The following is a 63,497-nucleotide window of genomic DNA, read 5'->3' on the forward strand; positions in this document are numbered from 1 at the left end:
GGATTACCCAATGGTCCGAGACATTGAAAGTGGGGTTGATCAGTGGGAATGACAATTTTCTCAGCTAATTCCTAAAGGTTTGAATATTGGAAAAACAGAGAAAAAGAAAGAGAGGAAACACTAAGTAAATAGTCATGCAAAAAATCAAAGGTACGGTAAAAAGAAGAAAAGTGGTGCAGAATTGACCTCAGGGACGACGAAGTTGATAGCCATTTCTTCCTGAAGGGAGAAGGAGATCAAGGGCTCGAAGAATCGTTGGGGAAGATTTTCGCCGGAGTTCTTGAGTTCTCCAACGATGCCGCCGCCAGGGAGATAGGTTTGAAAGGTGTGGAATGACAAGGTGGAGGAAGAGTGCTAAGCAAGGAAGTATTTATAGGGTAAAGTGAGCAGGGGCAATTCTGACTTATCTCTTTACCGTATTCGTGAAATCCGAGGGTGTTCAGGTGGATATGGTAACTGTTCGCACGGTAATCAAGGGATTGTACAGGTGATTTGACAGCAAGCGGTCATGATTTTGAAGATATCATGCTATGCGAGATCTCCTGGTCGGCTCATCAGCAATCCTCTCTAACGGAAATGTTGCCGATGAACTTATATTTAGGAGATTCGTTTCAAGAAGTTGAGAGATTTTCGAAGAGCGTGTTGGAGAATCGGGCTAAGGTTGTTTGGATTTGGTAATTGATTACTGTCAGGAGGGAGTAATTGCGGAAAGACATCATTACTAAGGAGAACTTCAGAGCATGAATGATTTTATACTCTAAAATTGGGGGCATGTGTTGACACTATTTTTGGACACGTAACTTTGGACAAGTATCTGGGAGTTAATGAGGCATAGATCGGCAGGCGAAAAAGTGGTGACTAGTTGACAGAAGAATTGCCGATGAAGGTTGATACCGATGATGAAACGACAGAATATGGCCAAGTCCAAGAGAGGTGATGGATCTATGCCGATGACTGATGCTGATGGTTGCCGATGGCTATGAAAGGTGATTCGCCGATGGTCACAAAGGGAGGCGCAGGAATTGTCGATCGGATGGTGATGGTGTGCCGATCGGTTGTGGTGGATAAATTAATGTTTTCCATAGTTATTAGAGTTTGTTTTGTATGCGGATTCAGTTCAAATTGGAATTCGAGTCCTAGTCGTGTCTGATTGTAACTCTTTTGAACAGGGTATAAATGTAGACCCCGTAGCGATGTAAGAAGGAGAGATACCCAATCAATCAAATACAAGTCTTTACATCTATTCCAGCATCTACTTTTTCGACGACTTGGTCAACTTGCATATTTTCCTTTTACTACGAGTTCTTAGGAATTCTTCGAGTCAACCTCAGCGAGTTCTCGAGTTCCGTGTGAATACCTCTTGGCCGTGACATCCGAGCGCATCGCTATTGTCGGGACCAAAGTATTCGAGTTATCACCTTTGTCGATTGTAAGGTCAAATTGGCTGGCATGCCTTAATATCAAATCGGGTATTAGCCCTTTGTGTTTGCAGATCTATTTTTGCATCAACACAATGAGAACACGGACATATGGTTGTCGTCTAATCTAGACTCTGACGACAAGGTTTTGCAGTTGCAATAAACTTCTTCACATGAACCAGGTACTATGGTTCCATTTGCTTCATCTGGTACATCCATTCATACCTATCCATACCTGCAAACCTTATTGCCCAACAAAAAAGAAGTATTACAAACAAGATAATAGATCTAGAGCTACAAAACCGTTGTTTTCTCTCTTCTCCATGGATCTAGGTCTAGATCCACAGAGCCTCAAATGATGAAGAAGATAAAGGAATAAGGTTTAGAGAGTATGTTCCAACCTTCTGTGGTGTCCTCCTTGAACAAATTAAGAGCAAAACTTAACCCCCTAGATTTTTGCTCAATTTTTAGGGTTTTGGATCTCAAACCCCTAAAAATTGAAAGAGGAGTCATGAGGAGGAAGAAAGGGTCGCTTGCTGTGCATTTATAGGTACAAGAACAATTGAGGTGGGCAATGCAATCACGACTGCCTCCATTAATCACACATTACCAGAGGCGGTTACTATAATGCGACCACCTCAAATAATTCTTTAATGGAGGCAGCGCGTTAACAGGACCGCCTCTATTAATATGAATTAATGGAGGTGGTCTGCCTCCATTAATAGTTGACCAAGGCGGGCCTGCAAGCGGTCGACTAGGCCTGGCCATGGCAAGAACAATGGCGGCGATTCTAAAAAGGGCAACATGACCCAAAATGAATCCTATAGTAGTGCAATATATGTCGTTCAACAATTTGGCTCTATTCCTTTGTTCTAATTTGATTCCTCACCTCAAATCTAGTGAGAAGAATCAATAGGGAGATGGAACTTCCATTGGTGTGTGAAATCATTTTTTCACTTGATATTTAAACTCAGCAAGACCGTGTATTTTGTTTATTTGACAATGTAACTAGAGAAATATATTAGTAGTGTTTGGACTTGTGTAATCCATTTCTGATTAATTTGTGTACTCCTTCATTAGATTTGTAAATTTAGCTTGTTAACATGGAAACCATTGATGTGCTTGATTGATTACTTTATTTGGCATGATCGCCTCAATATAAAGACCATCTGCATACATGCATTAGCTCTGCACAAGGATAATGATAATGATCACAACACAATCAATACGACTAACATGGGTGCTAAGATATGTTAGATGGATTCTATTAGGTCATAGGGAAGCAAGGAAATAGATGTTTTGAAGTTCGCTGAACAAATAGAGTCAAAAGAAAGAAACAACAATATTTAGTTGAAATAGATGACCATGTGGCAATGAGAATCCATGAATTGGACTATTGGGTGCTCGTCCACTGACACAGTGCAAACTTGGCACTATACAAAACAACCCACCAGGCTACCACCAGATAGTGGCATTATGCCAAGGACACCAAACAATAGGGTGCCAACTAGACAATGAATAGTTCCAAAGGGCCCAAGGAATCACTCAGTTGGATGATCCCCTAGACGTTCAAAGTAAAGTATTGAACTATTTGTTTTGATGGCTAGTAAGTTGATCACTGTTGACACTAGCTAACACCACTTAGATACTAGGTTGTCATCCCCAGCATGGTGCCAGAGTGTACAAAGGTATTTATAAATGTAAAGGCTCTCTAGAAAATAATCTATTCTAACCGCAAGCGCACAGATAAAACACCTCATTATAGCATTTCACCAGGATAAGTATTCCATGTATCGTTATTTATAATTTTTCTTAAGAAGACAAGGGGTAAAATTATAATAAGGTCAAAATCTATCAAGGCATAGACTAGAGATAAACTTGCAAGAACATGATTACTAATGAGAAACTCGTCACACAGTCACTTACTTTAGCAGGGGGTAAACCATAAAGATAATGATAATGAAGTATAAGTTCATGGGATAGATAACACAGCGATTAGAAAATAGACTACTCCTCATATATATAGGTGATGTCGGATTAGCTAGAGAATGGATTCTAAGTTATCTACTAACTACTAAGTCATAATCTACTCTAGTTATCTACAAGATCATATATAGCATAAAAGACTCTTCATTCATGTATAAGGAACATTGATAAAGTAAATCAGAGCATCGCATGACTTACTCCACAATACCGGTTCTGCCTGTCCTATCAACGGAGGGTGGACTATATAAGAATCAACGAAGCTGTCACTATCGCGACCTACCACATGACCCGGCCAATAGGATACATTTGCAGATAAATGACATCTAAGCACCACGCTCACATGTGATCTATCACCTAACTCCCTCGCGTCAAGAGCTAAGCGCTTTGCAAACTTATACATAAACTCATTATCAATTAGAACTATATCAAATATAGAACTAGAGCAAACTAAGAACATAATAATTAGAGACATAATGCAATTAGAACAAAGAATTAGAGAAAGATATGAATAATACCAATCTTTATTACCGAAGATCCGAATCCAGAGTGTAGTGCTCTACTTCTCTAATTGCTATCTAATCAAACCTCTAAACTTGAAGGATTAGGGAGTAGCAAATTCTAATTCTCTATGGGAGAGAAGCTCTAAACCCTAACTTTGATGGCTACCTCTGCATAATGATTTCTTCTCTTCTCGTCTCTCCTCCAGGGGCCAGGGGGTCTGGTTTTATAGTCCTTTCAAGTGAATGTGGGCCGTCAGATCAAACCGACATAGATTGTATGGTTTAGATTGATCCTTTAGGTCGGTGGAGTTTTGCCCCGAAGCAGAGTCCTGATTGGACTCCTAGCCTGGGCGGGCGCCCAAGGGGGGTGGGCGGGCGCCCTGCCCCCGAGCCCGATCGTGCTCTCGTTCGTTCCCGTGGCTTCTGGACTCTTCTAGATTGAAGAAAATTGCGCGGCACGTAATTATCTCGTTGTAAACATGACATGTGGGCCTTCTCTCCATTTGATAACCCCCTGCAGAAATGATAAACACCAAAGCTCGTGGAATTCTGTCAGATAAAACCCTAATTCTAGATGTTTGTTTCATATTGATCCTTTTTCATGTTTATTTGATTATTAATTTTAGTACTTAAGGACCGTCAACAAACTCCCCCAAGCTTACCTTTTGCTCGTCCCTGAGCAAACAGCTAAACTTAGACGAATCAGAAGTTGCTTTGATGTTTTCTTTCCTGACAGGCACACATGCTTTTACATAAAAATTCTTCCAGATTAGAGTGAAGTGTTATGGAGTTTAGTTCCTACACTTAGATATTAAGTAATCGAAAGACAAAATAGTTAAGTCAAGCACTATTCCTCCTGTCTATACTTCACCTTTGTTCCAGAGGTTTTCATAAGTTTTCAAAATAAAACTTAGAGTTCCCAGCAATGATTCTCTCAAGTCTCTCTATATGTGGTATTTGTGGATCCTTACCAAAATATCACTTCCCTATAGCTAATGAAATATTTAAGTGGAGCTCATAGGAGTGAAGAACAGCTCATACATATGTTGTCTAATCGAGCCATGGATCCAAAGGAACTCAGCATATAATTAAATCAAGATGTGCATGTGTGATGGAATAAATGATAGTGATGGTGAAGATATATATAAGTGATAAAACTTACTTCTCATTGCTCCTCATATTGCTATCTCTCCTCCTCTTTGATCTTTGCTTTGAGAGAACATGGGCTATCTTTTTTTCTTTCTTTTTTTTCAGGTGTGTAGTAGACACCCCTAATTCTACTGTCGGACACTTGTCCTTTTTTTCCGCTCAAGTGGGCATCTTTGTACCCCTAATTCTACTTCGGACATTTGTCCATTTTTACCTCTCGTCTCACTCTTTTTGTTTCTTTTTCGAGGTTCCGGGCACTTGCCCCTTTTTATTTCCTCGCATATTTTTGCATAACCCATGCCTCTTCTGCATTGAATCTTTTTAGAGAGAGAGAATAACAATATTTGGGACAGTGAGTGATAATATTTTTAGCAATTTTAATGATTGGTGATGAATGTTGTGGTAGATGTGTGCAAGTGAATATCTTAATTTAACCACATGAAAAGCTCCTAAGGGTCTACACAGCTCGATCAAACTCAATGTAGTAAGATGTTATAGCAAATATGGCTGTGGTAGGTAGTTTTGTATGCTAGGAACTCATCATGTGATTTGTAAGTTTTCAAAATAAATCTCTAGAACTTAGTGTAGTAGGAACAAGATAAACAGCAGCTCAATTTTTGTATTATGCCTTTCTCTTACCTAGACTTTAATTTTATGCTTCCCAAAGATAGTAATTTCAGTTTTAGTAATTCCTGGAAGAACTCTAATATAGAAGCTAGGTACTTGAAATAGAGCAACTGTTCATCATTTCCATCATGCATCTTTTTGGTATTTATATTTCTAGAGATTAACACTTAACAGATAAAATTAAAGCACACTCATCTACACACTCTTTTCATTTTGTTTTCAGGTTTATAAAGTGCAATAAATTAAAGCAAGAAAATATTTATTTGGTTTTTTTTCTTTTTAAGATAAAATACTAAAATAGAAAAGAATAAATAAGAGGAGCAAATAAAAACTTACTTGATAAATTGGGGAGGAACTCCCCCAAGCTGGATGTTGACGTCGGTCTTACCCGATATTCCAGAACCGCATCATAGTTGTGATGTTGTTATTCATTGTTGTTGTATCTTGTCTTAGCTCTTGTACTGCAGCTGCATGGTCCTGGTTCCATTTTTGTTGCTCTTCCAGGAGTCTTCCATGTTCTGCTTGCGTGTTCTGGATGTTGAGGAGGGTGTTGTCGGTACGAGTGAAGAAAGCAGCGGCCTCTTGCTAGTAGTCCTTCGTGAAAGCGTAGGAGGTGTCGGAGTATCGTCCTGCATCAAATTGGGGTGGAGGTCTGGATCCTGAAGCTCCATATGGATCAGTGGAGTACCTGCCCGTATGTAAAGGCGGGTTTGTCCACTGGTGATCTTGGCTCTCCGGCCATGTCTCTTCTGTTGGCTCTTGTGGTTGCGCATGACGAACCCATGGGTCTCGAAGGACTCGTGGGTTGTAATCGCAATAATACAGGTGCACTGCTTCTTCTGGTCCAGGGTGAGCTCCATACCAGGTGCGTTCTCGGTGGGTGGTCATCCTTTCAGATGCCACTCGCTGTGGAGTTGTCTGGTTCACTGGTGTTGCTGCAATCTCAATCAAAAAGTTTCGCACAACGTAGAGGCCAAGGTTCGAGTTAGGTAACCGAATCTTGCCTTTATCATCATATAACATATACATTACATTCCCCTCTTTCTTTAACATCCGAGCTTGTCTAAATGTGTCATAGCCATGATAAATTCTTAACTCATCTATGAAGTCCAACGATGAATTTTCTAGTAAATGTAGATTAAAGGCTAGACGAGTGATAAGTGAAGTACATCCTACTGGTCCCTGATGACTAGGTATACTAAGCCAATAAGAAACTAATAGTGTAACAGGTGAAGTGGGTACTTTACTAATAGCAGCATATAAAAGTTGTAAATCTCCTACTCTTACTTTCCTAATATCATCACGATAGAAAAGATTGTACCCAAGCCATTTGTGGAACATCCTAAGAGTGGGGTGTTCCATGTCACTGGTACGGGCTTGACTATAAAAATTATCTCTAGATATTTCTCTCCAAAACTGGTGTCTCTCAAAGTTAGGTAGGTCAGAGTCAATGTTCAGGATGCATCTTGAAGAGAAACCAAGATGGTCGCTCAGCTCTCTCCAAGAAAACATAATCTCCTGTTTGAACATCCGAAAAACAATTCTCCCCTCATAGTATTGTAAAGTGCAAAGAAATTCGAGGGTGAGAAGACGAGAACCCAGCACAGTTATATTCCAAAAATTTGTCCAACCTATCATCTAGAAAATTAAGTCAAATTCAGTGTCCATACCTGTTTCTTGTAGTAAGATTGGATCAAGAGTAGGGGTGTGAATGAAATCTTTGTCCTTCAGTTGCTGATATACTTCCTTCTCTCTTCGGGTCTTCAGTCCAAGGTCTCCTATCTTGAGAAGGACCTTAACTTGCTGACCTGATGAAGATGATGGAGCTTGTGTGGGTGTCGGATCGACGCTCATCTCTGATGGTTGTGAGGAGTGTTGAGCTGAACTCCTTGTACCAATGTTCTTGAGAGCCTTCCCCGCATTCTTCACCTTCTTAAACATCCTGCAAACAAAAGTTGGCAAAAACACAACTAGTGGAAAATGTGAGAAAATGTTAGTGGTCAGCTGTCCGGAGTGTCAGTAGTCCAGGGGTTAATCGTTCAAGACAAATTTCTATTTTGGTAGAGCCTCCACCCTAAACAACTTTTACTTCCGCTTAGACAACGGGATCACTACTTGCTAAGTGATAATCACTCTCTCAAAAGAACTCCCAACCTTCTATTCCACTCTTCTCTTTCTCTCTACTCTCTTCTCTCCACTACAAGAGCTCCTTCTCGGGAAACTGAAACTTGTGTGGTTTTCTGGAGTGCTTGTGTGAAGAAGATGGAGGTAGAAGGTGGCTATTTATAGGAAGAAGAGGGGACAGGGAGGGCGCCCTTGGTAGGTGGGCGGGCGCCCACTTGTGATGCCCATCCTGGGTGTGCCTCCTCCACTTGCTTCCTTGCTTTGATCTCACGCAAAATAATATTGCGTTGGTGGTGGACGGTGGAAAGATGTCTGGTGAGTGGAAACATATTGGTGGATGAAATTATGTGATGGGATGTATGTGAGGTGAAGTGTATGACATGTGGGACTCAAGGAGTGTGGGTCATGCTTCTAGAAGATTAATATAATTAAATATAATGCAGGAAAATCTATGAGAATTAAAACTTATTTAAAATGATAATGGAAAATATTTTTGTGCCTCCACAATAATAAATATGGGTTGTTACACACCATGAACATTATTTATATGGGGGCTTTTTGATTATTATAATTATGCTATGAATATATATGACTAATGCAAGAATTAATTATGCAAGGATTAAAATATGAGAAAATTAATAATGCGGATAAATACCGATTTACCTCCCGGTGAGGGTTTTGGATTTTTAGGTCCCCCAAGCTGGACCTCCAAATCTTTTAATCTTCTGAATTACCTTCCTCCGGAGATGGTGTCTCCAGTGGTTCTTCATGAACTTCCTTCACTGTAGAGTCTCTCTCTGGTCTGGGTTTGAATGTGAAGTGTTCTTCTTGACCGTTTATGTTGAACTTGATTTGTCCTTTTCCGACATCAATGTGGGCATTGGCAGTGCTCAGAAATGGCCTTCCAAGGATGATGGACACTTTTGAGTCAGGACTCATGTCTAGTACTACGAAATCTACTGGCACCAGGAAATCTCTGATCTTGACTGGAATGTTCTCGGCGATGCCCAACGGGTGTCGAACCGATTGATCCGCTAGTTGTAGGCACATTGATGTTGGTTCTAGGGTCGCATGCTCAAGCTTTTTGTAGACTGATGCTGGCATCACATTGACACTTGCTCCGAGATCACAAAGTGCATTGTTGAAGTGTTGGTTTCCGATCGAGCAGTCAATAGTGGGACATCCGGGATCTTCCTTCTTCTTTGGTGGTTTGTTGAGGATGGCCGCACTACATTCTTCTGTTAGCTTGATAACCTCTGTGGTGGGCAGTGGTCTCTTCTTGTTAAGAATATCTCTGATGTACTTTGCATATGTAGGTACCTGTATGGCATCGAGCAGAGGTATGTTGACATATAATTTCTGAATGACCTCTACAAACTTACCAAACTGCTCATCTGACTGCAGTCCTCTGTTTCTTCTGGGAAATGGCAAATAGTTAGTGTCATAAAAATCTTTCCTCATTTGTCCAGTTCTTGGTGGTTGTAGCAGATCTTCTGCTTCAACTGGGCTTTCTTCTTCTATCACTGCTGGTTGCACTGGTGCTGGTGTTCTTTGTTTCTCTTTTGGGTATGGGGGATCTCTGGTGGCTTTGCCTCCTCTAGTAGTTATATTCTTTACCTGCTCAATGTTAGTAGCAACAGGCAGTGCAGCAGCTAACTTTATTAATTTAAGCTCTACCCTTTTATTAAGAGTGTTTTGCTCATCAAAGGCAGTTAGTAGAAAATCCATTTTATTGTATATATCTTTTAGAGATGATTCATTTGTATCTAGCCTTTGTTTAACTTCATCATTAATTTTGCTTTGTTGAGCAATTATCTCTTTTAATAAAAGTTGCTTGAAAGTATTACCTGAATTCATACCTTTGCTATTGGGTTGACTCGAGATAGGTTGATATTTGTATGCTGTCTCAATGGCCCTTTGATCTTCTTTAAACTTGGCCCTCTGGTCAATCCAATGGAGCAAATTTTCCATCTTAGTTGATAATGCATTTACTTCTTCTGGTATTTCTTCAGTTTGATGACATTGTTGAGCTTTATCTTGGAACCAGCTTTGGTTTTTTGCTATCTTATCCAAAAGTATCTATGCTTTTCCAGTTGTAAGCTCCAAGAATGATCCTTTAGCAGATGCATCTAGGCACTCACGAGCCTTCTGGGTTAATCCATGGTAGAAGGTCTGCATAAGTAACCATGTGGCCATTCCATGGTGAGGACAATCTGTTATGTATCCTTGAAAACGCTCCCATGCTTTTGAAATGGCTTCTGTCTTCTACTGTTGGAAACTGACAATATTTCCTCTTAAGGCATTTGTTTTGGCTATAGGGAAAAACTTTGATAGAAAGGCATCTGACAAGTTCGTCCAGTTGTTGATGTTGTCTTGATGAGTGTAGAACCACTACCTCGCTTTTCCTTCTAGTGAGAATGGAAAAAGGCGAAGCAGTATGACGTCTTTGTCAACTCCGTTGATGTGGACTGTGCTTCCAATCTCTAAGAAATTCTGCAAGTGTGCACTAGCATCTTCATGTGCCTTTCCACTGAATTGTGTAGCTTGCACCAAATTGATGAGGCTTGACTTGAGCTCAAACTTGGGTACTCCTTCTTCTACTGCAAATCTTGGACCAGTTGGAATGTTCTCAAGACTTGGAGCAGAGAATTCTTGCAAGGTCTTTTGTGCCATAGCTTCAGCAATTGGTAGCTATCTTCTTCTTCTTTCTTGATTGCTTTTGTTCTAATGATGAAGAGATGAATGTACCCAAAGTCAATCCTAATATACCCTGTATAAAAATATAAACATAGAAAACAACAGGGTGAACCTGCCAAAGCAGAGGTGCCTTGTTATGATTTCTCACTTAGTAGTTGTTTTTATGCAATTATTTCTCTATAGTCTAGTCTAATATTTTATATGAATAACCTTGACTGATTTTCTGACTTTCCTAACCGTTCCTATGTGTTACCCTTTTGCTTCCTCAGCAACGGCGCCAGAAATGCTTGTTGACACTAGCTAACACCACTTAGATACTAGGTTGTCATCCCCAGCATGGTGCCAGAGTGTACAAAGGTATTTATAAATGTAAAGGCTCTCTAGAAAATAATCTATTCTATCCGCAAGCGCACAGATAAAACACCTCATTGTAGCATTTCACCAGGATAAGTATTCCAGGTATTGTTATTTATAATTTTGCTTAAGAAGACAAGGGGTAAAATTATAATAAGGTCAAAATCTATCAAGGCATAGACTAGAGATAAACTTGCAAGAACATGATTACTAATGAGAAACTCGTCACACAGTCACTTACTTTAGCAGGGGGTAAACCATAAAGATAATGATAATGAAGTATAAGTTCATGGGATAGATAACACAGCGATTAGAAAATAGACTACTCCTCATATATGTAGGTGATGTCGGATTAGCTAGAGAATGGATTCTAAGTTATCTACTAACTACTAAGTCATAATCTACTCTAGTTATCTACAAGATCATATATAGCATAAAAGACTCTCCATTCATGTATAAGGAACATTGATAAAGTAAATCAGAGCATCGCATGACTTACTCCACAATACCGGTTCTTCCTATCCTATCAACGGAGGGTGGACTATATAAGAATCAACGAAGCTGTCACTATCGCGAACTACCACACGACCCGGCCAATAGGATACATTTGCAGATAAATAACACCTAAGCACCACGCTCACATGTGATCTATCACCTAACTCCCTCGCGTCAAGAGCTAAGCGCTTTGCAAACTTATACATAAACTAATTATCAATTAGAACTATATCAAATATAGAACTAGAGCAAACTAAGAACATAATAATTAGAGACATAATGCAATTAGAACAAAGAATTAGAGAAAGATATGAATAATACCAATCTTTATTACCGAAGATCCGAATCCAGAGCGTAGTGCTCTACTTCTCTAATTGCTATCTAATCAAACCTCTAAACTTGAAGGATTAGGGAGTAGCTAATTCTAATTCTCTGTGGGAGAGAAGCTCTAAACCCTAACTTTGATGGCTACCTCTGCATAATGATTTCTTCTCTTCTCCTCTCTCCTCCAGGGGCCAGGGGGTCTGGTTTTATAGTCCTTTCAAGTGAATGTGGGCCGTCAGATCAAACCGACATAGATTGTATGGTTTAGATTGATCCTTTAGGTCGGTGGAGTTTTGCCCCGAAGCAGAGTCCTGATTGGACTCCTGGCCTAGGCGGGCGCCCAAGGGGGGTGGGCGGGCGCCCTGCCCCCGAGCCCGATCGTGCTCATGTTCGTTCCCGTGGCTTCTGGACTCTTCTAGATTGAAGAAAATTGCGCGGCACGTAATTATCTCGTTGTAAACATGACATGTGGGCCTTCTCTCCATATTCTCTGATAACCCCCTGCAGAAATAGATAAACACCAAAGCTCGTGGAATTCTGTCAGATAAAACCCTAATTCTAGATGTTTGTTTCATATTGATCCTTTTTCATGTTTATTTGATTATTAATTTTAGTACTTAAGGACCGTCAACAATCACTAGATAGTTAGCCCCATCAGTTGATCCTACGGTCAAAATCAATATCCCAGCAGATGATCTAGTGTGCAATATTAAGGGTGGCAATGCAATTGTGTGGTTGCACACCAAATGGTGGTCAACAGGAGCATGGAATGGTTGACTTTAGTAGAAGGCAATGGTAAACTAATTGACTAGTGGGTATTAGAGAATCTAGCGGTGAGGAAAATACTGGCACCAAATCATCTAGTGAATGCAATCTTTGTATTCCACCACATGTTTTAGCTCCCATAACAAGCTAGCCACTTTGGACAAGGGTTTATCCTCTTGCTAATTCGTCTTTCACCTCGGTGAGCAAAGGTGAGGTTATCACCTATATATCTACCTACCTTATCAAATATCATAGCATGGAAATTGATAATACCTGGAATACTTCTTGTGAAAGCTATAGTGACAACCGCACGCTTGAAGTTTACCCATTTTCCACCTTTTATGTCTACATTAGGATCATGGCACATGTCAGTCGATGCCATAGGGGTTTGGGAGGCCCCCTAGTAGCCCCATTCAGGTCCATCTTTGTAGGTGGGCCCCTACACCTGTTAGTCTTCCAAAACAGTATGAATTTTCCATTTTAGAATATTTAAGAATATGATTGCATTTTTTTCATTTCAAATGTTGATTCCTTTCATGACGGAATTTAGCATTTAATTACCATCAACACTAGACTAGCTGGTGAGAAACTCGCAGGTTAGACTCCACTAAAAGGTTCTTGTTTGGTTTAGGTAATTCAGTGATAGACCAAGTGGACTAATATGTGTTTAATGTGAGATACACAAGTGATTAGTCCACAGATATACTTGTGTGAGCAACACAAGCGATGGAGGTGAAAATGGCTTGGATATGTTAGAAAGCTCAGACATGTGATGAAGGAGCTCATTGCATATGAGACATGACATTGAGTCATGTGGCTAGGTGAAGAAGATCAAGACAAGACTTGGCTTGATGGACCAGTTGCAAGCATGAAGGGCAAGTCAGAGCTTTGAAGTGATAAACCATGTGGTGAGGAACCTTGAGCAAGACTTGCTGCCGATGGACCAAGGCAGCAATGAAGAGCAAGTGTAGTCAAACGATCGATGAACCAATAAGGTCGCTGATGATACAAAGTGGATGATATTATTTATTGATCAATCCAGGTTAGTGCATGTGTTGCATCAGCTTTGGAGGAGATGGAATGGAAAATATTTAAGGCAAAGGTATAGCCTAAGGGCCTTTCATTTTACAGGTCTAAGTTGAGTAGAGAAGTGCTTGAACGGGTTTAGGACAGATAGTCATACTATAAAGAGTTGAAATCTTTCATTACAATAGTTATCTAATGCCACTAAGTGTGGGTCTCATTCGCATATACCTTGCGCTTAGTGACATGGAGAGATGCATGAGTAAGCCTAGGAAAATTCTTTGAGAAAAGCTATCTCAAGTGCTAAAATTGGTTTGGTGGTTTTGGATGAGATAGCATTTGTTTTGGGCATGTTATGCAGTCTAATAGAAAATTCTTGCTCATAGTGCTTACTATTCCATGTAGAGGTTCTTTGTTGGATTAGCATATTTAACAAGAATTTTAGTTCACCTGAGCTAGAGTTTCTAGTGCGGAAGGCACACCTGGTATGTGGAGCGCTTGCCCGAGATATTCCAGGCCATCACTAGAATTTCCAGTGCAGAAGTCCTCCCATGCTAACCATTGGAGAAAGAGCCATTGGGGGCATTTGGGCTGCTCCCACACTGGAATTTTTAGGCTCTGTCAAAAATAAATTCTAGTGTGGGTGCTGCAAGCTGAGGGAGCCTGTGCGATAGAGGGGTTAAGGTTGGCTCCCCTCCTCTCTTCTTCCCCAACCAGTCCCATTCCCCATATTTTTGGGACATTTCTAATAATAGCAAGTCTTATTCCTAGTTTGATATTTTGGATTTTAGGATTTTTAGCGTCAATTAGTGAGGTACCATAGAAGCTTTCTAGTTATGAATTTGGTTTAGACATTGGACATAGGCAGGCTCTGTAAATGTGTAGAGCCAAGTGTAGTGTGGTATAGTAGTAGACACTTCTAGGCCCCTCTTGGCTATTGGGTCACTCCATTGCTTTGGGTAACCCTAGTCCATATTGGAGGTCCACCAAGGTACAGTCTCGATCACCAAGTCTCTCTCAATCATAGTGTTGGATTCTCCACGCAAGGCATCTACCACCATATGGTAGTGTGTAAGTCACATAGTATAACCACTATCACTTGGGTATTCTACTATCCTAGATGTTGTGGAACTTCTCCATATGAGGGAGGTTTCTCCTCATCCCTCGGACACTAATACGAGGCCACTACTCCACATGAAGAATGGAGGGTCATCACCTCGAAGGCAACCACTCCTTGACCAGAAGGTAATGAAGACCTCAAGCGCTTTGGATCTCCAAGATTTTTTTAGATAATGGATCTCTAGGATGCAAGGGTGCAGCAATTTAATCACTCAAAGCTCTCAATCTCGAAGTCCTAAACCTCATATGGATGCACTATAGAGTCTACATTAGATCACCAAAACTAAAAGATATGATCATCTTCACTTGTTACACTAGATCACTCTTTCTAACATGTGTAACACATCTTCAGTGCACATGTTAGTCCTACTCTTCTATTGTCATCCTAATCACCAAAACTAAAAGATATGATTAGTGGCACATGATCCTTAGTGGTCAACTAGCCTAGAACATAGTAGAGCAATTAGCATGCCATTCAGCCAAGGTCCTGGACACACAAGGGCACAATCATGGCCATAGTTAAGAGCAAGAAGGTAACATTGAAGAAAATTTTCTTGATGTTGGTCAGCATGAAGCTATCACCAATGATAGAGGAGATGGGACTTACTTGGCAGCCTTAGGGCTTTCCTACTGAACCTGGCAAGCACAACATTCCACCGAGCTTGCGGGATAAGTACAAGTAGCAAGCGAGATGAATTAACCAGTCGGGCACTCTTAACTTCCTCAAAGCTAATGGTATGCCTATAGTGCCACCACAAATATTGAGCAAGGGCGACAAGGATTGATATATTTTAGCACACTCTCTACCAATGAAGGGGCTAGGCTGAGTTTAGTGTAAAAAGTGACATTGAAGTCCCTTAGGAGGAGGTTGCAGATGGTCTTTTTTGTCTATTGTAATCGATTGGCATAAGTGGATATCTTAAGCACCCTCCTCAAGATATAGAATTTTAGAGTCGACACAATATACAGTTGAGGCCTTGTGGTAGCGCCTTTGAAATTATTTTTGCCCATCTCTAATGCTTGATTTCATTGTAGTGAGTGGACCCAATCTAGTAATATTTGCCATGTTAAAAGAGAAAAGTTAAATGTGTGTGTGGATGACAATACAAAGGGCCTAGTTCTGTTAGTATTCTAGAATTTTGCCCCTATTTTGACATTTAGATCACTTTCACACATACCGAACAATCTTGAGAATAAAATTTGCACACATTTCAAATTTGAGAAAACATCACAAACTCTTAATTTTAAAAGTCTAAAAGTGCATGAATTAAAAGGCCTAGGTCACCCATAACTCTTTTAACAATTCACTAGATACCCCCCTCCTCCCCCGCGTGCGCTAATCCCATGTTCCAACTCCAACTAACAGAGTTAAAAAATAGGGGCATATGGTTTCTTCTAGATGTAAAAGTAGGGGTAAAATCGCAAACTACAAAAATCAAGGATAAAATCGTAATTGGTCTTCACACAAGGGGCAAGAACACCATTATCTCTAAAATAATTTATTTTGAGAGAATGGCAATATTTAATAAAAAAATCCCACCCGAAGGTACTTAACATTTATATGTGCATATCCAAAATATCCCAGTTTGTTTTACATTATTTTCAATGTATTTCTTTGAGAGTTTTATTTTCATTGTTTAAGATGGCTGGGTAAGTGTGGTTGATTGCACTACTTCAACTACTCCTCCGTACTGCCAGGCTCTCTTTAGTTGTAGTGAAGAAATGGAATTCTATAAGAAAAAAAACCTAACTAACTCAATGTAATGAACCATGGCAAAAATTTGTTCCATAATACATGTACATAGGTCCCAACACAATAGAGAATTGTTTTGTACCAGAAAAGAAAGTAACAATGAAAAATTGATACGAGCACTAAACAAACAGGGCAGTCCTAGCTGCGCATATCTAACTATATGTACATACGTCTTCAAAGTTTTTTGTAACATTTAGAGAGAGAAAATCTCACATATTAATCTTAGTCAAACTATAAATTACCAATGATCATTTATCTGCAATAAGCTTTCATTTATTCTTTAAAACTTTGATAGTTGCACATCTAAGCATCATCAGGTGCAAGCAACAAAATACTTCAGCTGCGTTACCATACATGCATACAGCATTATTATAAACCAAATTTTGGAGTCAAAGTAATTTACCGATGTTGAAAACTTAACAAGACATGTTAACAAAGACTTCTATATGGTTTTAGGTCCTTAATTCCGCTCAAGAAAACATGCATGACAGCGCACTTGCAACGGCCAGCAGTATATAAACCATCATTTACCTAATCTCAGTTAGCTTGTCAGTCTGACCTGGCATGCGCCAAGGAGATGGAGCTTTAGCTTGTAGCTTTGGAATTGATTCTGCTTCCAAAAAGATTTGTTAACTGCCAAAAGGTGTTGTCGAGCTCATGACGAAAGAAAGTTGTGTGGTCACAAGGATCAATGAAGTGTTGCATAAGTTTTTGGCTGGTAAAAGATGGCGAGCTTTGAAAAATCAGGAACTCTTGCTCTCCTTGTCCATCTTTGATATCATTAAGCTTAGTTTCTTCATGAAGGCTTCCGTATTTAGTCGTCTACTCAAAATTTGATGACCTAGATAGTCCTAGCTAGTTATTTAGATCTGTGATGGGATAACCTTAATTTACAACAAAAAAATACAACATCTATAATAATAATGGTATATATATATATATGGTTAGAATAGAAGCAACATAATAGAGTTATATTAGCTAAACATGTTGTTTTCGTAGCTGATGATACTGTAGACGACGCACATAAAGCAAAAGAAAACAGAATTACTTGACCACTGATCCACTAAAATAATGTAATACTCTTAATTTAGAAAGATAACATGAACATTAATTAGTTCCCAAGTGGTGATTGTCAAACGGTTCCTTGACTCAGCAGGTGGAGAATAGTAGACTAATAAATGCCAAGAAAACATGCAATCGTGCGTGGGATGTGATGTAAGCATGAGAAACACCGCGGATGGTCCAATGGGTGCATGTAAAAAAGCAGTGGACGCGAAGATTGTCCATCGCTGAGAGCGATTCACGACCAATCACTGTAAGAGAGGGGAATAACAAGAAAACGAACTCATAAAAGTACACATGCTTTCGCATTCACCCTTAAAAAGCTAAGGCATAGATTACTTAACGCCACAACGACATAATTACGAGAGGATAGGGATGCATGCGCCGGTAAAAAAAGGCGATAAGAAATGTGTGGAAAACATGCATGCATGCTTGTTATCTATGATGCATGGTTCATTGCATTCAAGCTTGCTAACAATCGAGTCCATTAGATGGATGAATTTGATCAATCAAATCATGTAGCTTGCTATCTGAAATCGGAGAAGGGACGGCTTTTTGAACGAACAGTTGGGACGAAGGGACACTGCAAAATTTGATCTATTGTGTTTTATGTGTATGCATGGTTGACTAGAATCGGTCTGCTGCAGCGCAGCACATGCACCTCTGAAACCATTTTGTTTTTAGTTCTGCACGTGCACGTTAAAATTTATTTATGGTCGTCAAGTGATTCCAAAAAGGGAAATAATAAAACATCAATTACATTTGAACTCCGTAAAAAGAACCAACTGTCGGTAAATTTTGTGGTTGTGAGCTGTGACCAATCAGACTGGGATGAGATAACTTTGTGTCATTTTATCGTCTGAAAATCCTAAAAATAACACGACAGTACTCGTTAATTAGGTTCCTATACTACTCGTTATCAATGAACACATCTACTATACTCTATACATTTAACATAAGTCATGTATATACGGTGATTGTTTGGATCAACATTACCAGCTAGCCAGAACAATAATTTTTCATATAAAATACTAGTAGTTTAATTCGATGATGCATTCACACTGGCAGTTACCTGTGGTACGGTGGTGGTCGTTAGCAGTGGCATCTTTGGTGTAGTAGACATGGACGACAACACACGGGAGATGAATCGGAATTCCTTGCTTAGATTCGATCAGCTTTGACAAAATCTTGTTCAGTCTACAATTTTTTTTCACTTCTAATGGAAGTAGTTAGCCGTTGTTAGACCATAAGTCGTTGTTAAGAGTCAATATTTCTATAGAAACAAATCACTTCTTCTTTTTTTAATCTCTAGAGCGACAAATCTACCTCACCAGTAGGACTTGAATATCGAGCGTGTGATTCTACCTCACCAGTAAGATAAAATTCTTACCATATGTATATGCAGCCATGCAGGCAGTAAGCAGTAGTAACTGAATTGAGACTCAAGAGTGACCAAGTCAGACCAAACTTATGCAATATATGGATGGAAATAGTAGATCATCTGGTTGAACAAGGTTGGACAAAACCAGTCTTGTTTGCTCCAACCAACCACCATCTATCATCCTTCCCCTCTCACTCTCATCACACAGGCCGCAAAGACACACAAACACGCACGTGCGTGGGACCGGCCTTCTTGTCGGCCCACAACTTCAACCGTCAAACAAGCTGCTCGATCGACCACCTCTTCAGTTCAGATCTCTAAATAGAGACTCCGCATGCTTGAGTCCAAGACGTTTTATCTGTTTGTATATAAAACTTCGTTCTCTTTTTCTGTCTGTATTCAGACGTTGTAGAACGGAAAACTAAGTGTGTAGCCCAGTGTATATGACTCTTATATATAATAAAGAGTGTGTATGACTCTCCTATAAGAGTGTGTAGTCTATTTCACAGTCCAACTTGCGCGGATCTACGAAACCTGATGTCAAACTTCCTCCAAGTGTCAAGACTACACAAATTTGATACCCTTGCTAGTTTTGAGGGTGGCTTTCTATTTTGTAGAAAAATGATACATTAATTTCTGGTTTAATCTCTAAACATTCATAACCAACTTATATTAAATCAGAAAAATATGGAACTGTTACATGTTATCTAAGATGTTATTGTCTGTTTATGATCTATTTAGAGCAATCTAGAACTTATTTATTTCTATTCCTATTGTTTTTGGCATTCATAGCCATGCTCATTGTATATTTAAACTAAATAATTGCCATGTTCATTATTTGTTTAAAATAAATAAGATCGAAATGCCTCCGAATAGAGCAACAAGAGATAGATAATATTTTTAGAAAAAATGGCAGTAGTTTCATTTTTAAAAAAAAAATCAGCATAAATTATTCATGAATTTTTAGATATTAGACAAATATTTAGATTTTTTTTTGAAAATAGAAAACCATCTAGGGCCAAATTTGTGCAGTTTTGACAATTTAAGGGTGCCTGGTTCCCGATTTCTTAGTTTACAATTGAAAATCAGATTATCGTGAGATGTTTAAAAAATAGACTTTGCCCTTAAAAAAATTAGCTAACTACTGTAGAATATGTGTGGGTGTTGGCCAGTTGCTAGTGATATTCCTATGAAATGCATGATAGGGTGTTTATTTTTACATTTATTAGCAGGTTTTTGGTTCAGACGGTAGTGCTAGATTAGGAAAAGGAACGGGTCTTTACTGTCATATTTTCTTCAATTATAACAGAGACAAAGTTTGTGCAAGTCACATTTTTTCCCAGACCTTGTAGTTGTAGCATAATGAAAGGAATGGATTTATCAATTACAAAAACTAGCATGTTACCGTTGTATAGTCTATCGTCTTCAAATCCAAATTTGTGCTACCAGAATTCACCAGTAATTAACCTGATGTATATTAACCAAAAGTACTATCTCTGTTTACAATTATAAGTTATTTTTGGCTTTTTTAGGCACGTAGCTTTTTACATAGTATTAGCATATATTCCCTCCATCCCAGTATATAAGGCGTAACTACCTTTGGTTCAAATACCAAGAGCGCATTTAATTCTCTCTCACAGTACTTGTACTACTGTATTTATGTCTATGAGATAGTACGCCTTACATCATGGAACATCAACAAAAAGTAGTTACACCTTATATAATAGGACGGAGGGAGTATCTAGTCTAGGTGTATAGTACATCTATCTAGAAAAAAAAAACAAAACGATTTTTCATTTCAGAAGGTAGCTAATTTCCAAAGTAGATGAAAGCTTTCTCGAATTTGTCCTTTTTTCCGGTGTCTTTCTTACCAGTTAGCAGCAAACATGGTGAGGGCTTTTCATGCTTGTTTGCCGGAGCATGCAAGCAAGCAACAGAAAGTCTGAAACAATGCAGCCAAGAGTGTCAGCGGGTTGGTCGTAAGCTTCACCTCAACACGTACTGTCCCACAACCTCTCCCTGCAAACAGGCCCAACAAGAGGGTCAGTTACACCACCCCCAAGAAAACTAAACCTTCCGTCGATTCCTTCCGCATAGGCAGTGCTAGCTCCTGTAGTAACAGTCTGTAACCACCGGTCCTACCACTGGTTTCCATCGGCGAGATAGAGCCACGCACAAGGCGCCATGTAACAGTTGCATTACATACCCTGACCTGAGGGCCTGAACTCAGTCGGAACAGAAGCCATGGCTGATGACAGTAGGACGGAGGTTCCGCCTCTGCTTGCCAGTGCATGCGTGAAAGCGACAGTAAACCACGCCGTCATAGTAACTAGTAGTACAGTAAATGGTGTGGTTCCAAACTAACATATGTATGCAGAAAATGGTGTGGTTCCTGGGAGTGTTTGGCGACGGGCAGGTGCTATTTGGGGCAGCAACGTTAACTGGTGCCTTGAATTAGAGTTGGCTGCTGGCCGATGTCAGGGATCATTGAACAATGCTGCCAACCACCATTTTGCTCTTCTTTGCATTGCAGGGCGTGCATAAGCATGTGCATGATGCCTGTTTGTAGATTTGGCAGTCTTGGAAATGCCTTGTCAGGGAAACCGCCGTTTCAGAATTATAATAACAACACAATAATTGATCTCCTCATTCATGATCTTGCAGGTAAATAGTTGTTGGCAACTGATGGCAGGCTCGCAGTTCGGAGAATTTTTTTACCGTAGGGTTTTACCTTTTTTTCTCACCTATACGGCAAACGGATAAAAACCCTTTTGTATGCCACATTGTCATCTCAACAAATTAGCGAACAGTATTTTCAGACATAACTTTATATCAAGTAACTAGGCTAAGCCATGGGTACATATTCTTCAAGGCCTTGTTTAGTTACCCAAAAATTTTGCAAAATTTTTCATATTCCCTGTCACATCGAATCTTTAGACGTATGCATGGAGTATTAAATATAGATGAAAATAAAAACTAATTGCACAGTTTAGTCGGAATTGACAAGACGAATCTTTTAAGCCTAGTTACTTCATAATTGGACAATATTTATCAAATACAAACAAAAATACTCCTATTCATATTTTGCAAAAATTTTTTGAAACCAAATCAATCTGAAAACATCGGGTGCCTGAATTTCTAGATTGGTACCAAACTACCGATTACCAAGCATGTATATATTTTGACAAAGAGTTTCACAAAAAGTTATATAAAAACGTACTATCATTTACCATACGAAATAAGTACCATTAAATTAACTAGTATATTGCCCGTGCTAACGCTATAGTGACATTTAGAAAAAAATTACAAAACTAAAATAAATCATAAAAACTAAAAAACAAACCTACTCCACTAACAAAAAAAGTCTATACGAAAATTACGGTACTTCATTTGGGAACGTATATTTGGTTTTAACAAATGCTTTGTAGAAAAGTTGAGAAACACAGCTAATCTACAAATGCCCATAATTTATCTTTAACCTTGGTAACAAGTTCATAAAAAATAAGATACTTGATTGTAGTTAGTGTAGACGTATACCTGCCTTACTGGACAAACAAGTAAGAAAAACAAAATTATAAAGATCGACCTGACAAAATCAGGCACCTATCTTTGGTCTACTACGTAATGCCAAGAAGACAAGCAAACACTAAATTATACACAAGGCTAAAGGGAAATTAAAATACTCCTATTCGGTCTAGATCATTGTACAAAACTGCTCCAGATTAGAGAACATACAGATAGAATTTATTTATTCTCCCATCATGAATTAAGGGTGCATATAAAGTTGGCATTCTAGTGTGTAACATTATATTATCTCCATTTTTGGCTGGTGCTCACGCTGGTAGGACTATCTGCCAAGTTCATCAAAGTTGTAAGAAATTTTCGGTCTTGAATACTAAACCAGGAGCAAAACCACAAATTAAGGACTGAATATTGAAGACTAAATTAGCACCAACTTTTGTAATTCAGGAACACATTTACCATGTCAAAACTTAACCATCACCAGATAGAATATTTTACTATAAGCAATTTGTATAATTGTATTGCACAAATACTCAAACTAAGACCATTCCAAGTCTTGATAAAATTGAGCTAATGAGCCCCATCTATTCTCACATTAAACTGGTTCTGTTATTCAAGTGAAATAACATGCTGCATGAACAAACTCATGCAAATACTACAGCCATTGACAGGATATTACTTCTTTACTAATCTGAAGCGGGAACTATGGAAGATAAAATAGATGGAACAATCAAATGGGGCATGGAAAAAAATCAAAAATCTTCTTAAGTTGGTATGGGATCCGCTTGCTATACCACCATGGTCAAGAAAGCAGCAGCCACCCCTTTACTGCTATGATATGAAGATTTATTGGCAATTATTAGTTTTAGCAAGTCGCTATTTTATTTGGCAAGTCAAAAAAAGATCTCTCTCCAACAATTTAGTATTCTAACTTGGTAAAATTACCATAAGCGTGGTTTTTTTCTGGGGCTATTTGCAAAGTGAACACAAAACTTTCTCGTAATTAATCAAACCCAAATCAGAAAATTCTTCTCTCTAGTAGTTTTACAAAGTGAACACGGTAAAAAATTTCTATTTGCATGGATGCCCTTCTCTCCGTCTACGGCGACGGACGGACAGAGCACGGCGACGGTCTCGCGGTTCCGGCACTGGCGTCGGGCATCGCGCTCGTGGTTGGCGGCGCGCCGGGCGGCGGGCGGTGGCCGAGCAACAGCGACCGGGTGACCTGCGGCCGTGCTCGCGGCGGGAGGCGCGCTTGCAGTGGGTGGCGGGCGATGGTCGGGCAGCGCGCTGCGAGGACAGGCGGACGAGTGGACTGGCGCAGCTCCGGCAGGCGGCGCAGCACTGGGGCGGGCAGCGGCGGCCGGGCGAGCGGCGGCCGCACTCACGGCGTGTGTCGCGCTCGCATTGGGAGGCGCGCTTGCGGCGGGAGGCGCGCCGGGCGGCAGGTGGCGGGCGATGGTCGGGTAGGGCGCTGCAAGGACGGGTGGGCAAGCGGACTGGCGCAGCTCCGGCGGGCGTGGCGGGCAGCGGTGGTCGGGTGAGCTGCGGCCGCGCTCGCGGCAGGCGTTGGAGGCGCACGCGTGGTAAATTTGTGTGAATGTGTGATTGACACGAGGATGAGGATGTGTAAGTTCGTGATCATACTTCTAATCTGGGCCGTTAAATCTGTAGGATATGTGCTGTGAGTCGTTGATCTTGTTACGAGTGGAATGCCAAAATACGAGAACAGAGAGGAAGTAGAATGAACTCGGTGTTTCTTTATTCATTGATCATGGTATTTATACAAGTCGGGGGGAGAGGAAACTCGCCCCCCAAGTAAGCTCGAGCCTACGATGAGTCGTGGGGTGATATCACGGAGGACGAACCAGTACGTATGGAGTCGTGGGTGATATCCCGTAGGCAGTCGTGGGGGAAGTCGCGGTTAGGATAAATCTCCCGTAAGAGAATCCGAGGAGATGAGATCACCCCGGATAAAATATCCGTAACACTCCCCCTTGATCGAATCACTTGTTGAGATCAATGAATCGTATTGCTCCTCCAAAAATTCCTATAGGATAAAAATGAGAAAAAATACGTGTGTATATGTGCTATAGTAAAAACTCCTTAAAACTGCTTGGGAAAAGAAGGAGAAAGTTATAGCACTTAATGATTGCCTCATTGTAAACTAATATGAGAAAAACCTTTACAGGAGAAAACTCATGTTGTAGTTTAGAGAACTTTGATACTCCTTTAAAAACCCCTGTGGGGAAAACAAGGAATATAACACTCTTGTGTTAATATTATCTCATTAAAAACTCCTTATGAGAAACCTTGTGAGGAAAAACTCATAGAGAGAAAAGAGTATAATATGATGGTGTAGACAGGCCAATGTCTAGGGGATTTCTCCCCCTGAACTTTGCAAATCCCTAAGTCGTCGCATACCAATTCCTTTGACGCATTTTTCAAATGAGAAAGTTGGTAGGGACTTAGTGAATAGATCAGCGAGATTGTCGCATGATTTGGTTTTCAAGATATCAATCTCTCCATTTTGTTGTAGTTCATGAGGATAGAACAACTTTGGAGAGATATGTTTGTTGATATTGCTCTTGATATAGCCTGTCTCCATCTGTGTAACACAAGCCGTATTATCTTCATAGATAATGGTTGGAGTTGTGATAGCTTTAAGACCACATGACTGTTGTGTGTGGTTGATCATTCTGCGAAGCCAAATGCATTCACGTGAGGCCTCATATAGTGCGACTATTTCAGAATAATTTGTGGACGTTGTTGCCAAGGTTTGCTTGGATGATGTCCATGATATGGCGGTTCCATTTTGTAAGAATACAAAACCGGTTTGTGATCTACCATTATGGGGGTCTGATTGATATCCAGCATTGGTGTATCCTATCATCTCAGAATTTGTTCCTCTTTGGAAGAATAATTCGAGATCCCTTGTGCCATTAACATATCTGAGGATCTGTTTTACTCCTGTCCAATGTCTCTTGGTAGGAGCGGCACTGTGCCTTGCTAGCAAATTCACTGCGAAAGCGATGTCAGGCCTGGTGCTATTGGCAAGGTACATCAGTGCTCCAACGGCACTAAGGTATGGGACATGAGGTCCCAGGATTTCCTCCCCCTCATCTTGTGGTCTGAATGGATCAGTGTTTAGTCCTAAAGACCGAACAACCATAGGGGTTTTGGAAGGATATGCTTTGTCCATATTGAATCTCTCCAATACTTTCTGGACATATGCATATTAAGATTCCAGTTGAAAGATGCTCAAGCTGTAGGCCTAAGCAGAATTTGGTTTTACCCAAATCCTTCAACTCGAACTCTGTCTTAAGATGTTTGCATGCCTCATCAATATCTTGTTTGTGGTCGGTGATATTTAAATCATCAACATACACCGATATGATGCAGAATCCCATTTGGGATTTCTTGATGAAGACACATGGGCAATCATCACTGTTAGAGTAGCCCTTCTACAAAAGGTACTCACTGAGTCGGTTATACCACATTCTTCCCGACTGTTTTAAGCAATAGAGTGATTTTTGTAGCTTTACACAATACATGTTGCGATTTGCGTTTTGATTCGGTATTGTGATTCTGTCAGGAACCTTCATGTATATGTCCAAATCGAGTGACCCATAGAGATATGCAGTCACTACGTCCATCAACTGCATAGATAGACGATTTTGTACAACCAGAGAGATTAAGTATCAGAATGTTATTCCACCCATGACTGGAGTGTATGTTTCATTGAAGTCAATGCTGGGTATTTGCGTGAACCCTTGTGCTACAAGCCTCGCTTTGTATCTCACCACCTCATTGTTCTTGTTCCGCTTTCGGACGAAAACCCACTTGAATCCCACAGGGAATACTTGTAGAGGTGTAGGTATTACTTGTGAGAATACCTGTCTTTTTGTGAGCGAGGATATTTCTGCTTGGATTGCATCCTTCCATTGGTTCCAGTCCGAGCGCGTTTTGCACTCTGCCATGGTCTTAGGATCTGGATCATTTTCAAGGATTTCAGCAATCATTGCGGAGAAATATGAGTCGGTAATTGTAGTCTTTCTATCAAATGACTCTCCAGTTTCTCCATAGTTGATGAAAATTTCATAGACCCTTTCTGATGCATCATCATTTCCCAAGATGGTCGCATCAGGGTATTCTGATGTCCCAGCATCAGTAATTGAGTGCACTGTTGATGTGGGATGTGAAGGTTGAACCTCCACTGGGTGTTTCTCAACATGAGGTTGAGCTGCATTTACTGGGTCGGAGGATTTTGTCTTCTGTTTCGGTTGATGCAAAAATAGATCTGCAAACACAAAGGGCTAATACCCAATTTAACGTTAAGGCGTGCCAGCCGATTTGACCTTACAATCGACAAAGGTGATAACTCGAATACTTTGGTCCCGACAACAGCGATGCGCCCGGATGTCACGGTCAAGAGGTATTCACGCGGAACTCGAGAACTCGTCGAGATTGACTCGATGAATTCCTAAGAACTCGTAAGTAAAAAGAAAATATGCGGGTTGACGAAGTCGTCGAAAAAGTAGATGCTAGAATAGATGCAAAAACTTGTGTTTGATTGATTGTGTATATTCATTACATTGCCATGGGGTCTATATTATACCCTGTTCAAAAGAGTTACAACCAGACACGACCAGGACTCGAATTCCAAATTTGAACAGAATCCGTATACCAAACAAACTCTAATAACTATAGAAAACATTATCTTCCACTGCCGATCGGTACACCACCACGACTCGATCGACAATTCCTGCGCCTCTCTTTGTGACCATCGGTGAACCACCTCTCATAGTCATCGGCAACCATCAACACCAATCATCGGCATAGATCTACCACTATTCTTGGACTTGGCCATATCCTGTCGTTTTATCATCAGCACCAACCCTCATCGGCAACTCTTCTGTCAACTAGTCACCAATTTTCTACTTGCTGATCTACGCCTCGTTAACTCCAGATACGCGCCTAAAGATACATGTCCAAAAACGGTGTCAACAGTTTCCTTTGCTTGCTAGAAGCTGTATCCGTGGAGATAGTCGTACTTCTCCCCATCTTACTGGGGAGTTGAGTAGTTTTGTTTGGTACCTCTACTCTTTCTGGTACATTTCTCGCTAGATTATAGGATTTTGTAACACCCTTAAAATTAGTAAATGCGTCTGACACGTTGTTTGCAATGTGTTGCAAATTTATGATTTTTTGAACTTGGAGTTCAGACTCTGAAGTACGTGGATCTAAGTTGGGTATGTCTGGGGCATCCCAATTGATTTCCTAGCATTGTTTGTGATGTGGTAAGTCCCCCTAATGCCGGAAAATGATCTTCATTGAAGATACAATCAGCGTACCGGGCCGTAAAGAGGTCCCATGTGGTGGGCTCCAGATACATTATGAACAACGGAGATTTGTATCCCACATAGATCCCCAGTTTTCTATGGGGGCCCATTGTTGTACGCTTCGGTGGTGAGATCGGTACGTATGTAGCGCAACCGAACTTTCACAGATGGAAAATGCTTGGGGGATTTCCATGTACTAGTTGCAACGGGGACATTGCATGGTATGCACTTGGTCGCAATTAAATCAGTTCAGCAGCGTGTAAGACTGCATGACCCCAACTTGAGGTTGGTAGATTGCAATTCTGCAATAGCGGTCTAGCAATGAGCTTGATTCTCTTGATGAGAGACTCGGCTGACCCATTTTGTGTGTGGACATATGGGATAGAATGTTGTACTTGTATTCCTAAGGCCATACAATAGTCATTGAAGGCACGAGAGGAAAATTCAGCAGCGTTATCCATCCTAATGGATTTTATTTGATGTTTAGGATGTTGTGCTTTGTGTTTGATAACTTGCGCAATTATTTTGGCAAAAGCATGGTTTCATGTCGATAGCAGAGACACATGAGACCATCGTGTGGATGCGTCTATTAGAACCATGAAGTATCTGAACGGTCCCGATAAAGGATTTATCGAACCACATATGTCCCCTTGAATGCGTTCAAGGAAGTTGAGTGGTTCAACTTTTATTTTTAGGGAAGAGGGCCTCAAAATTAAATTCCCTATTGCACATGCGGTGCAAGTATAATCTTAGGATTAGGGAAATTTTGAATTGGTTACCGAGTGACCAACAGAATTTCTCAACTTCTCGGACCGAATCTCCCCAATATACGTTCATCGGCAACGTTTTTGTTAGAACAGATTGCCGATGGGCCGACCAGGAGATCTTACACAGTGAAACATCTCCCAAAATCATGACCGCTTGACGTCAAATCAACCGCACAATCCCTTGATTATCGTGCGAATAGTTACCATATCTACCTGAACGCCCTCGATTTTCACGGATATGGCGAAGGGATAAGTCAGAAATGCCCCTGCCCATTTTTACCCTATAAATAGTGCCTTCTTCGGTACTCTTCCTCCACCTTGTCATTCTACATTCACCAAACACACCTTCCTGGCGGCGGCACTGTTTGAGGAGCCCAAGAACTCACGAGCACCAGCAGTTCTTCGACCCATCGATCCTCTCTTTCTCGGGAGGAAAATGGCCATCAACTTCACTGTCCCTAAGGTCAACTCTCTTCATCTCTCCTTTTTCTTGTTGTACTTCTATTTTTTTGCAAATCTATTTACTGAGTACGTTTTTCCTCCTCTTTGTTTCTTTCATGTTCTTTCAACCTTCAAACCTTTTAGGAATTGGCTGATAAAATTGTGATTCCTACCGATCAACCCCACTTTCAATGCCTTGGTCCATTAGGAAATCCAGATCCCACCGATTTGATAAACGTAGAAACAAATAGGATCCCCTTTAGAGCTGAGAATTTTTCATTAGATCTGTGGAAAGACACCTTTCGATCCTGGCCCAGTTCCACTAAGGGGTGGAAAGATTGGTTCCTGAGAATCGGCAACTCGAATGAAGTCTAATGTGGTGAGCGCAAACTAGATCAGTGCATTAGGCTATCCATTGTCGATATGGAAAGAAATAAATCGTTGTTGATAGTTGCTTCATACTTCTGGTCAGATACCCTCAATGCCTTTGTATTTGGTCACATTCCTGCTTCCCCTACTCTTGCCGATGTGCTCATGCTCACCGGATTAGACATATCAACTACCGATGATAATCATTTATATGATCGCAAGCCTGAGCGCAAAGTAGAAACCCGCAACATCGGCGGTTGGTCAGGATACATTCAGAAGTACTGGAAAACAGGGCCAGTCGGTTAGAGGGAGCATGTTGTTTTCCTAAATATGTGGCTAGACAAGTTCATTTTCTTTGGTCGATCGGTAGGACCAACCTCTGTCTACTTATCGGCAGCAGAAAGACTGGCCGATGGCGGCCGATTTCCTCTCGGCCGATATTTGCTCGGTTCTGCCTATCACCTTCTCCATCAAGTAGCTGAGAAACTCCTGTTAGACCAACCCATCGGCAACTTAGGAGGTCCTTGGTGGTTTATCAACATGTGGCTTAGTGTCCACATGCACAAACGCCTTGGATTTGACCTCTCCGCATGGCGCTTTCCCAGAGATATCGCCGAAGATCACGAATTGGCTGATGAAGAATCGGCAACTCGCCCACCCTTGAATTACGGTGAGGCAGCTATAGTCCTACCTGGTACTGGTGGCAATGAAGACCAGGTCAGTCGATTCTTCCAAACTCTTTATGAGGGTCTCACCAAAGATCAGCGGGCATGGATGCCTTATGAAGACCCAGAAACCAGATTCCCACTGATCTTTCATCCTTTCGATGACGCTCTTAATAAAGATACCGATTTGATGATGGCAATCATCACACCAAGGGCCATTCCAGTGAATACCTTCGGCAGTGGGAAGAACTCCAACCCCACCTATGAATTCTACAACCCATCGGCACTGGCTCATCAACTGGCTTTTGGGCAGTTGCCGATTGGACTCTGTTAGGCCGATGTGGTGAAGCCAAGGGAAACTATAACCAGCGGTCTTGAATGGATAAGGATAGCCCAGCTTCAACCAAATGTCGATACGTCAGATATCGATCTATCGGCTTGGATCCTGGCCCTCTTCATCACTCAAGCATACAAACAATGGTGGGAAGAGTGGAAAGAACATCTGTTCTGTGCATCGGCCCTAACATACCACGGCATAATCGAGCCCAAGTATAAGGTCCCCGACAACACTGTAAGTCTCCAACCGATACCTCAGTTCTCTTGTTACTTCTAATCCTATCGGTAATCTTACTCACTCTTTTCTAAACAGGTCAATAACCTACCACCGACAGTCAGCAGAAGTGGAAGACCGATTGAACTCCTCCCGTTAGGTCCAATCTCTCTGATCGGTAACAACGCACCAAGTCTGGCAGCTCTAATGCATCGGAATGTGCGTTTTAAGAAGATAACCACCAAGCGGTCAAAAATGTCCCCAACGTTTGCTGCTGCTACTTTGGCACAAGCTTTCAAGGTAGACTTTTGATTTCCTTTGCTTACCGATTCTATTCCATACTCACTCAATCTTTTCAGGATACATCGGCTGCCAGGGGAACTTCATCGGTAACCTTTATCCTAAACAAGATTTCATCAACATTTTTTCATTTTTATACTCATGAAATCTTGGTTGTTGTAACAGCAGACTAGCAAATCGGCAAAGACCAGAAGTGCTCAAACAAGTGCTGATGCCCCCCAGTCTAGCCAAGTCAAGAGAAAAGGCCCCAAGAGCACTAAATCACAGCCAAAGCGTCAAAAGACAGCACCATCTCCTCCTCCTCAGCCAGTGTCACCGATCCATGTAGAATCATCACCTTATTCACCAGAAACCCAGACACAGCAAGTACTATCCCCTCCTCAACCAGCACCTCAGCCACAAGAAGCATCAGCCGATGTGCTTGAGCAGACTGCCGATCCAGCGGGTTTGATCGTATCATCGGTTATTCCTCCAAAACAAATAAGCACTACACTCCCTCAAGGTAAAGTACTGACCACAAAATCATCACCGATGGATTTACTTTTTTCAAATTATAATCACTCTTGTAATATTTCAGTTGATATTGTCTCATCGGCAACTTCAGCCGATCAACCTATAATGCCGACGGCATCACCAAGCCAGAGGCGTGAAATTGCTCTGAAGCAAGTGAGTAATCTGATTTCAATCCTTTATATCTTTAACATTTGATCATCAAATAACTTATTTTGCATTTCTTTTCAGGAACAAGACTCTCCAGACAGCTTATTCTCCTTTGCCATTGATATTTCCGATGATGAGGGTGAAGAAGCGAGCTCCTCTCAAGCCATAGGGATCTCATCGGCAGAGATCAAAGCCAAACTGGAAGACTTGTTAGCTCTGCTGCATCAAGATACCGCCCAGTTGGTTGACGATTTTGACCCAACCAAAGCTCTGTTTAAGACCCTTCATGGTCAGATCCCAGCCGATGCAGAAGAGGTCCTATTCCAAGCTGCGCACTTAGGGAGCCGTCAACTCCAATACCAGAGAGCTACCCAGCGTCTTGCCGATAGAACCGCCCATGCCCAACTCTCAGAGGAAGTAATGCAAGTGAAGCGTCTTGCCGATGAGAAACACAAGAGCATCGGCATTCTGCAGTCCTCAGGGGAAACACTGAAGCAGAAGATTTCCGACCTGTCGGCAAGAAGGGAAGCCCTGCTGGCTGAGCTCAAACAAGTGGAAGAGGTCCTGTCTCAAGCTCAGCAAGAAGAAAGCTAGCTGCCTGAGATGATCAAGACTCTTCAGCAAGAACAAAACATCCAGGCTCAAAAGGCACTGTAAATGAAAAAGAAGCTGAAGCCAGTAGAGGGTTCTGCCGATGAGGACATCCGGGAGATAGAAGAGGCCGACCAAATTCGCCTGCGCGCCATATCGACCATCCAAGCTCTGCTGAATTTGTGAACTCTTCATCGGCAACTTGTTTGGTTCTGCTCTTAGAAACTTTTGCTCATTCTGGTCTAGCCGAGAAGACTGTTATCGACACTTTTAAGAATATTATGCGTGACCTCAGATGCATTTCATCCAGCCGATAGGAGTGTTATCGGCACTTAAACTTTTATTCATCAACCCAGATGCTCGGGTAATATTTCTTTAGATATTTTCCAACTAATGCTCTAGGAAATTCAACTCCTTCAAGAGTTTCCAAAATATAAGTATTACCGGGAGCACACCGATTTATCCGATAAGGACCCTCCCAATTAGGAGATCATTTTCCAAATTTTGAACTTTTAGTCCCAATCGTTAAAATTAATTTCCATACCAAATCTTTGTCATCAAACTCCTTAACTTTTACCTTTTTATCATACCATCTAGCAACTCTCTTTTTATTTTCTTCTATACTTATCAAAGCTCTCAACTGATGCTCTGCCAAATCATCCAACTCATCCTTCATCAAAGTTGCATAGTCATCTGCAGCCAATTGATCTTGAAAAGAGGCCCGCCTAGATCGAGTCTTAATTTCCCATGGCAAAACCGCATCATGTCCGTATACCAACTGATAAGGTGAAACTTTGGTCGATCCATGACATGCCATCCGATATGACCACAAAGCTTCATTCAACAATGTATGCCACTTTTTAGGATTTTCTTCAATCTTTCGCATGATGAGCTTAATAATTCCTTTGTTAGATGCTTCGGCTTGCCCATTGGCTTGAGCATAATAAGGAGAAGAATTCAATACTTTAATCCTCATACCAATTGCAAACTCATCAAACTCTCCCGATGTGAACATAGTACCCTGATCGGTAGTGATTGTTTGAGGAATACCAAATCGGTAAACAATGTGCTCTTTCACAAAATCAATCATGTTAGCCGATGTCACTTTCTTTAAAGGAATAGCTTCAACCCACTTAGTAAAATAGTCGGTGGCAACAAGAATGAACTTATGCCCCTTGCTTGATGGTGGATAAATCTGGCCGATTAGATCAATTGCCCACCCCCGGAACGGCCAAGGCTTAATAATGGGATTCATGGCCGATGCGGGTACCCTTTGAATATTGCCAAACCTCTGACATCCTTGACACCCTTTGAAATATTTGAAGCAATCCTCAAGTATAGTCGACGAATAATACTCATTTCTCCTAATCATCCACTTCATCTTAAAAGCCGACTGATGTGCTCCACACACTCCTTCATGGATCTCACCCATCAAGCTTTTAGCCTCATCATCACCCAAGCACTTAAGTAAAACTCCATCTATCGTTCGATAATATAACTCTTTTCCGAGGAGTACATACTTAGTAGCTTGGAACCTGACACGCCTCTCAACCCTTTTAGATGGATCTTTCAAGTAATCAATGATTTCTTTTCTCCAATCATCAGCACTGATTGTCGATAACATATTTAAGATAGGTTGATATCCCGAGGCATGCTGAGCCAACCGATTAGCATCTTCATTATGTAACCAAGGAACATGCTCCAATCGGAAATCCTTGAATTCCATCAACAGTTGTATGCTCTTTTCATAATAAGTTATCAAGACTTCACTTTGGCATTCATAAATTCTAGCTAATTGATTTATAGCAAGCATAGAATCGCTGAAGATTTCAACAGCATCGGCATGAACCTCTTTTAGCAATTCCAACCCTTTGATCAGAGCTTGGTACTCAGCTTGATTATTTGTTGACGTGGCAACAATCGGCAAAGAGAACCCGTACTTCCTCCCCTGAGGAGAAATTAATACTATGCTGATTCCTGCCCCCCAGTCACACGTAGATCCATCAAAGAAAAGCGTCCAAGGAATGATCTCCAAAGTTTCTACCACACCGCAATGCTAAGTCACAAAATCGGCCATAATCTGCCCTTTGACTGCCTTAGCCGATTCACAGCGCAAATCAAATTCCGACAGTGCCAAAATCCATTTGCCGATTCTACCACTCATAATCGGCATAGATAGCATGTATCGGATTACATCATCTTTGCATATAACAGTGCATTCGGCCGATAGCAAATAGTGTCTCAACTTGGTACATGAAAAGTATAAGCATAAACATAATTTTTCAATTGCTGAATACCTTATCTCAGCATCAACCAGTCTTCTGTTTAAATAATAAATCACACATTCCTTCCCTTCAAATTCTTGAATTAGAGCCGAACCAATGACCATTCCATCGGTAGACAAATACAATTTGAAAGGTTTTCCTTGCTGAGGCGGAATCAGAACTGGAGGATTTGTCAAATAATTCTTGATTTCGTCCAATGCTAACTGTTGTTCTCTTCCCCATACAAACTCTTGATCGGCTTTCAACTTAAGTAAAGGACTAAAAGCACGAATCTTACCAGACAAGTTAGATATAAATCGCCTGATAAAATTTATTTTGCCGATCAGAGATTGGAGTTCAGTCTTGTTGGTGGGAGCAACTATTTTGTTGATAGCATCAATAGATCTCCTACTAATTTCAATTCCTCTCTGATGCACCATGAAACCGAGAAATTGTCCTGCCGATACACCAAATGCACACTTATTAGGATTCATCTTTAAACCATGTTTCCTTGTGCACTCCAACACTTTTCGTAGATCGGCAAGATGCTTTGTGAAATCTCCAGACTTAACCACCACATCATCAATATAGATTTCTACCAACTTGCCGATGAAATCATGAAAGATAAAATTCATAGCCCTCTGATAAGTAGCACCAGCATTTTTCAAACCAAAGGTCATGACTATCCATTCGAACAACCCAACATGACCAGGACATCTAAATGCAGTCTTTGGAATATCTTCTTCAGCCATGAATATTTGATTGTATCCTGCATTGCCATCCATAAAGCTCCAACAAATCTGCAACCGGCATTGGGTAACCATCCATCGGCGTAGCTTTGTTAAGATTCCTGAAATCAATGCAGACACGAAGCTTCCCATTCTTCTTGTAAACCGGCACGACATTGGAAATCCATTCGGCATACCGACATTGCCGAATAAATTTAGCTTCAATAAGTTTAGTTATTTCGGCCTTAATATCGGGAAGAATATTAGGATTGCATCGGCGAGCTGGGTGCTGATGCGGCCGAAATCCAGATTCGATAGGTAACCGATGTTCAACAATAGATCGGTCTAAACCAGGCATCTCGGTATAATCCCAAGCAAAGCAATCTTTATATTCCTTTAACAAATCAGTTAATTGTTGCTTACACTCAGAATCTAACTTAGCACTAATAAAATTAGACCTTCGCCAATCACCATTACCTATATCTACTTCTACTAAATCATCGGCCGATGTAAACCCCTAGCCTAATTTTCCATCATCGGCGAACCTATCTATTAAAACTCCTCATCAGAACCGACTGCTTGGATCGGTGGAATTTCATAATCGGCAACTTTGAGAAAATCCTTCTCCCAAATCTCCCCTAAAATGCATCTGGTCCTTTCATAAGTGTCTGCTTCTGCCGATGCAATGACATATGAAGAATCTCCTGGGACAATTTCAATTTAGTCACCTACCCACTGAACCAAGCATTGGTGCATTGTAGATGGGATGCAACAATTGGCATGAATCCAATCTCTCCCCAACAGTAGATTATAAGCCCCTTTTCCACTAATGACGAAGAAAGTTGTCGGCAAGGTTTTGCTGCCGATGGTCAACTCGACACATATAGCTCCCTTGACTGGAGACACATTTCCCTCAAAATCTTTTAATATCATATCGGTCTTGGTCAAATCTTGATCTCCTTTGCCAAGCTTCTGATAGACTGCATGTGGCATGATATTAATAGCAGCTCCACCATAAACAAGTATCTTGGTCATCGGCTGCCCATCAACCCTGCCTTTGACGAACAGAGCTTTAAGATGTTGTCTCTCATTATCGGCAGGCTTTTCAAAAATAGCCGTCATGGATCGAGAGCCAACTGAGCTATTTGATCGGAAAAATCTGCTTCCTCATCATCACTGAAAGGTGCAAGGAATTCCAACGGCAACATAAACACCATATTGACGTCTGCCAATGGACCCTTTCTCTTAGGATCTGACTGCTGCCGGTCTCCAGACCTAGCAGAATTCTCTCCTCTACTCAGCTCTTCCAGTCGCTCCCGCTGCAACCTCCTCTTCTGTGTCCTTGTCAACCCTTCTGGACACCACGGAGGAAGTTGTGGTTGTCTTACCGATTGACGACGATTTTCTCTTGATTCCACCCGATAAGTATTAGCATCCCTACAGAATATGAAATCATCCGGAACTCGTGCATCTACCATTTCCTCAAGCTCCTCTTGGTTTCTAGGAAAATACCCGACACGCTCGCCAAGCCTGTCATGCAAACTGAGTCAGCCCCCCAGCCGATCATGAACTGAGGCCCTTCTTCTAATCGGCCCATCAAAACGTCGATTATCGTTCTGGTACTGCTGATTTGGTCTATCATACCAATTATAGCCATTGCATTCAGGGCAGTCTCTAACAGTTGGTAGCTTGATGTTTTGCTCCCAGCAGTGGATGAAGAACGGGCAGTTCCAGTGATCTTTATGCGGATTCCACTCTTGTCGGCGTCTTTCTTCTTCTCGACAATGATCCTCCTGTTGGCGCCGATACCGATCCTCACGCTGCTGCCAGGTTTCCCGATATGTCCTATGAGTGATCACAATGCACGATCAAGGAGTCCTTCCTGAGTTGGTTCCTTCCTGGATCAAGCACTTACCTTTGGCGTCATCGGCAGTAATCTGATGCTAAGGATCTACCGATGCGCTTCTTTCAGCTGCTTCTCATGTTAAAACCTTGGTTTTTCCCTTAGCATCCAACATATTTGTAGGGAAAGGATGTTGGTCAATCTTCATTGGCTTTTGAGCTTTGGAGCTATCGAACATAATTCTCCCAGACTCTATAGCCAATTACAGCTGTTGCCTAAACTCTTTGCATTCATTGGTGCTATGAGATGTTGCATTATGCCACTTGCAAAACTTGATCTTCTTCAACTCCTCTGCCGATGGGATCACATGGTTGGGTGACAACTTAATTTGCCCCTCTTGAAGCAAAAAGTCAAATATCCTATCGGCTTTGGTAATATCAAATGCAAACTTTTTTGGTTCTTTATGTCCAAAAGGGCAAGACATCGGCTTCTTATTCTTTACCCACTCTGCCAAGCCGATGACTGGTTCTTCATCAGAATCGGAGCTTGTTGCCTCAACGACAAATGCAACCTTTTTGTTCCATGCTCTCTTAGGTTCAAAAGTTTTCATATCTTGGTCAGAAATCCTCTGTACTAAATGACTCAGACTTTCGAACTCCTGAGAAGCATACTTGTCTCTGATATGTGGCAACAATCCTTGGAAAGCCAAATCGGCTATCTGCCGATCATCTAGAACCAGAATATAACATTTATTCTTGACATCTCGCAACCTTTGCACAAAGCTTTCAACCGATTCATCATTGCGTTGTCTCAGCCTGACCAAATTGGTAATCTTCTTCTCGTGGACTCCAGAAAAGAAGTATTTATGTAATTGTTTTTCTAGATTAGCCTAGATGATCACTGAGTTTGGAGGTAATGAAATAAACCAGGTAAAGGCCGATCTAGATAAAGATGACGAGAATAAGCGAACCCTTAACTCATCTCTATTAGCAGCTTCCCCACACTGGATGATGAACCTGTTGACATGCTCCATGGTTGATGTTTCATCCTGTCCAGAGAATTTAGTGAAATCTGCCACCTTGTACCAATTTGGAAGCGGGACCAAGTCATACACAGGAGGGTACGGTGTCCGATAAGAGTAAGTATTGACTTTGGGTTTTATCCCAAATTGATCTCTCATCACCTCAGCTATCTTATCGGCCCAATAAGCATCGGCATCTTGCCAATGAGGTGGTTGTGGATCTGGCGTTTGCTGATAAACTTCCACGTGTCTCTGCGGTGCACGATCTCTAGGGAACATAGGATTAACTACTGCCTGTTGACCACCAACTTGTTGACCAAGATTCATCGGTTGGTTGATTAACCCCTGATTCTCAAATCCAGGTTGCATTGATCCATGTTGAAATCCCATAGCCTGATGATTCTGTTGAGGCACTTGTGGGAAGACAAACTGCCCTGTCCATCCATTATTATCATTCATCGGTGTAGGTCCTGCCGATGGTTGATAATTGGGCATCATCATTGAATTGACATACCCTGGCTGTGTCATAAACCTTTGCTGCGTCGGCATTGGATCTACCGATGCGTTAGGCATCTGGAACATTGGTATTTGAGAATTCCCAGTAAAAGTTCTTGCAGTAGTAGTTGTAGAATACTGGGGATTCTGAGTCATCGGCGACACTAGGGGTGCCGATGCCATAGGAGCCTTGCCTGTCATATCAGCCACTTGAGAAGTCCCTGCGCTATTTGCCATAAATTCTAGGGGCATACCATATCCCCACCAATTAGGAGGAACTTGAGAGACTTTAAACACAGACCTGACATTGCCGATGCCAATAAATCTGTAGCGAGTTTAACCTGTCCCTCTGATGTTAATGGATTAGTCGTCATCGGTGTAGATTGCGCATTAGTCATCCCTAATGTCCTTGGAGGACAAGTAACTTCCGTACCCGCAACGGCTGTAGTAGACGATGGAGCCGTAACCGATGATGACCCTGGCTGATGATAGGCAAGGCCCACATAAGATGGTGGTACTTGTCCTTCTTTGAAAGTTCTAGCCATGGCATTGAAAACCGTATTGGACAACACACCAGATTAATTGATTAAAGCATGATTGACAGCGCTATCAACCATCTGTTGTAGTTTACCAGGATTGGCTTCAAAAGTAATTTGCCGAGGCATCGGCAATGCTTCCTTCTAGATCACCTCGCCGCTCCTGTTGATACTAAAGGATTTTAAGCATAGCTGCTTGTAGTCCTCCATAGCTTTCGCCATAGCTTGCTTTTGTTCATCTCAGAGATTGGCTTCCGTCACGGGGATGACGTTCTCCAAGTCGAAATCGGTGTTCGACATGTTGATCTTGATATTAAATCTCTGTCCCACCAGGCGTGCCAAAAGATGTGTTGATGCAAAAATAGATCTGCAAACACAAAGGGCTAATACTCGATCTAACGTTAAGGCGTGCCAGCCGATTTGACCTTACAATTGACAAAGCTGATAACTCGAATACTTTGGTCCCGACAATAGCGATGCGCCCAGATGTCACGGCCAAGAGGTATTAACACGGAACTCGAGAACTCGTCAAGATTGACTCGATGAATTCCTAAGAACTCATAAGTAAAAAACAAAATATGCGGGTTGACGAAGTCGTCAAAAAAGTAGATGCTGGAATAGATGTAAAAACTTGTGATTGATTGATTGTGTATATTCATTACATTGCCACAGGGTCTATATTTATACCCTGTTCAAAAAAGTTACAACCAGACACGACCAGGACTCGAATTCCAAATTTGAACGGAATCCGTATACCAAACAAACTCTAATAACTATAGAAAACATTAAGTTATCTTCCACAACCGATCGGTACACCACCACGACTCAATCGACAATTCCTGCGCCTCTCTTTGTGACCATCAGCGAACCACCTCTCATAGTCATCGGCAACCATCAACACCAATCATCGGCATAGATCTACCACTATTCTTGGACTTGGCCATATCCTGTCGTTTTATCATCGGCACCAATCCTCATCGGCAACTCTTCTGTCAACTAGTCACCACTTTTTTACTTGCCGATCTATGCCTCATTAACTCCAGATACGCGCCTAAAGATACATGTCCAAAAACGGTGTCAACAGTTTCCTTTGCTTGCTAAAAGCTGTATAAGTGGAGATAGTCATACTTCTCCCCCTCTTACTGGGGAGTTGAGTAGTTTTGTTTGGTACCTCTACTCTTTCTAGTACATTTCTCGCTGGATTATAGGATTCTGTAACACCCTTATAATCAGTAAATACGTCTGACACGTTGTTTGCAATGTGTTGCAAATTTATGATTTTCTGAACTTGGAGTTCAGACTCTGAAGTACGTGGATCTGAGTTGGGTATGTCTGGGGCATCCCAATTGATTTCCTAGCATTGTTTGTGATGTGGTAAGTCTCCCCCTAATGCCGGAAAATGATCTTCATTGAAGATACAATCAGCGTACTGGGCCGTAAAGAGGTCCCGTGTGGTGGGCTCCAGATACTTTATGAACAACGGAGATTTGTATCCCACATAGATCCCCAGTTTTCTATGGGGGCCCATTGTTGTACGCTTCGGTGGTGAGATCGGTATGTATGTAGCGCAACCGAACTTTCACAGATGGGAAATGCTTGGGGGATTTCCATGTACTAGTTGCAACGTGGTCGTTGCATGGTATGCAGTTGGTCGCAATTGAATCAGTTCAGCAGCGTGTAAGACTGCATGACCCCAACATGAGGTTGGTAGATTGCAATTCTGCAACAGCGGTCTAGCAATGAGCTTGATTCTCTTGATGAGAGACTCGGCTAACCCATTTTGTGTGTGGACATATGGGACAGAATGGTGTACTTGTATTCCTAAGGCCATACAATAGTCATTGAAGGCACGAGAGGAAAATTCAGCAGCGTTATCCATCCTAATGGATTTTATTTGATGTTTAGGATGTTGCGCTTTGAGTTTGATAACTTGTTATTTTGGCAAAAGCATGGTTTCGTGTCGATAGCAGAGACACATGAGACCATCGTGTGGATACGTCTATTAGAACCATGAAGTACCTAAACGGTCTCGATAAAGGATTTATCGAACCACATATGTCCCTTTCAATGCGTTCAAGGAAGTTGAGTGGTTCAACTTTTATTTTCAGGGAAGAGGGCCTCAAAATTAAATTCCTTATTGCACATGCGGTGCAAGTATAATCTTAGGATTAGGGAAATTTTGCATTGGTTAGCGAGTGACCAACAGAATTGCTAGTAATTTTTCTCATCATCCCTTTGCCAGGGTGACCAAGGCGATCATGCCAAGTTTGGAATGTATTGACATTCTAAAAATTTACTTTGTACGCAACATGACCAAGGCGATCATGCCAAGTTTTGAATGCATTGGCATTCTGAAAATTTACTTTGTACGCAACATGTTGTACGGGTTTTATGTATGAATAGTACAATCCAGACAAAGTTGAGGGAATTCTTTCGAGAGTATATCTGCCATATCTGTTATCCTTTGTAATGAGGAGGAACTCCTCATTATTTTGGTGATGGGTTTCTATATGATACCCATTTTTGCGGATATCTCTATAACTCAATAAGTTACGAGTTGAATTAGGATACAGGAGTGCATCCTCGATTGTAATCGTTGTACCCATAGGGAGCGTAATAATGGCTCTTCCAGAGCCTGGTATTACGGCATCGCGTCCAGCGATTGTTAAAACATTTCCTTTGCTCTTTGTGAGAGTTTGGAAATATTTTATTTCCCTTAGTATAGAGTTAGTGGTGCCACTGTCCACTAGGCACATTTTCTCATCCATCAGATTGACTCCCGTACAATCTATAAAAATAGAGAATATAATAGAGAATGAAATTCTCAACATGAATATATATGAAATATAAACATTTATTGATGTTAAATTATGCATAAGTCAATGAACATCAAACAGAATGCAGCAAAAACAAATTGTCAATTATTACAATCCCGAAGGCAAATGATAAAATTAAAATCTCAAATGACTATCAATCTAGTTGTAGTTGCCGAACAGATCATCAGAAGTGTATTCGATGATCATGTTGTTGCTGGAGTCATTTGCCATGCCATCAGGTGGAAGAGGCGCCATTGTGTTGCTCGGTCCCGCTGGGGCAGGGTTGGAACATCCTGGGGCTGCCAGATCGTTGAAGTGTGCTTCAGACGGTTGTCCACCTTGGTTGGAGCATCCTTGGTTGGAGCGTCCTCGTCCCATGGAATGCAAGTACAGTTCCACAAGGTTCTTAGGGGTGCGGCATTTCTTAGTCGGGTGGTTGTAGCAACCACACTTTGTACAAGTTGAGGACTTGTCTTTTGACTTAGAGTTGTTGCCTTTGCCCTTAGCACCTCGAGGCTTACGGGGTCTCTTCCGCTTGTTTTTGCCTTTGGAGGATCCAGGATTGCCATTCTTGTTGGCATGCTTTGATGTCTGTTTCTAAGCATTTGCATGTACTTCAGGCAAGAGCTTGGCACCGACAGGGCCTTAATTGGAGTTCCATATGAGGAGCTCATTGTGCCTCCCAGCCTAAAGTAATGTTTTAATGAGATTAGAATAAACTGTGAATCCCCTCTCACGGTATTGCTGTTGGAGGATCATTTGAGCGGGAAGCATGGTAGACAAAGTCTTTTCAATTTTCTCCGTTTCAGATGGCTCCTTTTCACAAAATTTCAGTTTGGAACTGAGTTTGTGCATGGCATGGTTATATTCATTCACAGATTTGAAATCTTGAATGCGGAGGTGGTTCAACTCATGGGTGGCCTCCGGGAGAATAACTACCTTTTGTTGCTCATACCGCTGTTGCAAAGCAAGCCAGAGAGCCCGTGGGTCCTCTTCCATTATATATTCAGCTTTGAGATCTGAATGGATATGGTTCCTTATTATGTATAAGGCATGGTACTTGGATGGTTCAGACAATGGAGCATCTCCTGTTTGGGAGTGTCAATTGCCTTGTACATTCCGCGTAATGATAGACTCACTTTGAGATCCATCGCCCATGTTGGAAAGTTGTGTCCATCAAGAGCTAGCTCGGCAAATTCCTTCTTAGAAGAAACTTGGGCATCGGACTCTTTGGTGACCATTGCCTACATGTTTATTTGCATAAATTTAATTAATTGCAGGGTTTTAAAATTAACAAGAATATAGTTGCATATTTATATAAAAATGTAAATTGCGTATATAAAAACAATGTAAATTGCATATGTAAAGCAATATAAAATTACGTATGTAAAGCAATAAAATTGTGTATGTGAAGCAATGTAAAATTGCGTATGTAAATAACAAGGTAGACTTGTTTATGTGTAGCAAGGTAAACTTGCATATGTTTTATGGTATTTTGATTTCTCATTTTGTGGAACATAGGTAGTCACCATGGAGGTGTAGACCATTTTATATTTTTCACTTTGGGATGTAGTCCTTGTATATTTATTATTAAATTTGGGAGAGCACTTTGAGGAATAAATCCCACGGTAGTATGAGTACTACCTTGTGGTCGCCAAAATAATAATAAAGTAAGGTGACATCTAGCGAAAAATAGTATTCCAAATAGGGAGAAAAATTGACCATAAAAATATTTACATATATACATGTGATAGGGAATTGTAAAGACAAAACGCGTTCGACATGTAACAAATTTTTCATTCATAATATGATTGCGAAATAAAAATATTTACAATGCAATATATACATCAGTGTCTAAATTTACAAAAAAAATAGAGTAACAAGCTCATGTAATTTAGGGAATGAAAAATGCTATGTAAATAAAGAAATAAAATAAATTAGCTAATGCATAAAATAAAAAACCAATGATAACCGACTGAAAGCTCGCAGGCCCCAACCTGGGCCTGGGCCACCAATTTGGCCCAATTAGGGGTGGGGGAGGATGGGCCATATATAAAGCCAGGGGCTAGGGTTTGCAAACCCTAACCCCCAGCTTCAAGCCGCCGCCGCCACCAGCAGCCAGGCGGCTCCAACAACCGCCGCCGCCAGGGGGGCGCACCCCTACGCGTGGGCCCATGGGGCCGCCTCGATTCACGCGCCCGTGTGGTGCCGTCGCAGTAGAGTGAGCAGGTGTGGTCGGGGCGCGGAGGTCGGGCCGTCACGTCGGGGGCGGCTGAGGCCGCTGCGTCGAGCCACAGTCGCGGGACGAGGCCGCGTCGCAAGCACCGCCTCGGCCACCGGCGGTCGGGCCACGTAGGGGCGGCGTCGAGCCGCGCGTCAGGGCGAGCCGGGTCGTCGCGACGTCAGGGGTGGGCGTGGCCACGCGGTGCCGACTCGCCAGGGGCACGCGGTGCCGAGCGGACCAGTCGGGGCCGCGCCGTGATGTCGCCGCGCCCTGGTGCCGAGGCCGCTGGGTGGTGGCCGTAATGGCCGTGCGCGCAGGCCGCGACAGGGCCGCGCGGTGGTCGCCTGAGGGCGCTCGCTGATGCACAAACGACCACGCGGAGCACAGCATCTCCGAGCCACCACCGAGCCACGCCGAGCAGCTCCAGCGCCTTCTCCTCCCCTTCTCCCCATGGACGAGCTTAAGTCGGGGGAGCGCGCCCCCGAGCCGAAGGCCCATGGAGAACGCTGATCCACGTGCGGCGGAGTCGTGAAGGAGGAGGTGGTGGCGGTGGTGGAGGTGCAGCGAGCGTCGGATCGACGAAGTATGCCGACAGCCGAGTCGGTGCCGACATCCACGCCGCGATGGTCGGTGGAGATGGACGGCGTGGAGGCAGGCTGTGCGCAGCCCGCTCGAGAGACGGCGTTGGCGTCGGGTACCGAATCGGCGACAGCGGCTCTATGCCCAATGACAGCCATTGGCTGGCCACCATGGATGGTGGCGGTGGTGGGCACGGGCCGTCGCCATGGAGTGGGCACCTAGGCCGGGGTGGAGCCGGCAAGGCGAGGACCGACGCTGGAGGCGCCGGTGGAGTCGGTGCCCTCGACGGTGACGCCGCGGGCGAAGCCGTGGACGACACCACCGAACGCCGTGACGGAGGGGCGACGTTTGCACGTCGGTGTCCCCCGAAACGGCGTCGTACAGGAAAACGCCTGGGGTTCCTGTCGAGGTCACGACGTTCGCCCCGAAAGCGATAGCCGCGAGACTCTCCAAGGAGTTTCTGGATGTCCTCCAGTAGTTCCGCCCAAAGGCGGTTGTTGCCGAAGTGTGTGCCCAAGGTCCGGGCACGGTTCATCGCCATCGAGACGACTTGTAGGATGAGAGAAGCCATTGAGGCGGGATTACGGCGAGGGAACGGCATGATTCTACCTCTGGGTGAAGCCCTGGGTGAAGGTCGATCCCTCGACGATGTTCTTTCCAACCGAGCTATTCTTCTCTGGGGGCAGGGAAGAGCGATGTGCTGATAACGTGTTACGAGTGGAATGCCAAAGTACGAGAACAGAGAGGAAGTAGAATGAACTCAGTGTTTCTTTATTCATTGATCACGATATTTATACAAGTCGGAGGGGAGAGGAAACTCGCCCCCCCCCTCCCAAGTAAGCTTGAGCCCACGATGAGTCGTGGGCACGGAGGCCGAACCAATACGTACGGAGTCGTGGGTGATATCCCGTAGGCAGTCATGGGGGAAGTCGCGGTTAGGATAAATCTTTCGTAAGAGAATCTGAGGAGATGAGATCACCCCGCATAAAATATCCGTAACAGATCTTGCAGATAGGATTTGCCTGGAGAAAATTTTAATTATAGTAGAGATTATAAAATATATTTTTGTAGCTAAATCTAGTTGGAGACATATATTTACTATATAAACTTGGTCAAAATTAAACTAGTTTGACTTGCACAAATCTCATAGTTACATCTTTTTTTGGATCAAGTAGTAAATAACTTTAAGTAAACTTCACAATCTATTGTTCACTTTAATATTGTTAAATAAGCCTTGTTTGGATTACATGCTCTAAACTTTAGCCACTAAGGGCCTGATTGGTTGGCTTCCAAAATATGTCAAGCAAAAGATTTGGCAAGCCATGATCTTGGCTATTATTTGGTTTGCTACCAAAACTTACCGACTTGTTACATTTGGCTTGCCAAATCTATAGCAAAATTTTTACTTAACTTTGGCTTGCATAAACTTTGGCATGATAAATTTTGGTTGCAAACCAAGCAGATCCTAAATATTATACCAGTCAACCTCATAAAAACTTTAGCCAACTATACTGCAAACCATAAGATCGAAACAGGTCCTAAGACTCTTTTCTAATGTTGTTCTCATATTTTAGTAAATTATATATTTGTAATTTTTAAAAAAAATTATATTTAATTGGACCACCCTAGTTTAAATGTTGGCATACCACTGCCCTGCAGTCACAGGTTTCTAGTCCTCTACGGTCCAATGTACGTGTGCTAAAACTTACCAGGTCTCCTCTGCAGCTAGTTCAAAAATATACCTGAGTATTTTGCAGGTCGGACTGAAAAAAATCCCACCCATGACTGTTTTATTGGGCAAGTCATGCCTCATTTTTCGGTCCAGGCTCAGGCCGGGTCCAAGCCTGGGCGGGCCCCCTGCATTTTATAGTAAAATAGCAAAAACTAGTATTTCGGGCTAGATTCGGGTTAAGAAAAAAATTTCTAGGCAGCGAGATCTATGCTTAGACCCTATCTAGTAAGGTTAGTTGTGGGCTAAAACCCGCTGGGCTTAGGACAGGCCTGTGGACCGGGCTCGATACACTCGTCAGCTGGTTTCACACTGATTCACCGAGCTTGGCCACGCCCATGGGCCAGGCTCGAATTCACACCGAGTCACCGAGCTATGTCCTTTGTTTTGCTGAAACTTACTGAACTGCCACTGTCTCCTTATATATTTGTCCACACTAGGCATCTGAAAATTACAGAACTGCCACCATCCTTTATATAACTTCGACTAGGGCCTTGTTTACTTTCAAAAAAATCTACAAAATAGAAATAGTAGCACCTTCGTTTATATTTGACAAATATTGTCCAATCATGGACTAACTAGGCTCAAAAGATTCGTCTCGTAAATTACAGATAAACTGTATAATTAGTTATTATTTTTATCTATATTTAATGCTTCATGTATATGCCGCAATATTCGATGTGACGGAGAATCTGAAATTTTTTGCAAATTTTTTTAGGAACTAAACAAGGGCTAGTACTACCATTGGGCTGATCTCATGATTACAAATTTTTTTATTTTGCTGTAGTGGTAACTTAAGAAAAACTCATCTCATGTTAAGGGCAGTTTATAGTCTATTTCCATCATATTCTTCTCTCTTTTTTTTGAGACCACGTCTAGGCGTGTTCTTTATTAAGTAGAAAGAGTGTTAACAACAGGTAACAACCAGGTTACCGAGGCACAAAGCAGAACAAAACAGGCACGTAAAAGCTGAAGTAAAGATTACATAACGAACAAATTTTGCTTCCTCTAAATCCAAGCAGGTAGCCAAACAGTTTTAGCAAGTGATTCTGTTTTCTATAAAAACGTTTCTCAGATAATCTAAATCTGAAACATTTCTCCTAGAATCTGGATATCTACCAAACGGGCCAGACTCAGCTCATTTGCAGTGATCTTGTTTCTACTTAGCATTGTTGTTGTATTTGAAGCCTACTTCCCCGCTTCTTTTTCATTTCTCATTGAGACTGTATTCCCGCCACAATCAGGTGAAGAAAAAAAAGTGAGAAAAAAGAGAGTGTGTTCGTTGTCTTTTCAATTCTGGAAAGTATTGTAGTGACATGAACAGTGCACCATCAGGTGAAGACGACGCCCCTAAAAACTCTATCAAAGAGGACTTTCGTCTTTAGGTAGTATTTCTACCGCTATTTAAAAAAAAACTTTGCAGGTATCAGATTATCTAAGGTAAAACTGTGAAATGATCGCATAAGTGTACATGCCAGTTTATCCCAAGTGGAGCTACTTTTTTTTTGAACCTAAGTGGAGCTACTACCTATAGTGTGTGGTGGATCACGAACAAATGACACTTGGTATTGGAATTAGGAAGCCTTCCACGGAAAACATATTTGTTCCATTTGTGGATTAAATTTTATTGATTTTCTAACTGAAAAGGGTATATGCCATCTGTTTGAATCTGCAGGAATGTACCATGATTGGGTAGGTCAGGACACATTTCCTATCTTATGGCTAAGCTTAGTTCCTCCTAACAGATAGATAAAACCCAGACATTATATAGTTTAAATCCTGTGAGGTTAATCATGGTAGGAAACAAGAGCAAATTTGACACCGAGTGTAGTGTTCCTTGACTTGTTTTCCAATGTAAATTTTACATAATAACTTCACCGGTCAAGTTAGTTACAACATTCAGCAGATACAGTATGTTGCGACGGTGTTTGCCCGTTCCTACAGTTCAGTTCAGTAGAGTAATGCTTCATTTAGCATCATTTACTGTTGAACCAGTTTTTTTTTTTGACAAAATACTGTTGAACCAGTTAATAGGCAAAGATTGTCAAGAGAAATTTAAGCCTGAAGACAGTCAACAAGGGACTATGAGGATACTACTGCGGTCCAGACTTGAAATTATAAAATGGTTACTATGTCAGAGGCGAGACTGCACTATGGATAGTGAGAAAGATAACAGACGTGGCACATTTCCATACCCATATATGGCATTTCCTGGAACCTGCAGTAAGCAGCACCAGAATATTTAAAAGACTCCAATGAGAGAGGACAGGTCATAACCACACAGCACGTACAGGAACGAGCATTGAGCTGAACAAATCAATTGAAACTAGACATAACATCACTATCATGACCATCTAAAAAACTAACATTACTGTCACAAATTTGTCACATAAAAGAAACACCCACAGCAATAATTAGGGATTGAAGTAACTAAAATGCCAACAACAACCTTTTTCTGCCGCTGTTTGACAGCATCAACGCTGATAACATGCTGAAAGAAACACTCAAGAAGCTTCTTGGTTTTAGCGACACAAGGTTCACAATGAGCCTCCACGTATTTCGTTGACTACCTATATATCATCCCAGGTTGGAAAAGCATGCAAGTAGGTATTTCTTTGACTACCCAGCTGTCAACAGTTTTGAGCCTTCATTCACAACTTAGCAACTCTTTTGGCTTTGAGACTTCAATAACACTACTCACAGCTCAATTTCCCTTGTCCTCAAATAATTGCAAAAGACAGAGATGGTGGATCCGCTGGAAGTTATCTGTTCACTGGTTGCAGGAGAGATTTTACAAAAAATCATCTCCCCCATGGCCCCATGATAGAGAAGTACAACAATCAGAAGGATATCAAAGAGAAGCTGCTGCAGCTGCGACAGCTCCTCATCACAATCCACGCTGCCCTGGAGGCAGCCGAAGGGCAGGCCATTGCTAACTCATGTCTGCTCCGCTGGATTCGTAAGCTTGAGGATGCAGCGTGTGAAGGAAGGCGGGTGCTGCGTGACTGGAGATACCGCACTGACAAGGTGAATTCTGCCCTTGTCAATTCCCGCAACACTTCCAAACGAAGGTTGCTACTGCACTGTTTCTGTCATGCAAGGAAGCAACCATTAGCATAGATGCCACAGTTAAGAAGGTCGAAATAGTTGCTGCAGGCGCTATCAAGTTCATTGAGCTTCTCAATTTTCAGTGCAACCAGGCTGTGGGCCTGTGGCGCATCGACTGATCATCATGTAGATGTCCATGCATGACAGGGTCATCGACTGAATCAAAGAGAGGAAGTGCGCCATTAACTTCTTGCTGAAACCAGCTGCATACCAGATCTGTAATACCTATCTAAAAAGGTTTGGTCATAGATCAAGACCCATATCAGATTCTATATGGTGCTTCTCATATGCGGAGGAAAAGGAGTAGGTAAAACTACTGTTGCACAGCTTGTCTGCAAGAATGAAATAATGAAGAGCCACTTCTCAATGGTAATATGGGTGTGTTACAGAGAAAACCCTAGTCCAGAATTAGCCATATTGAGGTCATTGTGCAAGAAGCTGGAGTTCGCTGGTTGTATTGATAGCAAAGAAAAAAATAGCAGGCTATAGCGCCGCTATAGCGGCGCTATAGCTGCTGGACAAGCTTGCCGCTAAGCTATTTGTATTTTTTTCCGCTATCACAACTTTCACCGCTATTACACGCTATAGCGCCACTAAGTTGCATTTGTTACAACAAATTTCACCGCTATTATGCGCTATAGCGCCGCTATGATAAATCTTCTCAGTTTGACTCTCAAAACTCCATCTTAGACTACATTATTATTTATTTTTTACTACTAATTTAGTATTTTGGACAATGAAGCTTTCATGAACCATGTTGTAATGTCATGTTGGTATTTTGTAATGTTATCTAGACTTATGAAAACATATTTTTATACATCAAATTCATATTTACCATGTCTTTTTTATCAATTCCTCATGTTTTTCATGTATTTTTTATAAAAACGCTATCTGTCGTAGCGCCGCTATAGCACCGCTATAGCTGCATAGCTCCTGAAAAAAAGTTGCCGCTATTTTCAATAGCCCGCTATTTTAAACTTTGATTGATAGGGATATTTCACATACAGTATACAGGATAGCGGGAAGGCTAAGAACAGAGAGATTTCTACTGGTCCTTGCTGGTGTTTCTAGCTATCCCCATGCAGTTGATGACATACTCATAATATTACTGGAGTAGCAGGGCAGGAAGCAAGGTCATCGTTACCACCATATATGAACACTTGGCACAAAGGATGGATGGGTGTAATATACTCTACCTGTAGAACTCTTGCCATTGATAGAACTTGGCTACCTGTTCTGTTCATGGAAAATGCATTAGGCGGTGAACATCCTGAAGAATACAGGAAGTTACTAGTTATTGGAAAGAGATTGCTGAGACCTTAAGAGGATGCAGTCCTTTGGCAACAAAAGTTTTGTGAGCGGACTACTAAGAGACAATCTCAATGAGAAGTACTGGAGCAGTATCTTGAGGCACTGTCAGCAATTAGTTGCACCTCGTTCCAAGTTAAAATCTTTCATTCTAGGTTGCAAGCTTCTGCCTCGCCACCTACAACGTTGCTTTGGAATATTTGGCACATACCCACGCTGGAAATTCAAACGTGAGGACTTGATAAGCCTGTGGGTGTGCAATGGTCCCATCAGTGACAAGGGTAGAAAACCAGCATAGAGAATGTTGCAGCAGAATGCTTTGATGATCTATTGAGGAAAGCATTCATACAACCAAACCAAGTTTCAGGGTTATACGAAGTGAATGATATGTTAAGATATATAGCCTTGTACATAGGTCCAGTGCCTCTTCCAAAAACAATAATGTGCAAGAGCAGGAACAAAAATTATCAAACTAGCAGGCCTATATATCAGAGTCCAGTTGAAGTCAGCTATGACATGGTTTTGTTTTCTCTACCATTTACACTTGTTGGTTTATTGTTAAAGACTCAACCAGGGGGGAGACATCCCCTGATTTTACCCTTAAGGGCATGTACAACGGCGCTCTATGTGCCCTAAGAAGTTTGTGCCAGCCTTTGAATGACTGGTGAAAGGGGTTTCTCGACTGCCGGATTTCAACAGTCTAACCTGTGTAACTCAGGAGAAGTTCACTTGTTGGTTTATAGTTATCTGTTGCCTTCACAGTTGTTGGTTTTATTGGACTGGGCACTAGGCTCCTAGCCTAATTTCCAGTTGGATCTGTGTTTCTTGGATGTATTATACAAGGAAATGCATCATTGTTGTGGTGGTGGAATGTGAGTATGTGACCAGGATTCAAAGTTTGATGATTATCTATTTTAGATATTTATTACTCCATCTGTCCTAAAATATAAGGTGGATAATATTTGAGTTTGTCCTAAGTCAAATTATGCTAAATTTGACCAAATTTATAAAAAAATAATATTTATGACATCAAATGCATCATTGGGTACATTATAATATATAATTAACATATTTGATGGTCGATGTAGTTTGGTGAACTTGGTCAAGCTTTGATAATTTGATTTAGAACAAACATCAATCCCCTGTATTTTAGGACGGAGGGAGTAGTTCATGTCTTGTTCATTCCTGGTTGGTGCAGAGGTTGGAAGTCACTTTCGGAATACAAAATGTTTAAACTTTTGGCTATGGAAAAATTTTATGCCTCCAAGAAGATTCGTGTTTGAAAAGCAAAACAATGTTTGTGTATTTTTCACCAAAAATTCATTAATAGTACTACAGTTATACTAGGTTTATAATTAATGTAGAATTTCTCTTTAAAAAAAAATAATTAGGTAGAATTTGTTGGTCAAAGTCACCTTTTTGGAGACCATGTCTTTCCAAAATGACTCTGATTTGTGGATAGAGCAATCATTCAGCCATTTGTGGTTCACATTCCTTACTGAAGCAAAGGACATACCATGGGATGGGAAAAAGAAAAACTTACAAGTTTGTTTGACACAATGCTCCTACTGGAGTGATTTGTTGATTCCAATGCTTCTAAACAGTATACTGTTAATTAAGTAGTCTCATCTTCATGAATAATCAACTTAAATGATCCGCATCAAGTGGAGAAAAAATATCCAATGTAACATTAGAAAATAATTTGAGGATGCACCAGAGTATGTTTTTTTTTTTTTGCTATTAACAATTGAGCTCCATACACACTACTATGGGCATATCAAAAAATCGCATAGGCAACAAAATACACAGGAGCATCATCATCGGGCACTTTTTTATATTTCGCAGATATATAACATTATAAAGATATGAAGACCAAATCCGGTTTCTTTTTCCTTTTTTTCGTTCATTTCATAAAAATCCAAATCACTTTTACCATGCTGCAGCATTCTGACACCTAAGTTATGATATCTCCAAACTAATGTTATAAAAAATGCAGTGCAGAGCTGCAAGAAATGCCAAAGCATTATTAACTTACACTGGCATTATTGAAGATTAGATAGGATACTCCCACTGATCCACATTTCAGTCCAGCCACACTACCTGAAGTGAGCACAATAAGTCAACACCAACAAAGCAATGCAGTCTTCCCTAAACAGAAGACAATAAAAATAATGCAGTAGCCACTAGCCACAAATACGAACAACATTCCTTTTGTAGAGAAACAAAATCACTATTTGGTTGCCAAAGGGCCTCTAGCAGTCGGTTAGAGGAACCCAGCGGCACTCCTTAGGTCCTGGGTTCGACTCCCCACGGAAGCGAATTTTCAGACTAAGGTTAAAAAAATTCCCTCGTCTGTCTCATGCCAAAGCACAGGTCTAAAGCTAGCTCGGTCAGTTAGAGGAACCCAGCGACCAGCGACACTCCTTAGGTCCTGGGTTCGACTTCCCGCGGGAGCGAATTTTCAGACTAAGGTTAAAAAAATCCCCTCGTCTGTCCCATGCCAAAGCACAGGTCTGAGGCCTGGTCCCAGTCTCACATGGGCTACGGTGCCGCTGTGTATGGGTGGGGCAGAGGTTTAGGGCTTTTCTAGGTCTTCTTCTTAATGAAATACCAGGGAGCTGTCTTACCCCCGCAGGTCGAGTTTTTTTAAAATCACTATTTGGTTAAACATATGAATTAACAACTTCCAAATGGCACATCACGAATAGATATGACAAATAGCCTAGTTAAGGACGTATAAATATTAAATGATATTCAAGAAAAAAGAGGTATAAATGGTATCCTTAATCTTCAGTATCTACATGATAGAACTGCAGAAGCAAAACGGTGTGGAGTTTCTACTTGTTAAGTGTATGAAGACTCACCTACTACAGGCCCTATCTCCACTAAGGGAGACTTCTTCAACTTCTGTTGTTTCATAAGGTTAGTAACACTACTTAGTCTTGCTCCAAGAAATAAAAATACTAGCATCTCTGTGGAGCTCCATTGCAACTCAAATAACCAACTCTGCAGCAATAAAATCAAATAAACAATGGACAAATTAATGTAACTTCTGATAAAATTGTGACATCTATAGGAGCTAGATCTAAGCATAAGAGGTCCCCACTCTAGCCAACTGTCTGTTAAAGCAAACCATCAGTCAGAGAAAATTTTTTGGATTTCGATACTGTAGCACTTTCGTTTTTATTTGACAAACATTGTTCAATTATGGAGTAACTAGGCTTAAAAGATTTGTCTCGCGATTTACAGATGAACTATACAATTAATTTTTGTTTTCATGTATATTTAATGCACCATGCATATACCGCAAGATTTGATGTGATGGTGAATCTTGAAAAATTTTGAAAACTAAACAAGGCCAAAATGGAAAATATTAGTTGAATCACTGTCGACCAGGCAATGACAATTGGTGCTGCAACGGGAACTACCAAAAGGTTGAAGGCTTCTTTTAGAAACGCCCCCAGCTGCACTATGGCCTTGTTTAGTTTTGAAAAAATTTGACTCACGATTTATAAGTAAATTGTGTAATTAATTTATAATTTATCTATATTTAATAATTAATGCATATGTCTAAAGATTCGATGTAAGAGCATCTCCAAGAGACTATGTAAATTATATTCTAAACTACAAGATTTAGCCATTATGTAAAATAAAAAACTTACTCAAAGCATAAAATTCCATAACAACCTTTGTATAAGATAGCCAATGAGAATGATATGATATATATGACAAGCGAAAGTTTAAGAATAGCAAACTTGCTATTTTAGCAAACCAGATAGCACACTTGTTGGATTTTAATTTTTGTTTTAAAAATGTAAAAATAGCCTAGATAACATGGATAGCATATCTGTTGGAGTTGCTCTAATACGTGAAAAGTTTTTGGGCGGAAAACTAGACCTATTTCTAAAGCCTTGACTCCTTGAGGATCCATTTGTAAAAATAGTATTTCTCAGTTTCCTACCTGTAAAAATTATCAGTACATGAGGGCCTGACCGCCCGAGGGCTGTCACTGTGGGAAGCGCACGCACGCGCAGACCATTCCACGGCGGCGTGTGCGCGTACGGAGAGGGTCGCAGCCTGCACATAACCTGTTCGATGGAATGCCGCAGCATTTCGGAGACCCTGCTACGCGCCAATGCCGCGCTCTGCGTGCTCGCGCCGGCCGTCTGCGGGCTGCGCGGTGCCCACCGCCGCAGCATTCACTTCGCGCCAGGCCCGTCCGCGCCCGACGAGGACGATGTGCGAGACCGCGCCCCGCCTCCGCGGCGCTGGTACCGGGCAGCATACGCCCGGCTCCTCCGGCATGCGGGGACACTGGCGGGGGTGGACCACGCGGGCGGCCTTCCGCGGCACAGGGCGACGGGATCCCTCGTCTCATGCCCGCACGCCGCCGCTCGGGCCGCGCACTTTGACGTGCTCGCGGGTGAGTTCGTCGTCGCCGCCGCCGCCGCGAGCCGTGGCCACCCGCCGCCGAAGATGGAGGCGACGTCGCTGAGCTCGTTGACGCAGGTCTGCGACGTGCTCGGCGTAACGGCGCAGCGGAGAAAGAGCGTGCGGCTCACCGTCTGCCCGCAGGTGACTCAGCACCACATCTGGCGGGGCGCGCTCGAGGCGGTGCTCGGGGATCTCCAGGCCGATATGGCGTCGCTGGACAGCCCGTCCCCAGCGACCCAGATGGCCGAGCAGATCGCGTCCGCCTGCACCCGCTTCCTGTCCGAGACGGCGACGTCCTCGTCGCCGTCCTGGATGCGCCCGACGCCGTTTAAGAAACCAGCAGAACCGCCGCCTCCGGCCAAGAAGTGGCAAGAAGTGCTGGACATGTTTACTGACCTCGCCAGGAGCCTGGAGACCGAGGATCGACTCACCGGGCACGCGCAGAAGGTGGAGGCCATGAAGGAGGGGCTGTTCCAGATACGCGACGTCGTCATTGAGCGGGACATCGCCTTCAAGGAGGCGCGCCGGCAGGACTGCCTAGTGCAGAGGAAGCTGTCCAAGAGCCTGGGGCACTCCTCCAAGTGCCTGTACACGCTGCTCCTCTTCTACCTCTATGGCACCGTCCGGGACATGGAGGTGCACGCCGGCAAGTGCATTTCTGGCAAGGGAGGCAGGAATGTCGTCGTTCACGCCGCGCAATTTCTGACCGATGGCGATGAATCAACTATCAGGAGCGGCATCAAGCAGCTGAGCCGCGCTCTCGGCATCTTCCGGTTTGTTTGGGAGGCCGCAAATACTGACTGTGATGCTGCCAATCAGAATGGCAAAGATGTGGTGGTCAAGAAAAAGAATGAAGATGCAAAGGGTGTGTTGGAGCTGCAAGGTCATCTGTGGAGCTTCGGTGTTGAGGAGAAGACTCTGACGTACAGAGGAGATGTGTTCCAAGTGCATCAGATTCAGTTACCATGAAATCTCCTTTTTCTAAACACATCTTGTGCAAAATTTAGCCATATGGACAAAAAAAAAGGTGCGATCTGAAATGCTACTCTTTTTCACTAGCTCTTCTCTGAATTTGTACAAAGGCGATGCAACTGCATCTTGGGTGGAAGATACATACAGAAAGGGCGAAAAAAAAAAAAGAGTTCCTTTGTTCCTCTAACAACATAAATTATGGAACACTTTTTCCCTGCCTACAAAGTATTCTTTTTGGAATCTCTACAATCTTCTTGGAGAATCAAAAGTTTGTGTTTTCGGCCGAGAGATTTCGAGCCATGGATCTGTGAGACCGCTGCTTGGTCGCATCGGGTAGAGTGCATTGTTGATAGGACTGTAGTTGGCTGCTCCAGCTGAATAGGCTGGGTGAGGAGGGGATGGCAAGCAACTTCGGTTGGACTGCCTGTACTGCCGTAGCGGGCTAGAGCAGGGAGAGACAGGCAGCGACATGTTCATCCGAACAGTGGATGGGTTCCTGGATGAAAAAAAAAATCAGTTGAGGCACAATTCACAATATGTAAATTGCAATAAGTCTGACAAAAGGAAAACATACAATGCTGTGATCCTGCGATTTGATGTCGAAGGAATGGGGGATGTTGGTCCTGGCAAGTTTCTTATCATGATATCAGGATCTCTTAAAGGAGATAAGCTTCTGTATGATGAAGTTGCAATCTTTACCTGGAGAAAAAACATACAATTAAGAAATCATTAAGGATACATGGAACCTTGAAATATGATCAGTGTGACAGATTGTAATAAATTGTGCTCATTTTTACAGTTTACTTGTATATATACATGTGTATCTTCCATCATGCTTTAATACAGAACACATGCCAATTTCATAACAGAGCATCTATTTCACAATATTAGTCCCAGAATCATAGGCAGTATGTGGAAGTCATACCATGCTGTTTTTTCCATCAGTTGAAGTAGGAAACATATCCCTCGTGATGCCAGACCTGGAACTCCTGGCTGTAGCATGGTCCTTGACAAAAGGGTGATCCATCAGCTGAGCAGCTGTAGGGCGGGCAGCAGGATCACGCTGCAAGCAGAGTTTCAGGAAGCTTTTTGCCTCAGAAGAAAGATGATCTGGGATATCAGGTATGTCTTTGCTGTTCCCAATTTTGAATATTGCTGCCACCTGTGAAATCCATCCAAAGATTAGCAGATAATCAATGGAAGAATAAGCATCATAATTGATAAGCATGTAAAAGTAATTGCATCCGTTAAGTCAATAACTCACCCCTTCATACTGACTCCAAGGAGGCTTTGCTGTTGCCATCTCAAGTATGGTGCAGCCAAGGCTCCAAATGTCTACTGAAAGGCTGTAACCATTGCTATTCATAATTACCTGAATTTTGACATAAAAAGAGAGAATTCAAGCCTTTAGTTGCTGTTCACTAGGGGAGAATCAACAAGATACTTCAAGTTCAGTAGCCTCACCTCTGGGGCCATCCAGTAAGGGCTCCCTTTGAAGGATTTGATAGATGTATATGCTGATATCTGTGTAAATATAACAGATTGTTGATTAAAATTATAAGATAAGAAAGCCAGGCAGTTAACTATTGAATTGTGAGATGATTGACAGAGTTTAGCACTTACATGCTTGGCCATACCAAAATCAGCAAGCTTGATGTCACCATTAGGATCGACAAGTATGTTTGCCCCTTTGATATCTCTGTCAGAAAAGTAAACTTTCATTCATAAGTAAAGACGCTAAGACTGACACGCAGTTTCACAAAAGAATAAAAGACAACTGTATCTTATATATCGATGATGGTAGTGACTGCCAAATACCTATGCACTGTATTCCGCCCATGCAAGTACGCAAGGCCAGAAAGGATTTGTGCTGTGTAATTCCGAAGAACTGCCTCCCCAAACGGACCATATTCCTGAAGCAACTTATGGATAGAGCCCCCAGAAACATACTCGAGATAGACTGAGAGTGTCTCATTGCACTGCATTGTAGCATAAAACACGCATATTAATATGACCAATGCTTATTTCAAGGCTATAATTGCACCACTTATGTGTGTTATGATGGATTATTATGTATAATCACAGAAGATCAATGTTAATTCAGTAATTACCAAATCACTGCCATAGTACTGAACAATGTTTGGATGTGACAGCTCTCTCAGCAGCATGATTTCCTGTACATATCAGCTAGTGTTAGTACGAGAAGGAAATATAGTTTCTTCTACAACATTGATGCCAATATTTACAATATTTTCATAATATATAATCACCTGATTTAGCTGCCTGAGGCACTCTTTTGAGTTAGAATCATCTGAAATGACTTTAACCTCTTTAATTGCACACATTTGACCGCCTTCACTGCATAGCATATATTTGGAATATGAGTCTGTATGGTGTTAAAACAAAACAGATATAACTCATCCGAAGAAATGTGAGAAAAACACAATGCTTCAAAATCAAACTAAGTACCTGTTGAATCCCATGTATACTTGCCCAAACGTCCCACTACCTAGCAACTTCCCCTTCTTCCACTGTAGAGAACGGGAAGGCAAGCATGGGGAGCCTGGAGGAAGAGGAAGAGGTTGGGGTGAGCTTGAGCTTCGCGAATCCTCCTGCCATGAAGTAGGAGATGTAGGGCATTGCCCAAATGTTCTTGATGGCACAGGGGAATTTGTATAGTGATGTCCTCTTGAGCTAGGAGGAGAAGTGGGCACTTGTGTACTGAACACAATTTCTGTTGATTTCCGACCACGACAGTATGTAGTTCGATCATTTGCAAGATCCAGATTTTGAAGGTGAAATTCTTTCCTTGGGGAAACAGATGTTTCAGACATTCGGGTATGCTCCACAGCCTGATTATTGGTGAAAATGGTCCCCTCTGCTGGCATATGACTTTGTTTCCGAGATTCAATTGCTACTGTTCTGCCCAGAAGAGTGCTGCTTGTTTCTGACAACCTATAAAGTCAGACATAGGAAACGATTTTCAGATGAAATACATGTCTTTGATAAACAAATAGTACTACTTTGTCTTTACATCCTGAAGATATCGTATCTCAACCAATAATATTTTTTACTAAAGAAACACAATTATTTCCTTAGACAACTATTCCCTCCTACTTCGTAATCATGCAAGGATACAGAAAAAGGGGAATAATTTTGTCAAATAAAAAATGTCTTTAATGAATGAGGTAAGTGTAGCAAATGTTTGGATTAAATATTGCTTCAAAGTGTGAAAAATATCTTTTTTTTTATTTCTATAACTACACTAGCTGAAACGGAGCCCATCAAAGAAATCCACCCGAATGTAACAAGGTAAACAAGTTTCAGAAGCAATCATCAACAGAAGTGCTTTAGGCATAATAAGTCGATATAGGATCCTGGAATCCGTAGACCAATTGGAGCAATCCCCCAAAATCCAAATAGCCACAGAAATCCTCCGAACTGATGGAATTTGTACATTATTAGAAGAAAAAAGCTGACCGAATTTCAGAGTAGCATGTTATTTGACTACAGATGGACAAATTTCAGAAGGCAAACAGTCAACTCCACTCTAAGCTGGTTACTAAGCATACCCAGAGATTGAAAAATCAGCAGACAACACACCAAAATTGCAGCTCCAAAATCCAAGCCACCAAAAAAATTATCAAACAAAGCAAACATCAAATACTTCAAACACTAAAGAGTCCAACAAATCTCGGCACCCAAACCCATTTTGCAATACAGCACACAGCACCCACTCCTCAGTTCACCTTGAATTCAATCGGACGGGCAACCAAACCAATCCATGTATGACGCCATCCACAAGCAAATTCAGCCAAAAAAAAATTAATAAGGTTCAGGAACAGCATAATTGGCCCCCCACAACGAACGCACTTTACACCGAATCCCGCACGGGAACAACACGAAACAGCGCAACTTTAGCTCCCCCGTGAACCAACCAACCACCCACCCGAACAAACAAACCACCGGACCAACCGCCGCGCCGTGCGCCGCCCACGTCGTCTCACCTGTAAACCCCGAGATCCAGCTGGTCGTCGGACGCCGAGGACCCCAGCGAGGAGCCGCCGCCGCTGGACGCCGAGGCGGAGGCGGAGGCCGAGGCGGACGGCAGCGGCAAGGACGCCGGGCGAGGGAGCGGAAGCCCAATAACCTCCCCCGCCGCTGCCGCTGGTTGCTGCTTCCCGCGGACGCCCTTGGCGAGGAGCGCCTCGTCGAAGCTGCTCGCCTTCTTCTTCCCCTTCTCCTCCTTCACCTCGCCTGCGATTGCAACGGCCGCCGGGATCGACCCGGCCGGCGCCGCCGCCGCTCCGGCCTTGCTAGACTTGCTCCTGCCCTTGCCTTTCCACCACGCCGGCATCCTTCCGCTCCACGGTGGCTTCAGAGTTTGAGAGAGAGAGAGAGAGAGCGGTGTGTAGAGAGAGAGAGAAAAAGAAGGAGAGGCGTACACGCGGGAGAGGAAGGAAGGGAAGGGAAGGGAAGGGGGGCGGCAGAGCCTCTGGAGAGCAGCAAGTTGTAACGACCGGGGGTCGACGTTGCGGGGCCCTCCTGGCAGCTGGAGCTGCGCGTCGTAGCAGCCTTGCGCCCGCGCGGGCACGAGTGGTGGTGGCGGGCGCCCGTTGCACACGTAGTAGCGCCTAGCCCTAGCGGTGCGCCACCGCCCGCCCACTGCTGGCGGCTGGCGCGGTGGGGACCACACGCTGGCCGCGCCAACTCCCGGCTGGAGCGAAGGGGCCCACCGCAATGACGCGTGATGCTGCCTCGTGGGGCCGGGGCCGCCAACCCGGGCCCACGAGGGACGTGGGGGCCAGGTGGGTGGTGTCGTGCAGCGTGCGTGTTGGCGCGGAAGTGGACGAGGGGGACAACTGGAGTGGTGGCAGGCTGACGTGTCCGGCGGGTTGGGTTGGGTTGGGTTGGCTGCACACAGTGGTGGTGGTGGTGGGGGTTATCGCTCGCGAGTCGGGACAAGCACACTACACTTCAGTTTCGTCCTTTGATGGGTTTTTTTTTCCCTCCTCTTCGTCGTGGATTAGAAATGCTACCAGTATAATATTTTGATTTGTTAGCTAGGGATGTTGAGATGCCGCTTTTTGTTTTTAAGATTAAGATGGGTAGTAGTAATGGTGATGGGAGGACTGCTGATGGGTAAGGCCAAGGCCAGTGATTGAGAAACGTTGCTTGTATTTATCTATTCTCTTGTGCCGACTAGGGAGTGTGATGTTAGCTTTAAACTCGCGTTGATATATATATGGGACAAGGGTCAATTATCGTGTACCAAACAGGGAGAATTGTGGACGATTTGTGTCTCAATTGCCCCTTTTTTTATATAATCTGGCAGCATGTCAACTGTCTTGCATTAATTGTTTCTTTATTTTGGTGATCAAGTGTTGATGTTTTGGTTTTTTTTTTTTGACAAATGTAAGGGAATTTATTGCCCGCAGCAAGAAGCTGCAAAAATAGATACAGAGTTGAGGTCTATTTGAAGTAGAGCCTGAAACAAAGAGCAAATGGGCCCACAGAGAGGCCTGGTACAATTACAATTTTGTGTTGTGAGCGTGGAGTTTCGGGCCTGTTTTGCCAAAGTGTCGGCTGTTGTGTTTTGAGTTTTGTTGATCTTGAAGAGCTGGATTTGAAGACTGGCTGTAATGTTGGAAAAAACCTGCCTAAATGGTTTGATTCTCCACTGAGGCGGGTTCTGTTGATGCTCCTGATGGAGGAAATGCACTGGCTATTGGGAATCTGAAAGAAAATTGCAGGATTGAATTTGGAGAGCTTTGACAATAGTTGCTCCAAGAGCTAGGGCTGCCGCTTCACCCATGAGTACGGAGTGGCAATTATGAAGTTTCGCTTTTACATAGATTGCTTGAAGTGGCTGAACCTGAAAATTGAGAATAAAAATGCCTAGACCTGCATTGTTAGTGTTTGTGTTTTGGTTGTCGGGAACGACCGCAGCATAAACATAACATCTTGAGCCTTGGAGGCTTGCAGGGTAGGGGTAGAAGTGCCTTGGTGCTTCTTGGAGTTGAGCCTGCAAAACTGAAAGGTGATTACCTGGAGGTTGAGGAAACTGAGGCGATGACTGAGGAGGATTGTGTTCGTTGTAAGTCATATAGGCTTGGATGGCATGATGAACTTGAGGGAGTGTCCAGTCGTTGCTGTTGAAGTGGTAGTCGTTCATGGCTTTTGACACATACCTAACCTTACTCTTGTGACGATGCGTATATTATTCAGTTCCTGGCCGCTACATCTCATATGAACTACTATTGAGTACTACTACGATGTCTCGTTTTGCCTTTTACTAGAAAATATCCGTGTGTCAATGAAACTAAATATGTATAGAAAAAGTCTACATAACCTTCCCCCAAACTATCTAGGGTGGACTACTTCACCCCTAAACTATAAAATTGGATATTCTACCCTCTAAACTTTCAAAACCGGTCAAACGAACCCCTCGAGTGGTTTTGGAGGGTGGTTTTGTCTTTTTATTTTTTATATTTCCCACAGAATTTTTAAAAAAATCATAATAAATCACAAAAAAATTATAAAATGAAAAAAATCAATTTTGTTAGACTTTTGATGAGTAGATGTACACAGTGAATATATAATATGGTATACTTTAGTATAAATTTTTTGTTGTAGCATTAAATCTATGTTTTTCTATAATTAATAAGAATAATTGATATATATAGCTGCTATGGTTCAATTGTGGTAAAATTTTTATGGTGGGCTTATTAATATATGCTTGAACTATATAAAAATTTCATACTTATTGGATCACAGAGGGAAAGTACAGGGATTTACTGGAACTCGCTGCCTGTCCCCTCCCCCACCTTGCTCCCCCCTTTTTTTTTCTTCTTATATTTTTTTTTTCTATATATATATATATATATATATATATATATATATATATATATATATATATATATATATATATATATATATATATATATATATATATATATATATATATATATATATATATATATATATATATATATATTCTCACATGAGTGTGGAGTGTAAATCAGAGTGGTTCAACGTCAGCGATGACATGAGGCCTGTGATTTGTATTAGGAGAGTAATAACTAGTGATGCTGACATGAGGCCTGTGAATGATGTGAAAAAGTTTGATTGTTCAAAGGATGAGCCATGTAGCGCATGAGAATCCAAACCCGTACGCGAGTGAGTGCACAAGATGAATGAAAATAAGAAGATCCGGAAACCTCTAAATAAAACGTGCAACAGATGTCGTACTCGTAGCGTAGTGGATGCTCCACGAAGCCTTGTTCAGTTGGGGAGACGAAAGATTTTGGATAGTGTAACACTTTTCTTTTTATTTAGTAATTATTATTTTATTATAAACTAATTAGATTTAAAAGATTCGTTTTGCAAATTACAGATAAATTGTATTATTAGTTATGTATTTTATCTATACTTAATATCTTATATATGTATTGTA

At 42.1% G+C, this 63,497-nt stretch overlaps 2 protein-coding genes across 2 annotated transcripts; one reads left to right on the forward strand and one right to left on the reverse strand.

The window, feature by feature from the left end:
* Positions 54,465-56,208, forward strand: LOC8071727. Its single transcript, XM_002449358.2, has one exon. It carries the CDS (start codon positions 54,731-54,733, stop codon positions 56,036-56,038), a length of 1,308 nt encoding a protein of 435 aa, XP_002449403.1. The 5' UTR covers positions 54,465-54,730; the 3' UTR covers positions 56,039-56,208.
* On the reverse strand, positions 56,101-60,630 carry LOC110435646 (mitogen-activated protein kinase kinase kinase 3-like). Its single transcript, XM_021461423.1, has 11 exons — positions 60,049-60,630; positions 58,511-58,996; positions 58,312-58,399; positions 58,153-58,215; positions 57,860-58,020; positions 57,665-57,740; positions 57,506-57,565; positions 57,306-57,413; positions 56,967-57,203; positions 56,616-56,740; positions 56,101-56,537 (listed from the first exon to the last, which is right to left on the reverse strand). Exons 1-11 carry the CDS (start codon positions 60,396-60,398, stop codon positions 56,285-56,287), a joined length of 2,007 nt encoding a protein of 668 aa, XP_021317098.1. The 5' UTR covers positions 60,399-60,630; the 3' UTR covers positions 56,101-56,284.

The sequence above is a fragment of the Sorghum bicolor genome, chromosome 5 (assembly GCF_000003195.3).
Source record: "Sorghum bicolor cultivar BTx623 chromosome 5, Sorghum_bicolor_NCBIv3, whole genome shotgun sequence".
NCBI classification, from domain to species: Eukaryota; Viridiplantae; Streptophyta; class Magnoliopsida; order Poales; family Poaceae; genus Sorghum; species Sorghum bicolor.

What these genes read in the sequence shown, in the direction of transcription:
- LOC110435646 (XM_021461423.1), bottom strand. Translation starts at nt 60,398, where the DNA reads ATGCCGGCGTGGTGGAAAGGCAAGGGCAGGAGCAAGTCTAGCAAGGCC. An exon ending in AGTACTATGGCAGTGATTTG is followed by an intron (nt 58,021 to 58,152) that starts GTAATTACTGAA and finishes GCTACAATGCAG; the next exon opens with TGCAATGAGACACTCTCAGT. An exon ending in CTGATGGAAAAAACAGCATG is followed by an intron (nt 56,741 to 56,966) that starts GTATGACTTCCA and finishes TTTTTTCTCCAG; the next exon opens with GTAAAGATTGCAACTTCATC.
- LOC8071727 (XM_002449358.2), top strand. Translation starts at nt 54,731, where the DNA reads ATGGAATGCCGCAGCATTTCGGAGACCCTGCTACGCGCCAATGCCGCG.